We start from the raw sequence: 54,941 nt of genomic DNA on the forward strand, positions 1-54,941 counted from the left end.
GAGATACTCTCAGGGACTGTACTAGAAGTTCTAAAAGTCAAGTTTTCTGAGTTTTCCAGGTGACACCAATTTGACTTGGGAAGGCTGAAAGGTTTTGTTTAAAATAAGGTTTCCCCTTCTACCCAAGAAAGCCATTGCTGCTTGTCTGCCAACGCCCTGGTACGAGGCTGTGTCGCTGGAACAATGAGGTAGCACCAGAGTACTCAAATTTAGAAAAGGGAAATTAAAATGAATGACTTAAGTTTATGTAACTGCTTTACTTTTCACACCTGCCACAGAAGCCATTGGGGCCAACCTGTGCTTCAAAGCAATTACAGGTTGGGAGAGCTTCCCAGAAACCTCACTCTTTAAAATTTTAACAGCAGTTTAGCTACTGGGAGAGACGTGCTGGGTTAACAGCGCCCACCGGGGTGCTGTGCACTGCCAGGACACCCACTGCTTTTCCTTCTTTCCAAGCCTGTGCACCGTTTGCAGGGGTGGCAGGACATGGGCCCTGCCAACGGAGAAAGGGTGTGAGGCGCAACAGAACAAGCACCCACATGAGCACCCTAGAGGACCCTGCCATTGGCACTCTTGTGGTAGAGAGCAGCGCAGCCCACTGCTATACCACCGCTCAGCATCGCTTCACCATCCTCCTCCTCCTCCTCCTCCTCCTCCTCCCGGCTCGCCTCCCTTCAACGAGATGGCGGCCTTTCCATTCGCCTCCTTTACCAACATGGCGGGTCGAACCCCCATTGGCGCCCGCCCCCCGCCGCCGCCCCGCTATAGGCTGAGCCACCAGCTTTCTCCGCCCCCCTCACCTTACACGCCCCTCGCCCCCAGCTGCGAACTACACTACCCAGCACACTCAGCGCCCCATTCTTCCCTCGCGGGCGGTGAAGGACGGGGCGGGGTCTCGCGAGAGCTCGGGCGGGGCAGGGGCGGCGCGTGGGGCCGCCCTGCGCAGGAAACGAAACGGCCGGAGTGGCGCTGCCTGGCTGAGACCGTTGGCCTGTGCCCCATGGCGGCCGCGGAGGCGGCGGGCGCGCCCGGGGAGGCGGCGGCCCTGGATCCTAGCGGGCTCTCCCCGAAGGAAGAAGGGGAGCTGGAGGACGGCGAGATCAGCGACGATGACAACAACGGCTTTGGGCCCTATGGCGGTGGCGGCTGTAGCTCCGAGCCCGGCGGCGGCCTCGTCACCAGCAGGCCCTACTCGAGGCGCAGGCCGCCTCCTGGCCTCCGCGGAGACATCTCCCTCTCCTCCTCCGGCCGGCGCTTCCCCCGCTCGCGGCACCAGCCCCCGCCGGAGATGGGGCACCTGCACGGCCACGGCGGGTATCGGCCCAAGGACTCGTTCCGCTCCCATCCGCCACCCATGCCGGCGCCGCGGATGCCGTCGGGCTCGCACTCCGAGGGGGGCCCCCGGCTCTCCTTCTGGGAGCGCAGCCACAATGCACTGGACCGATTCCGTTTCCGAGGCCGGCCCTATAGGGGCGGAGGGCGCTGGGGTAGGAGCCGAGGCGGCGGCGAGCGAGGAGGCAACCCTCCGGGGAGGCCGCCCGGCGGGGGAGGCGGTGCCGGATTCAGTAGCAGCCAGGGCTGGAGGGAGCCCTCGCCTCGAAAATGTATCCTTGAGACGTGAGAGGGGGCGGAGGCGGGGAGGCCGTGCTGCCGGGGTGGGCCTGGGTATGTCAGCGCCGGGTTACGTGGCCGAAAGTCCCTGGGAAGGGACGCTTTTTCCTCCTACTCTGGCATTAGGACTCCCGTAGGGATAACGGAGAGGGAGGCTCCCCTTCCAGTCCTAGGGGTTGGCCATGATCTGGCGGGCCCTGCTGCTCAAGGAGAGGTTGCTGGGAAGCCGGATTACTGCCCTGACCTGGCTTGCAACCCGGCCGATCAGTCCTGTGTAAGGAAAAGAAAACGTAGCCTGAAACAAAGCTGTAGTCGATTGGATCCCAGGTCGCTGCTTTTCTAGCCCGAAGTGCAAGTATTGTGAAGCGGGGTCAGCCTTTGGTGCAGCAGCTTTAATGTATATAATTAAAGTGTCACAGTTGTAAAGCTAAAACCCTAAGCTTGTTAATTTCCCTTATTGGGCAATGAAGGATCCACTGTTTTCTCATTTTTGCTTCCAGCCCTTCAGAGACTGTTACACATAGCTAAAGCTAAAACTATGTTGAACCGGGACTGTATGCACAGAATGTGGTTTTTATGGGAGTTTGGGTAACATAGGAAACGTCTATTTCTCTATGAAACCATACCCAGCATCCCTTGTAGGATGTTCTCTTCTGATTGATTGTAGAATTGGTTAGCTGGCCTTTTTAATAGAGTTATAACGTTGCCTCCTTTTATGAGTAGGAACTGAAAGTGATGGACAAAGCTCCTTTCGTTTTCTGGGTTTGCTGTAGGGCGGGGGGGGGAACCAAACAAAAAGCCCCTGACGCTCATTTTAACTTAGGTGCAGCCTGGTACTGAAACTTGGTGTAACTGCATTGTTGCCTAACTGAAAATGTAGACAAATGTGAAAAAACACTGAGCAAGAGAACTAGTGCTTAAAACGTATTCTTCAGAATCTTACAGTGTCCTATTGTCCTCCGTACCAATAGTCAAAGGATGTGTGTTGTTTGCTTGACTGCTGGTTGATCCCAGGAACAGGAATTTTCCTACTTGTGCCAGGACTTAAGGCTTGGAAAGCTATTCATTGGATCCATGTTTTATTTTAGATACAAGATTATTTATCCATGTCATTTAATTTTTTTTTAAAATGTGGATGGAGTATATAAACTGGTGATAAAGAGATGTTTTTATTTAATCTCATCTGGTAAAGGTACAGCATTACTAAAGCCTTCATAAGAACTCTTCTTTCAAGGATCTTATCTTGAGATGCAGGGAGTGAAGATCTGATTTGCCTGAGGTCACACAGCAAGACAGTTCTAGTGCTGAAAATAAATTTTAACTCTTAATTTGCAGTGTTGCTCTGAGTACCAGAAAATGGATACTTTCTGTGTAATGAGTAACTTGCAGGGGAAGCCTGTTGATCATCCTAACCAGTCCTTGCAGTGCATGTTATTACTTATACAGAACCTCTTTCCCTCTTTAATTAAAGAGGTGTTCAGGAACTAATAATTCTGTTTTCAAACTGTGAGCTGACAGGCAGGATGCATGAACAACCACAAAACCACGTATGAAATACAAAGAGTACATTTATTTTTGCTAACCTTGCAACCTGGGGGATCTCTGAAGCAGCACCTGGGCAGAGGCACACAACCAGGAACACAAGCACCAAGGAGCTTGATCCTTGCTAGAGAATTTTTGAACCTGCTGGTCTTGTCTATATATTGGGGATTTGCTCAGGTGTAGGTTACCGCTGTGCTTTGATCTTTCCCACAGCAGGACAGGAATCTCAAGCATGTTTGATAGGGTGCCTCTGAGTCTATCACAGGTCTGTGTTATCTAAACACAGATATTCTACTTGTCAAGCACATGAGACTAAGCAATGATTAGTATTATATATGTGTTTTTCTACATCTCTGCTGCAGGTCACTTAAGTGTGTTTATAATATTCCTCACTGACCTTCCTTTATTTTCCCCGTAAAACCAAAAGCAGAAAATAAGGAAGTTGGGTTTCTGTGGTTTTTTGTGGGTTTTTTCCCCTGATACTTAAAATGCACTCTTCTTCTTAAACATGATAGAGAAGGTTCTAATACTATTGCTTTTTAATAAGTGACATCCAATTTTTTTATGGATCATGTCATTAAGGAAGGACCATGATTTTCTGTCAGTGTAAGCATTTTTCTGTATTTTCATATCCTTGCCACTTAAAGGAGTCTATATTACAGTATTCCTAAATATTAAGGTACCTCCATGTTGCTAACATTAATGGAGTAGGGACATAGTTCATGGGCATGTGACTTCAGAGGAGACCTTCACATCAACTGATACAAGGAGGCTTGTGGTCTGGAGTGGTATTTGGAATTTCCCCAGGAAATGAAATGTTTCAAGTGTCTTTGCACAATGCTTTGTAGAAGTATATGTATAAATGAAGTAAATTACATGGTGGAGCAACATAAGAATTCTTGTTATTTGGGTATTAGCCTTTAATAGGCTTTTCTCTTAATTCCAAGCAACTTTAACATGAAGCTGTTCAATAGTCATTCTGCAGAAATTCTTGCATAGAGAATTGTGGGACTTGGAGTCTGAAATATGGGACCAAAACGTGACATTGTGTTTCCATTGAATGCTGAACTCTTCACAGTGTACGCTTTTCTTTGCTTCTAACCCCCCAGTTTCTTTAGTTGGTCTCTGGGTTGTAGGTTGAAGTTTCTCTTGTTTTGATTGAAGAATAGCTGTTTTAATGTATATATGCCTGCCTGCCTTTCATAGCACACCATGTAGTCTTGCGTTCTGTTTGTAGAACCACATATAAAAAAAATTTCCTACATATGTGAAACACAGAATTTCTGATTAATACCATTGTGGGAGCTCTAGCAATTGAATTATCCTGAACACAAAAAGCATCTCATAGCTTTGGCTTGTTACCCAACTCTAGATGACTCCAGAAGCTATTGAAGTATTTCAATATCAAGTAATAGTTAGACTTATTTTTATAAGTGATGTTAAGTCACATAATTAGCTTCAGATGTTCCTGTGACTCACGAAATCACTAATGTAGTTGTCTCTTTCGAAGTAGAACTGTGTTGGAAGTGAATTTGGCAAATAAAATTACTAAATAATTTGGCTTTATACTGCACACAGCTCTTAATATTTTCAGCATATTTATAGTTTGTTTGCCTTCTGGATTTCAGGTAGTTTATCTTTACTAGTTTCTGCTTTTTGTGCTGAAGCTTAAGAAAGCATTGTATAGCAAAACGTTCCCTGATATTACAGAAGTTGTTTTCGTAGGATGCATACCAAGATTCTTCATACTTACGTTAGAAGTTAGCATAGAGAAACATCCAAATTGTTGATGCATGATGTGAGCAGAAGACAAAGACAAAGTTACCTTCCTCTGGATTCAGTGTGTCTGCATTCAGAGGGCATGTATTTTAACTTTTAGTTTTACTTAATTTATTGTTTTAAGATATGACGTTGATGAAAAAGCACTTCACATAACTGGGTGTGAGTCGGCTGTTACCACTGTGGGGTTGATACTGAAAGTCGAATGAGTCAAACCTGAATCGGTATCCTAAAAGTTTTACCCCCGAGCATGATTATTTTACAGGATAGTTTAGCTTTCTAAGTGTCAGGTTAAGGCAACAGAAGGTGAACCTCTACTAGGGAGAACTTTTATTCTGGATACAGTTGCCTAAGAATATTTCCGTTGCCTGTCTTGAACAACATGTTGTCAAGAAAATGTATTACTTGAGCATGCATAGACAATCTTTTCTGAGTAATTAGTAGTTCCCAATCATCTCAGCATTTTTTTTTAATATTTTGATGGCAAGTCTTTAGCTTTTTTTTCTTTCCCCCCCCTTCAGTTGTTGATTATTCAGTGCCTTACCTCATTTATTGAGCTATGGTTACTGCAGTGTGTAATTGTGCTGTGACTAGACGTAGCATTTTATGAAAGGATATAATAAGTGAGAATGAATTTAACCTGTCTTTTTCAGAATGTCAGATGGGGAGTCAATACTTGAGTTATGAACTGTGGAAGCCTGACTTACCCTTCGTGATAGGGAACCTTCTCAGCGTTACAGCTGTTATTTCTGGGAGGCAGGTGTAAGCAAGAGACAAGACTTCTTAGCAATTCATGAAATTCTTGTCCTAAGTAGGATATTTGAAATTGTTGGATTGAGAAAATGTTTATTTAAGCTGTCATTATGTAATAATGGACGCATCTTTTGCATGCTGCTCATATTTATAAGGGATATTTTTCAAGCTAGCCTTAAGGTAAAATTAAAATATATGAGAATGATCTTAAGTTCTGTTTGTCACAGTTTAGTCTTCAGTGATCATATTGCCACTGTTTTAAGGTTATACGTGTTCTTGTCTTAGTTTTCTTGACCAGTAATTCAGCCAAAACTTTTGGAAGGTCCCCATCTAGAAAGCAGAATTACTCTTCTAAAAATGAGAACTCTGTGGAAGAAAGTTTTGAGGATCTGCTCTTGAAGTATAAGCAGATACAATTAGAGCTTGAACACATTAATAAAGATGAAAGACTGGCTTTGAGCAACAGAGAAGAGAGTGAACAACAAGCTGATGATAAAACAGTGGACACTGAGGACCAAGTAACTGTAGAAAATGACAGTATTACAACAGATGCTATAAAAGAAGTATCTCCTGAGGAGAAAAATCCGGTTATAGCCTTTCAGGCATTTGAACTGAAACCTCTCAGACAAAAACTGCCTACTCCAGCTGAGAGGAGCAGATTAAAAAAAAGCAAAGAAGGAACGAAACAGTCATCACAAAAATCTGAAGTCACAGAATCTGGCCAAGGTAAATACTTATAAAGTTGTTTTAGCTTGTAAAGTTCTTTCTGCTTGCTATTATCTATCATATTTATTAGATGTTGGGGAAATTTTTACTTTAATTAAAATACTAATTTTAATTAAAATGTTAAACATTTTAAGTTATAGATTTAATGTACTTAATTCTTGTTTTATGTAATTCATCGAATTATATAAACATGCTCAGAAGCATTTTTTTGGTTTGCTTTTAACTAATGTGTTTTCTTAGTCTAAGTGTTAGTTTGGCAAAAAGCACATGAATAAGACTTGAAGGTTTTAATTGCAGTTTGCAGTAGAAGTCATTGGCTTTCACTTAGTTTTCCTTCTGATTTTCCCTTGGGGTTTTTTTTTTTTTTTTGCAGAAGCAAAATGTGATTTTTTTTTTTTTTTTTTTTTTTTTTTTAGCTGAAAAGATAACATTTGGAGACATCTTTTTCTGCATTTCAGTTTTGTTACATGTTTTCTTCAGTGTGACAAGCCTGTATGAGGTTTTTCACCAGAATTGTCTGGTCGTAATCGGTATTCATGAGTAGTGAAGATATCATGGGCCAGAAATAGAAAGGATTTGTAGAAAAAATGTAGCCAAAGGGTAGAGTAAGTGCCTTGCCCAGATAGTTCTGGACTGCTGGCCAACAAGGATAATTGCTCAGATGCATGAACCAGTTAGTGAGAAACAAGTTGTTGTGTCCAGCTGACCTGTGGTGAAAGTCCTTGAGCTTACTTTTAAGTCTGCAGCAAAACAAGGCAACGAGCTCAAACTTCCTATTCTGAGGCTTCATCTAGTTCTAATAAGTGTTTACTGTGGTTGAGGGTGTGCTTGTGGATATCACTCGTCATCTTATGTTAGCTAATTTGTCAGTGTATGTAAACTACCATTTTGAGTGGGAAGAGACTGAGTAGTAAATGGATGGATTAAGAACGCAGGTGAGTAATTAGTAGGAATACGAAGAAAGGTGGGATTAGAATGCTGAAAGTCAGAATGATTTATACATAACTTCAGAATGAGAATTTAGAAGACAAAGCTTATAAGAAATTGAAAGAGAAAAATGGTAACCACCTCATTCGAAGTATTTTTTTTGCCCCTTGTGTCTTTCCTGTTCACTTAAAAAAAAAAAAAAAAAAAAAAAAGGCTCTGGTATTCTTTGAGAGGTAGTGCATTTTTTTTAATGGGAGACATGAGGAAAGCCAACAGATCTTGACTATAGAAGAAAACCCAGTACCCTTCAGGAAGACAACATAGCAAGGCAGGACTAAAAGAACTATTTAAAAAGCAAAACAGTCTCAAAAAAAAAATCCAACTGCAAAACTGAGAAGCACTGAAGTTGAAAATACAGCTCGTATGATATATATGAAACTAGGTGCTATAGCATGGACATCAAGATCATCTTAATTTTTGCACACCACTCAATGTGCGACGTTAAAAACGATCTGAAAGCAGATACATTATGTATGAGAGTGACTGTTTGTGTCAATGTAATAGAGGGTTCCAAAGTAGTTATTGCAGATTCATGTGTATCAAGTGAAATGTATACTACTTGATTATGTGTATATTAGGAAATTAGCAAAATTTGGTTTTCCCATTACATTTATTTTAAATGGTGTACTGGATGTTCTCCAGACCTGTTCAAGGTGAAGAACTTGTCTTAAAACTCAGGGAAGTTTGTGTCTCCAGAATTAATTCTCTGTGGTTCAACTGCTCTGACAGAGGCTTTACAGTATTCCCTGCTTTCCTTCCCTTTTTGCCCATTACTCTGTTCTGCCTCTGTTGTCCACTTCTGGTTTGAAAGAGCGTTTTAGTTGTGTAGTGTGTCCTTGCATATGTCTGTCGGCATCACAGAAACCACTGTACCAGCTGTGTCTCCCTACTTCCATTCTGTCAACTGAATGGTTGGCATCTTTGCTTAGAGTAGTAACTCTTTTGACTTTTCTTTTATAGAATACACGTGGGTATTACATATTATTTTTCTTCCTCTTGTATGCGTGCTTTTAAAAAATGCTTGCATACGCAAGGAGGGAGACCTTCAACATTTGCTACATACCATTTTTCTTTAGGTATAAGGTCTTGGTATATTTTAAACAGTGCTTTCTTGAATGTGACGTTTTGTAAAAAACTAGGAAGAGTGCAAACTTATCTTCTGCCAATTTGAATTGTGGGAAGGAATCTCCCTTTGAAGAAAGGTGAATATAGGAGAAGATCTCCTATAGGAGATTTAGGCTTCTCTAGATGTTTATTTCCTTCCTCTGATGCATATAAACGTATATATATGTGTTTATATAAAAATTATATAATTGTATTTTTGCTGTCGATTATATTAGTAGCTATTAGCTATAATTGTTAAATTATACAATAGTATATAATATACAGCATCATGTATATTCTATATAAAGTATAATATGTTGATTTAAATATACCTTATGTAATAATCGGATGGATATATGGCTTTTGGGCAGTCTAACAAATAAATATGTCAACATCTTAATGTTTAGCAGGAAATCATTGTTATTGATTATTCATTTCCATAGAATAACTCCTTTTTTTCCTTTGGCATGAAATGGAGTAATTGTGTTGTTACAGCAGCTTTTGGGCTTTGTATTTAATGCTGCAAAAGACTGACCAGTTACTCAAAATAACTGCCAGTGGAATCTGAGATGCTTAGGACAGCAGCTGATATGAGATGGTAGCATAAAAAACAGATGGCAAAAAGTTGTCTTTTCCCCTTGTCTCCAAATGTGTTTTTTCTCTGCTTCTTGGAGAAGTGTATGCCAACCTTAAGACAGAATTATTAAAAAATGACAAATCTTGCCTTAAGCTTATGGCGTCATGATGTGGATTTACTCAGACATGCCAAGTTTGAAAGCATGTTAACCAACATTAATATATATATACAACTGCTATCTTGTTTTTCGCTGTATACCAATGATACTGATAAAATACGTTTGTATGGATTAAATGCTGCACATCATTTTAATGTAGCTCTGTCTCATGAGAAACAGCTCGCCCAAAAGTGATATTTTTCTTTTGGAAGGTGCAGAAGACAAGGAACAAACATCGGTGCGAAAGCTGAGCAGTTCAGATGGTACATCTGAAAAGGTAAGAAAGTATTTCTCCATAGATGAGGCACAATTGCATTATGATACTCTGATATCTTTTTCCAAATTGCAGTCCAGAAATGTTTCTGTATAAGAAACAGTTCATTCTTAAGGAATGACACTTACCAGCACAGTAGGATTATTAAGCTTTCTCCTGGTAAAAATTTTGGGACAGACTTCAAAGGACGTTTTCAAAAAAGCTTTAGTTCTGAAATGATTTTTCTTGACTTTTTGTCTTACCCTTTCTTCTCTTTTCAAGAAGCTGCTTGATGATGAGGAGGAGATGTCTGAATTGCAACTTAGGCTTCTTGCACTTCAGTCTGCTAGTAAAAAATGGCAGCAGAAAGAGCAACAGGTGATGAAGGAAAGCAAGGAAAAATTGACAAAAACGAAAAGTGTAACGCAGAAAGTCAAAGCCAGTACAAAAGCACACTCAACAAAAAAAACTAGTGCTACAGGTAATAAGTTTAATATTACTGAAATGGCTACCAATGGCATGACCTCTGAAATAAAAAAACGTAGTATGTTACGTGAAGTATTGGGCAATGAGCCTTTAATTCTTCTGAAATCCAGTACATCTACTCAAAGTTCTTGAAGAACTTAAGAATCAAGGGGGAATCATTTAGGTAAGGTGGAGTTAATCACATATTTTTTTATTTAAAGCCAAGCAAGCTTTGAGGAAACAGACAAAGACGTCAAAGAAGATGCAGCAGCAAAAGGAACAAGATAGGCGTCAGAAAGAGGAAGACCAGAGGAAACAAGAAGAGGAGGAGGAGAGAAGAAAGAGAGAAGAAGAAATCAGAAAAATTAGGGACCTCTCAAATCAAGAAGAGCAGTACAATCGATTTATGAAGCTAGTTGGAGGAAAGAGGAGATCAAGAAGCAGGGTAACAAATTTATTATATGTTGTTTAAGTTCATGAGTAATTTCTGTCTTCACGCCCCTCATGATTCTATCTATGTCCCTCCTAACCTGTTGTCCCCCCTGCCCCCCCTCTTTCAAAAAAGGAAAAGAAAAGCTCAAAATATTTCAGTGTTTATGGTGTTTTAATCCCGTGCTAAACAGACAATCACATTGGGTTTGGTGACATCAGTTTTGTATGAGTTGTACATTTGCAAGTCAGTGGTAAAGCATTTTTCTCCTAAAGATTCTGTAATCTAACACAAAACAGTCAACCAAACTTCCTTGACTTTCTTCTCTTAGATTGCAATTTTGTCTCCACATCTTCAGAGTTTTTGTAAAGTCTATACAACTTCAGTGGCCTGTCCTTTCAGAATGTTATCTGAGGTTTGGTTTCTTTGTAGTATATTTTTAATTTGTGAAGGTACAAAATAAGCCTAGACACAAAAGACAATTGCTTAAGCCTCATTACAGGATGACAGAATTGTGTCAAATTTATGAAGGAACAGAGTTACTGCAGTGGTCATCATGCTGTGCTTGTAGGCTGTTTTCAGTCTCTCATCTTAAGATTAGCAAAAGGCACTTGGATCATTAATGTTGTGTCTCTAAAACGTTGGTACCTTACAAAAAAAAATGCTGAGTGTTTCCTCAGCATTAATTCTTTCATCATGGAAGCATTGTGGAAGTACAGCTGCTGCAGCTGGGTGCTTCAAGTGCTTGGAGCTACTGATACTGTAATGAGAAATGAAACTGCAACTAAGGGAATTGGGACTTCCTATTTGAGGTCGTGTTATAGAAGAGTCACATTTATAATAATACGTGGAAAATTGAGGCTAAAAGTGTTTTAATTGTAAACAGTAGAAATTCTATAAGCTATTGAAACATCTGTGTGCCTCTGAAAGATACAAATTGAGGAGTCTAAGAAGTCATACTTACCTGTTCTGCGTATTTTCAGTGTCCACTGAATATTGATTGACATCCATACAGTGTTAGGTGTTCTTTGAACAATCTGATTTATTAGTTGACAGTCTCTGGACTTGTTTCACTGTGGTACGTGGCTCCTTCTGGAACATCAAAATGATTCTCCACCTGAGACATCAGTCTTAGAACAATCAGAACATGTTTTTGACTAAATACACAACCTTTGTCATAGTGAAGATGACCCTTGTGCAACTTTGTATTGTTTCTAATAAAGGTAGTTCAAGCCTTCTTTGTAACTGCCATGACAGATTAACAGAAATAATGAAGCATTTAATTATCTTTCAGTGTTTCTGAAATGTAACTGTGGCAATTTACCAGATACATAATGACCTAATAGGTATTTAACAATTGCTTCTATGTTATCATGACACCGCCCCCACCCCTCCCTCCCTGAAGAGTTGCAGTTTTAAAACTGTCTGTTAATTTGTCCTGTCACTACCTGCAATGGATTTGATTAAAAGCTAAACTTCAGTTTACTGGTTTTGTACAAGCTAAGTAAAATGTATTTATAAAGCAATTAAAGGCAGAATTCTAAGAGTTCGTTTCTAAAATTTAGTTTTAATTGGTTTGCTCTAAAAGAATAGCATAATACCAGCTAAATAAAATACACATTTTTGTATTTTTAGTCTTCAGATACAGACTTGAGGTGGTCTTTGGACAAGCCGTCTACAGATAGTGCAGGAGGCATATATCAGTATGATAATTATGATGAAGTTGCTATGGATACAGATAGTGAAACTAACTCTCCAGGTAAGCCTTATTTTTGGTTTTCTTATACGGTGAGTGGTAAAAATAGTTAAAAAGTAGGAAATGAGCTATCATTTTAGAGGGAAAGTCTTTCTTTTGAGATGTGGCAGTTACAGAAGTAACATTTTAAGGTGAGCTAATTCTGTCTTGTTTTAATGTCTTGTCTTCATCTCTGCTGTAATGGTATTTTGAGGGTCTTCAAGGTTGTGCGTTCTCACCGCAGTACTGTAGCGTTTATTCTTTCACATTCCAAAGCAGCTGAATACAAAGTAAGGGCCCCAGGGTATTGACTGGATAGACAGCAACTTTGCAAAAAAGGGCCTGGGGCTCCCAACGGACATTAAGTCAAATGTAAATCAGCACCATGACTTTCGATGATAAAAGGCAAACTGCAGCCTTTAAAGACAGTGATGTACTAGAAGGAGTCTACTGAAGGACCTTTCTAACTAAGGAAAACTGCTTCAGGCCTGTTTTTCATGAAGTTCAGTGAGGACTGGAGTACTTGATTTATGGAAAGAGACTAGGGGAGCTGAGTTTGTGTTGAGAAGAGAAGGCTAAGGAAGGCTTTTGCTGCTGTCTTCAACCACCTAGTGGGCAGTTATAGAGAAGACAGAGCCCAACTCTTTGGAGTGTGTAACAGAAGAACAAGGGGCAGCACTTAAATAAATAAGGATGTCAAAATGAGGTCCAAGTCATGTATAGAATCATTACCTTAGTAGTACTGTTTGGCTGTACTTGCATTTTGTGTGTAAAAGAAGGACAGTTAACTATTTATATACATATATGTAAAAAATAAATGCACTGTGCTGTGTCTGGTGTTACCTTTCAGATTGGCATGTAGTAAAAATATTTGTCTCCTCCTGCTGTGTTAAATCAGTTGAGGTATAAGCATTGAGTTGGTGTTCAGTAATTACCTGCCATATTTCTTATACTCGATAACTATTTTTTTTAACTACAGCTTCTTCTCCAGTGCAGCCTCCTTTCTTTGAGTGCCCAATAGGATATTATCCACCTCCAGTACCACCAATTTCCTTACCCCTGCCACCTCCAATTCCAGTAAGTAACCTTGGAAGGAATGTTCTTTTTCAAAATGTTGATTTCTTATTTCTGATGCTAAAGTTATGATTAAATTTAGATTCTGTTTTTGTTACAATTCTCTATTTGGCAGTTCCCTTGAACTATCTGGTAGACTTGTGTTTGCTTTTTAAAAAGCAAATTTCAGCTATTTTTTTGCTGATCCAAATCCTGTTTAATGGAAGGTCTCCCATTTCCTCTTTGTTGTTAGAGCTATGTTGTTTCATAGCAAAACAAATTGCCTGAAGCACATAAGAAAAAATAATGAATTGGAATTGTTAGTGCAAGGCAACTTTCCCCTCTTCTTTCTAGGCCGTGTATGTAGATATGCTTATCCACTGACTTGTTACCTCGGGGAGAAGGGGAACAGACAAAAATGTAGCTCATAAGTTCTTCTTTCGAACTTTGTGCATTTTGACTATATGCTGTCTGTCTGCTCTCCTAAGAGTCCACATGGAAATTGAATTAGTGCAGGTTTTTTTCCCCACCACTTTTCTTCACTGTATGATTCTTACCTTTCTTAGTAAAGCAATAGAAAGTTGCCATTCCCTGTCATGACAGCTTCTGAATTTTTGACTAAAGGAAATTGTAATTTTGTTAGTGAAGACAAATTCATAGAACTGTTTAAGGACTGTTTTTCAAGCAGTGCGAGCCTATCTGGTGAGCCATATTTCTGTGGCTAGACTATCCCCGGTTCCAAATTCTCGTTTATGTTTAGTTTGTATGTCTGCACTAACTTGACTATCCAAATATAACCTTGTTGTTTCCATCCATCATCATCTTTGAATAATTGCTCACTGTTCAGTAGCAGCCTTTGACAGTGGTCTAAATCCACTGTAGTTTGAATTAGTTTTAAACCATGAAATAATTTAGGACTCAACTTCTGCTAAATAATTATAAAGTAGTTGTAACTTTCAAGTTTCAAACCCTTGTTTTTCTTTTTCTCTCAGCCTGTACCATCTCTGAGCCAGCTTTACATAGAGGGTATTTCATGTGTTTCTCTTGAGCCGCCTCCACCTCTTCCTCCTCTTCCCCCTGAAGAGCCGGAACAGCCACCAAAACCTCCATTTGCAGATGAGGAAGAGGAAGAGGAGATGCTCTTAAGAGAAGAATTACTCAAGTCTCTAGCCAACAAACGAGCTTTCAGATCTGAGGTACTCTTTTGGTTTTTGAATGTAAACCTCTAGATGGCAATCTTGACCAAAACTTAAATATGACCTGCTAAGTGAGGATTACAGGCTTTTTTTTGTGCTACCTTTTTGATGACTTAAAAAAAAAAAAGTAATTATGTGACTTTCTCTCACCCTTTGCTCCCCCAAAAGAAACCAAAACAAAACCCACCCTGGAACACCCTTTGAATTATAAATTGCAGCTTGTCTTTTATTTCTGAAGGAATTATGAAACTAAAAATTGAGTATGTTCAGGGGAATGGGGATTTTATTTTCTGCAAAAAATGTTTGTTATTTATCAGCTGTTAGTTAGAAAACAAGGCACTTTGTTTCAATGTTCTAGCAAAAGGAGTCAGGAGAGGTTAACCGTTCTATTTTTTTGTTGTTTTGGGTTTTTTTTGGATTAAGAAGCAAAGTTTGTAATTTTGAAAACTTAGATTGTTTTTGACCTCATCAAAAAGTCACAGATATATTGCAGCTGACCTATGAATAACTGGCATATTCTTGTGTGCTTTTTTGATACTATTGCAGAATTGCAAGATTTTTCTGATAACGTTTGGATAGTCTGCCTCAGTCACAATTCCAAGTCGTGTATGAGAACCATCTCATTCATGCTTTTGTGTTTTAAAATAGTTGTTTATAGTATGTATTTTTATGACTGTATTTTTGTTTTATTTTCTTAGGAAACCTCAAGTAACAGTGGTCCGCCTTCCCCTCCTGTTCCAGATAACTTGCAGTGTGTGCCAAGAAGCAATCTGTCCGCTGTCAGTATTAATACTGTGTCACAGCCACGGGTACAAAATACAAAGTTTGTTAGAGTACCGAGGCCTCCACGAGCAGTGATCACAGTAAGGAAATATTGGTGCTTTCTATTAACAAGACTGTGTGTTGAAGTTGTCCTCAGTTCAAGTGAACAGTAAAAATACTTAAGGTCTTCTAGTGAGACAGCACAGAATGGTGGTTTCAGTTAAACATTTGAATTATTAGTAACTTTGAAAATCCATATGCTCCGCTAGAAAGAATTTGATACTGAAGTAAGAATTTACAGCTTAAGAGAGCATCAAAACATACCAGCTCTCATCTGAACTAAAAGACTGAAAACATAGTTCAATTAATTTCTTTTCCAGATTAGCATAGACTAAAGGGTGCTGTTCAATGGTAGCTGAGCCAATCTAATCACTGTTTGTTGCCAAAAAAGAGGTGGTCTTGCTCTTGGTCCTGCTCCTGGTGAAATGGTGTCTCCCTTCTTTTAAACTGGGGTTTGGAGCATCAGTCCTCTTGCTTAACTTAAATTTAACATGCTAAACTGGTGAGAAAACTAACCTTGGGGGCGAAAAGGTACTTTTCCTTCTAGGGGGAGTTGAATTTTTTCAGCGAACAGTGTGTGAGCATCAGAGCTAGCACAGAAGTGGTGGCAGATGGCATGTTTGTGAGTGAGGGTGGAAGACAGGAGAGGCTGTTCTCTTCAGGCGGCAGCAGCAGCAGCAGCATTCATTACACTAGCTCAAGCCATATTCTGTAACTTGACCTTCGTTTGGATGGTCATGGGAGGTATGTGCCGCTAGCATTTGATTTGTGATGTCTGCAGTCTCCTTGGATTGTTGGAAATGTGTTATAAAAACATATTTGCCTGTGTTTATGCCCACCGGAAGCCCGTGTAACCTACTGTTCTGTTTATGGCAGTGAACCCTACATAGTGGATAGTTTGGGATTATTTTAACCGTACATCTTACAAAGTTTGGTTTGTTGTAGCTCTTTTCCATGCAGATTTTCTAATGAATAGTATGATTGAGTCCATACCTTTGCCTTTCTGTCAGTGGATGTTGTCTCTAAAATAAATTTGGAGGAGTATATAGTATCTTTGAGGCCATTGTATCACTATCAAATCTAGCTCTAGCTGGCCAACAGCTTGCTTGCCCATAATTCCATAATGAAAAAAAAAAAAAGAGACCTGTATATTTCTTTTTTGGTCATTCTAAGGCCTGCTTTCCTTTCTTAGGAAAATGGTGCTCTTAAGCTTAAAGTGGATGTGGTTTTTTTTCTCTATACCCATCTTCATATCTGCTTTAAATTCTAAATATAACTAGAGTATTTGTTCAATATGGGCATGCTTATATCCCTTCTAAAATTGCTTCACGCTTACTTACGTTTTTCAGTGTTTCTATGTTTAAATACTAAACCTATTCTGAAAAAAACCTTAAATTACCACATATTCTGTTGTCCTGAGACTTCATTAACTGCTGTTGAATAAATGAGGGAGAACACATTACTGGGGAGCTGTTTGTTTGTTTTGGTAGCATGATAAGAGACATCAGCTGTACTGTTGAAGGTGTTATGTAAATGTTAAAAAAAAAACCAAAAGAAAAACCCCTGAAACTGAAATTTGGTGCCTGTTGCTAATGATGGTTATCTTAGTTAAGGCTGACAGATTAATTCCTTGTATTTGAATCAGCTGGCTTGGCTTTTTTACAAAAATGATTATAGAAACAAACAATTTTGCAGTTGTTAATAATTTTTTTAATAGCTTGGGATATAGAATATTTATATATAAAATAAATGTGTGTATGGCCAAATTATGCTTACAGGAGACTAGTCACAAGGTATTTCTGTCATCTGTGAAAACAATATTAATTATTCCTGTTAGTTTAAGCTTTTAGAAACAACTTGTATTGAATGCTTATGACTTTCTTAACTTTTGTAGTATTTGGTATTTCTTACTAGAGCATAAAAAAAATGAACTCATGAGCAATTAATTTTGAACAGAAAAACTGACAGTCTTTCTATGAGCATTTCTGGATATATCCAGAAATTTAAAAATCACAAAGGTATAGAAAATGCAAAATCTTCAAGTTTTTGAAATGTATTTTCATTGTTTTGAGGACTTGGTAGATTTTGAATGTTTGAGCATGCTGTACCATATTGCAGAAGAGGTTTTCTATTTACAAACCTTGGGATTTCTTCTGTGGAGTTGAGGACCTCTGCATAGTGAAATAGCCTACAGTTACTGGTTTTCAGTGGCATCTTGTAACCCTTTTTCAAAGTAGTCATGGACACTCAGGGATCTATTCACCACAGATTGAAAATAATGCCTTAGAACATCATGGATAGAGATCTGCTGCTACAGCTGAGGCTGTGGTTCCCCTGCAGTAGAAATTAATTTTACTGAAGGCAGTGTGATGGTAGTTGCCTGGTGTTACTGTACTGATAGCTAAACATTTTGCTGAACCACATGAAAAAAATAACACCTGGGAAAAAACACTTGGAGAAAAGCTGACTTTGACCCTCTCCACTATCAGCTTTTCTCCTAGAAGGAAAACGAGGAAGGCAGTTGGAGACAGTTTACCCTACATAGCTGTGCCAAAAGCAGCTTGGAAGTTTTGGTCTTTTAATACCAAGAGCCAGTGATGGGGAAGGGGTGTATCTGGCGTCTGAAGATGAGAAGGGTGGGTTGCCTTGCTTGATTAATTGAAGTTTCCATGGAGCTACAACCAGAGAATATTTGTGAGGAGAGGACCAGTGCCTTCCACCAATATAAACTGGAATTTCACCTACCTATGCTCTGGTGCTGCCAAAATGGTGTAGCTGTAGCACATGCAGGACTAGTAGATATGATCCTTATTCTAAGAACTGTCCAGAAAGAGAATTTAAAAAAGAAACAGTTGTGGAAATGGGGTATTTTTCCCTTTTAAAAGTAGGGGGTTTTGTGAGGTGTGTGCTTTAAAAGACACTTAGAGGTTTGAAGGTCCTGTCCTGAGATAAAGGTTAATTGTATAACTGTGATTGTCCAGACCTACACTGGGAGATGGGAAGAGCAGTCCTGTAAATGTGAACTAAGTTCCTTCTTTTCAAGCTGTAACTGCAGAGCATTTGAGGTTAATCTAAATTGTCTGCTTGTTTCTGCATCTTTCCTTGTGCTGGAACTGGCAGTCATCTGATCTTCAGTGGGCTGTTTCAGTTAGTGATGTTGACAAAAAGTGATTAATCTTTTTTCATATGTTCTTTATGTACTGTTGGTATTCTGCCAATTTAGCTGCCTGAGCAGCTCGCTGTAAGGTCAGCTAAGTATAACTGTGGGACAAGAGGCATCTCAACTGTGTGTCTGAAAGATGAGAGAATTCTGGTATGTCTGTCACCGCATTTCTAATGCAGACTTCATTGATTGTTACCTCTCAGTTACTTAAAAAAATTGCTTGCAAATGGCAGATCATAATTGTCATTACAATTGAAATAATCCATGAAGTTATAAGAGTCAAAGGTTTGAGATTTTTATGTTATGAACATGCAGACATAAATATGCTGCGGATACTCCAACATTTTCAATGTATTCCCAAGTACCTTTCATGTTATAGTACTAAGAATTGGTACAGTATCTCTGTCTTTTAGTGGAGATGCACAAACGCTTACTTATTTTCTTATAATGTAGAATTGGTGTGCTATGCTAATAAAAGGAGTTAACTTCCTTTTTCTCTTCTAGTAAATATGTGCTTAGTTGTATCTGCCTCTGACTTTTTCTTCTCGCTATAAAACTTCTTTAATTCTCCCCACAGCTTCCAAAACACAAGTCTGTTGTGGTTACATTAAATGATTCAGATGATAGTGAGTCTGATGGAGAGCCGTCTAACTCAACTAACAGTGTATTTGGAGGACTAGAATCTATGATAAAAGAAGCAAGGAGAAATGTTGAGGTAAACTTTATCAGCATTTAATAGGCTTATTTTGTAATGATTTTGCTTTGTATATGGGTTTTAAACTCTATAATTTGGTCAGGAAATACTGAATTACATCAGAAGTGGGCAAGAGTGAGTACATTACCCCTGTCTGGAACGTTACATTGTAATTTGGATTGCACAAGCTAATTAAAGTGAGTTTTTGGTTAAGATGGCATCCTGAGGGTAGAATTTGTAATATATTTTAGCTTCATTTTTTCAATTAAAATTCAGTGCATATTTAAGTACTAGCAAAAAAAGTATTGGCTTAAAAGGTCTGATTAGCTTTGAACAGCTTAAAGTTTGTGCTGAAATGCCTCTTAAAAATAGTAGTTAATAGCTGTATTTTAAATTAGCGTGACTAGTATTGACTTGAACCTCATTGTACAGGCCTCAAAAATCAAAGCTCCTCCAAAATCAGAAAAAGAAAATGATCCAATGAGAACTCCAGAGGCTCTACCAGAAGATAAGAAGATAGAATACAGACTCTTAAAAGAAGAGATTGCCAGGTACAACCAAGTTTAATTTTTAAAGTAAAATGTATATTATTTGTAGTCCTTTAGTAGCCTATTTTTGTAACTGGAAGGAAAATTCGAGTTTGAAAACCTTGCTGTTACCTTCAGGTTTTTTCCCACCACTCAATTTTTAGTAAGACAACATTGGAATCTAAAGAAAGTCCTTGGATTTGAACTGATTTACAGTAATTGACTGTAGTTGTGGAAAGTTCTTTTTCTTTTAACTTGAAATCTTGTCCTGCTACTTCTTTGAAGACTTTAAAACTATTGGGAGTACACAGTGAAATCAAAAGCAAAGATGTTCAGCAGCTTCAACATTAATATCTCTGTTTTAGTCGTGAGAAGCAGCGCTTAATTAAGTCTGATCCACTGAGAAACAGTTCATCCCCTGCAAATTCTGATGGTGAAGTTGATGGAATTGGGAGAATAGCAGTAGTGACAAAACAAGTTACAGAAGCAGAAGCAAAGCTTAAGAAAAACAGGTATGTGTTTCACTGTCATAAGTCATACCTTGTTTGCTTAGGATGAAAACTTATTTATAATCTTTTTGAATGTGTAGCATTCAAAGTAAAGCAAATGATTGGTTTTCTGTTGGCTTGAACTCTTTGGTCTTGAATTCTATTGCTACATGAAGGAATTGTGGCGTTTGGTAACTTTTAGTTTGGTTGTCAAGCTGTTTTCAGCTGTGTTTGTTTAGTGACTAGAATATCATCTGTGCCACCTAATATGTGTATATATATATATATGCAATATATAATATGAAAAAATGAGTGTGCTTTTCACTACTCAGTACACTTTGAGAGTAGCATGTTTCAATGGGATATGCCTGATAGGTACGAATAAATGAGTGTTCCTGCAGAATAGGTATGCTGTTTGAGGCTGTTCATATATGCCTTTTTTAGCACGCCTCTTCCACGTTTCTCACCCTTCTTCCAAGTTACTGTAGAAAATAAGTTCTTGGCATCCTTTTCCTCTGCTTCTGTTGCCATTGATTATTTTTCTGTGGTCTTGTGAACAAACTGGTTCCTGGTCAGACATAAATTGAATGACATTCTTCTGCCCTGCCTTTATTCACACCTATCTATCTAAGTCTTTGTCTTGCTTCCTTTAATGCATAACTTCTTATATTTAATTACTCTGTTGTGCCATAGTACTACAGCTTGTAATCTGCTAATGTGTGTATATGCCCTAAGGAAGAATTGGGCTGTTTCTTAACAGAAAGAAAGAACATGTGTGTTTGGGATCCCTTAATGTTAAAAACAGTATTAAAGATACACTGCTTGCTTACCTTTTCTTGTCCTCATAACTGCGATGTTTTCATAATGCCATATTGAAGTTGGGATACTGAAATCTGCTGTACATACTACCAATATTTTAGTGTCTCATGGATATTAAGAGTACCAGGAGAAACTTAGAATGTTGTTTGATAACTTAAAAAGAGCTGGGTTCTTAAATAAACTAGGGTTTCAGAGGAGCAGCGATAGGTCTGAGAAACTTCCCTTTGGAAAAAAATTTGTTACATGGCTTTTCTACTTTTAGACTTCTGTTGATGAAGGATGAATCTGTCTTGAAACACTTGCTGCAACAAGAGGCCAAGAAGAGAGAGAATGTTCGAATTGCTGAAAATAAGATTAACAAACTGGCTGAACAGCTCCAAGCAACAGAGAAGATCTTGAATGCTAATAAGATGTTTCTCAAGAAGCTTCAGGAACAAGTAACTTTAATTTTTAAATGTTTCTGTTTCCTAGAGCTGGAAATCTTGAAATGCGAGGCCTGCTTTTTGGAGGCAGTAGGCGTTCTTTGAATTAATCATTAATTAATTCCTGTGTCTTTTCTGATTACATTTTATTATGTGGTCATACCTGAAAATTTGCATCCTACTGTAGTATTTCTTTTCTTCTTTTTTTCAGATTCATAAAGTTCAACAACGAGTTACAGTAAAAAAAGCTCTGGCATTAAAATATGGGGAAGAACTTGCTCGAGCAAAAGCAGTAGCAAGTAAGGAAATTGGGAAACGAAAACTGGAGCAAGATCATCTTGCAGTAAGTCTGTTGCGTGCCTTTAAACCATGCTGTACGTGAAAAGCAGTAGCAATTTTGATTAGGAAACATAGTTCAAATGGGATTTCAGGAAAACATTTCAAAAGCACTGTAGGAAACTTCTTGTTGGTTTCCTATATTTTTTGAGAATTCCACAGAAAAACCATTAAGCATTTAAAAAAGAAAGCTATTCAAAGCCTGCGTTTCTGTGCTAGGGATATATTTCTGTGCCAGTAGATAAATAATAGGAGCCTGGGAAGGAAATATTTTACTGTCCGTAGATATCAGTGATCTTGTTAAAATTATCTAGCAAGGATGCTGAAGTGATGATCTGATCTTTCTGTTTTGAAAAAAAAAATTATAGAAAAACAGGGCTAAAATATTTCTGTAAATTTTTCTTTGTGTTCCCCCTCATTCCCTCAACACCACTGTGTATACTTGTTTTATATCTCACATTTTAAATGCAGCCAGAACTCCTGTTGCAGCCCCATACATGTTGTAGGGTAATTTTTATTTAGAAACGTGCAAACATGGTAGTTGAGTTGTGGCAAACTCTTCTGTAGTTTTCCTGCTGTTTCTTGAAATTTTCTGGCAAGCATTTAAAATATATTTTTATAAACTCTGAATTAAATGTCTTGTCTGTGTTTCATTTACCTCCTGTCACTAGATAAGTAACTGTGAAAATAAAGAGAATTTTTTTTCTTTTCAGCCAAGCAAAATGTTGAAATTGGAGAACTCCCCTGCATCAAGTCCAAAAAAGCATTCAGCAGAATTGATTGCACTAGAGAAAAAACGACTACAGCAACTAGAGTATGAATATGCTCTGAAGATTCAGAAATTGAAAGAAGCCCGTGCGCTTCAAACCAAGGAACAATCGAATATTGCACCTCAGGCAGAAGAGGAGTCTGAATTCGCATTACCTCAGCCATCACTTCATGATCTTACACAGGATAAATTGTCTTTGGACAGTGAAGAAAACTACTTTGATGACGAAGTTCTGTCTAATTCAAACAGAGAACGAAGGAGGTCTTTCAGAGAATCTAATTCTTTCACTAAACCAAATCTTAAACACATGGACACTCCAAAACAAGAAACTAAAAACAAACTTTCTAAGAAGGCATCAGAGGAGCCTGAGCTGTTCCTTGGGTTGAATGTTGATGAACTGAAAAAGCTTTATGCTAAAGCTGACAGCTTGAAAGAGCTCCTAATGAAAAGTACTTCCTTTATAGTACCTAAGGAAGATCTGTTGTGTGGTCAGGTAAAATGCCTTAAGAAAACCTGCATATTTAGTTTTTATTAGGTGGTATTGCAATTGCTGTGTATCTGTTTATCTGTTTCCTAGGAAATTTCAGTGGACATGGATTTTGTTACATCGCAAAACAAACAAACAGAAGTGAAACCGTTTCCATTTGGACCGTACCATAGTCCTCTTCTAGTATTTAAATCCTACAGGTAGGAAGACTGTAGCAGCTGTTTGACTTCGATGTGTATGTGTTCTTGTTCACGTATTCTTCACTGCTCTTCCCTGGTACCCAGGCATGTACGGAAAGATAAGTTGCAGTGAGATACTTGGCTGTCTTGAAACAATTTTGCCTAGTTTAGGGAACATGATGTTTTTAGTTACTTTTTATGTTATGGAGGAGTCCCTTGCTTTTGTGCAGTAAGCTGCTTTTATATTGTATTACATACTGCTCCCTGCAACTGAATTGTTGTTTGGTATAACTAAATTAAAAGATAATAGTTAAGCATTTGAAAATAGGATTTTTGTATCCAATATGAAGCAATCTGAAATCCAGGAAAAAAAAATCAGTAGGAATGTATTTCACTTACACAGTCTTTAAACTTGGCTAGAATTTACATTGCGAGAGTCAAGGTTGAGCCAGTCACCTGTTCTTGGATTCCTGCTCAGTGGAAAGAAGCATGACCACAGTGATTCATCTTGACTTAAAATAAACACTTGCAAGTTCAATCAATTTGACACATCCATCTTTTGACAAAAGAGAGCTTTGTTGATACGCATTAACTTCTAGAAAACAAAAGTCTGGAATTCAGACTGGAGCAGTTGAATCCTACCATGTGCTTCAGGTTTTTTATTTCTATATTCTTAAGTAGCAAAAGATGGAGGATGCATCATAAAGTATTGATTTTTAACTTCTTGTAGGTTATAGCTTCAACTCCTTAAGGAGCTAGAAATGCCAAAATTGACATACTCAAACTTTAGCTAAAGATTTAAAACAAGCATTAGTCTGTTCAGCTCAGACTGGGTTTTGTTTGTTTACATGTTTTAAAATCTGATGTGGATTTTTCATTGTTTTTTCAAGGTTAATATCTAATGGTTCTCTTTACACTTCCATTTGACGTTGATCTTATGCTCACCAGAGTATGAGTGCAGTTTTTCCAGAACTAAACTAAAATTCGATTTCAGTAGTTTGCTTTCCCTGGTGGATGATTACTATGCTTCCTGTTTTCATGTGTATGAAGTTCTGCACCTAAGGGAGAAGAGAGCAGAATCTGTTTATATTGAAAAGTACTGTTTTCTTCCCTTCCTCTCCCACTGCTTTCACCTTTCTCTTAACTGACAGGTCAGCAATGTGTTTGGTTAGTATTAGGGATTTGGAAATAATGAGACTGAATACAGAAAAAGTAATTCTTTTTTTTTTCAAAATGTTTTGGTTAGTAAAACTGATGTCTTACCTTGGAAGCTTTGTTACAAGAATTCACTGTTTCGTTTTAGGTTTAGTCCGTATTTTCGGACAAAGGAAAAACTGTACCTCAGTTCAGTAACGTATAGCAATATGATTGAGCCAAAACAGTGTTTCTGCCGTTTTGATTTAACGGGCACGTGTAACGATGATGACTGTCAGTGGTGAGTTTTTTTAATTTTATTTGTTTGAACTAATCCTCTCTTCTAGATGTCTGACTCAAAGACCAAAATAGGCATGTTTTTCATTTCTTTAAGAGGTCTAGACTTAGGATCTTGTGCACAAGTTCTAGAAAATAAAGTTAGTTTTAATACCCTATTGCACTTACTTGATTGGCAGGAAAAAAAGCTTTCACTGAAGCCATGAAGAAAAGAGGCTCTTTAGATGTAAATTCAGAAAAGCAGTAATGCACTGTTAGAGAATATTTCACCCTTTGGTTGCCTTGTAATTCAGATGGGATTCCTCTTGCTTTATAGCTTCACCATAACTTCTGACTGTCATGGAACCTTAGGCGGTGGTTGATACTGTTAAGCACACTACAGGTGTAGCATGCTGCTAACTGAAATAAAGCATACGCCCAATATTATGTGATTATGTTAAAAAAACAAAAACAAAAAAACCAAAAACAAACAAACAAAAAACAAACCACAAAACCCGAACAACTATTATAATAGTGGAATTCTAGTTTTCTGGGAAAATGCTGGCTAGGTTTGTTTGTTTGAAGCTGGTGTTAAGTTATATTAAAAAATATTTTGTTAAACAATGTTGCACAGTATATTTAAAAAGTTGGTACAAGAACAAATGGGTATGAATTGGTCAGGAATAAACCCAATTTGGAAACTTTGAACTACTGGAAAATATAATAGAAGTGGAATTTAGCTCTTTTTTCCCATTTCTGGTGGCAGGCAGCTTTTTGGATCAGCTCTTAACTGCTACCATCAAACCATAGTTTGAATCTTTTAAATACAAAGTGATATCTAATTCTTATAACTACCTTGTTTGAACTAGAAAGTTCTACATACAACGTTTTTTTTGTTAGTGTGAAGCAAGTGTGTAGAGGTATATTTTAAAGGCCAATGCTATAGTGAAATAGCGAAGGCTATGATTAAGTTACTGATGCAGGCTTAAGTTTAGAGAAGACCCGGGCATATTTAACAGAAACTTCAAAGCAGGCTATAGTGGTTTTCGTGGGTGTCATTTTCTTTATGCTTCACCCTAACGTGTATTAAAACCAACTTTCTAGTTACAAGCCTTATCAAATTGTTGCTGTGATAAGTATATTAATTGCTTATTTATTTGTTTTAGGCAGCACATGAAAGATTGCACTCTTAACCGTAAGCAGCTGTTTCAGGATATTCTGTCTTACAATTTAGAACTGATTGGCTGTTCAGAAAAAAGCACTGACGAGGAGATCAGCACTGCCACAGGTTTTTAAGAGTCTTTTGTTCACTTTTTTACATAAAGATTCACTTCTGAAGGGAATTGCTTTCATTGAAAGCTCTGGGTGCAAGGACTTTGATGTAAAGCGAGTATTAGATACAGCTATATAGGAAAAAAAATTAGTTTCTGCAATTGTCCAATTTTGTCTTTTGTAGTGGGTAGTTACCATGGTGTCTTTAAAGGAAGAAAAAAAAAAATCATTGATCTGTGCAATATTCCAGTCAAAAAAAAAAAATAAAAAAGGATTGCTAGGATTCAGGGGGTTGGGGAGCAATGGACATAGTCTTTCCCTCCCCCCTTCTCACTTCTTTTCCTCACTTCTTTTTTTAACTACTGAACTGGTCTGTTTCAGCAGAACTGGAATTCAATAACAACTCTGTTGCCATACAGGCAAGTTGCCCAACAGAACTTTTTCAATATTTCATTTCTTTGTTCTAGTATGTTAAATTACTATACCTCTTGAAGCAGTCATATTTCATGAATTCAGCATAAGTTGTGCTAAATTGCTGTTACCTATCCATTTTCATTTATTTGCGTACTTAAGACAGAAATGTTCTTGTTTCAGAAAAATATGTTGAAAAACTTTTTGGTATAAACAGAGACCGTATGTCGGTGGATCAGATGGCTGTTCTTCTGGCCAGCAACGTCAATGAGAGTAAAAGTCACAGTAAGTAACTTGGTAGATTAGATACAATAAAAAATTTTAAAATTATATAAATACCTTGATGATTTTTGTAAACCAAGACATTTTTGTTTTGTTTTTTAGGTTTTTTTTATCAGTATTATAAATTTTGCTACATTACAGGCAGTACATTAAAGGCAGCAGAGTTTGTTTTAAGGCAATAATACAGTGGTTTTGGAGTCCAACTTGGAAAAGTGACTCACATACTTGAGCACAATTGATTTTAAATAAGTAGTGTTGAAACTTATGCACTTATTACATTCATAGAATGTTTTTATCTAAAATCTTTATTAGCAAAGATGATTTAATCTTGAATACAGAAAAGTAAAAGAATTTCTACTGCTTTGCTTGTTTACAGCACCTCCGTTTACAACATGGAAAGATAAAAGGAAATGGAAACCAAAGTACTGGAGAAAACCCCTGTTAGATAGTAGCAGCAGTGAAGAGGAACAGTTTGTTGGACCTATTAAATATGGTAAGCTGGATTGTGGCATATATTAAAAAAAAAGAGTATTGGGGGAAAATACCTACCAGCCTCTTCCCAACACCTAAATTTTAAAGTGGTTCTTAAGAAAACTTTTAAACTTAAGAGGGCTTTTAATAGCTCTCTTAATGTTGTATTTCCTGCATGCAAACTTTATTTTTCATACGTTTTTGGGTAAAGTTTGACCTGAAGTTGTTGTATTTAAGGAAAAAAAAAAAATAATCTAGTGTAATGTGTGACTGGAAGTTGAAGTGGAATTTATACTTACCTGTTCTTAAAAGGAACATAAGGAACTATTTCGCTAGACTGTTTCAACTTTGCCCTTAGACGATGAGGATTTTTAAAAATTTATGATTTTTCCCTCCCAGAACTATAAGTAGTAAAACTTCACGTGTTTGGTTATTTTAAATTTGTACAGAGTTAGTATTTGGTGGTGAGGTCAGGAGTTAAAAAAAGCTGCATTTAAACGGCATTTGAGAAGCTTGCTAGGGTGTCAGTGACCCAACAGTGTTTCACATGTGACTCATGCAAGTGGGAGCTTTAGGATTTGTTAACAAATCCTGTAAAAAGAATTTTTTAGATACTCTGAATTGAGATGATTTTTTTTGGTCAGATGTTTGTTTCCTAATGCCACCTAGTAAACTGCCTTAGTTGGTGTCTGTTGATAAAAGCAGCCTTTTACTGCTATTTATTTCTTGCCTTCACATTTGAAATATAACCAGTTTCCTACAGACTACACAGTTCTAAGTTTTAGAGGATCTTGAAATAACTGTATTTTGCTCTGGTCAATGCCAATATTTGAAATATATAAATGCCTCCCCTTTGCGTGAATTCTAATCTTATGGGTCACTTCTGTTTTGAAAAGAAGTATGTTTCTTCTTATTTTATTTTTATTTGCAGCCCATCCCACAGAACATAAAAAAAGAGTTCCAGCTCTTGATGCCGTGGTGACTCCAGATGATGTCCGATATTTTACAAGTGAGACTGATGACATTTCCAACTTGGAGGCAAGTGTCCAAGAAAACCCCTGTGATGTACAGCTTTGGATTAAACTTGCATACAAATACTTGAATCAAAATGAAGGGTAAGTCTGCTACATTTTAGACTTGCTTTTGTGCTTTACCCATGCTACTATGATCAAGTTTTCTTTCTGATCTTAAAGAACTTTCATCAAGAATGCCATAAATAATTTATTACTTAAAAGCAGGTTAAAAAAATAGATTTGATTTCCTATTGTATGCAGTATAGTATGTGAGTAATAAATTACACTAATGGCTTATCTTTAGGTAGGTTCTGATTCAAAATGGAAGTTGATGGAAAGTAGTATGGGAGAAAGAATTGTGTTTGAAAAATGCACAACCTAGTGTATTCCAAAGATTGCAGTGGAATGTTGTACTTCCAGTGATAAAGTAGTGGACCAATGAACTCAAATCAGTTTCTCCTCTGCAGACTGAATGGTTGGAATAATGTTTGAAAGTACTTTCATCAGAAAGCTTCATTATAAGAACAGTTCTGCTGTGCGGTTTTATCCCTGTATAAATTGTCCAGTTGAGCACTTAGTTTCTTCTTTTGTAATTTTTTAACTTTTGGATTTCTAAGTTTATCTAGTTTGTGTTCCTTTAAATTGTTCTGCAAGGCACCACATTTTTATTGGCAATTATAATTGCCAATAATTTCAGTAGGAATTCTGTTATGATGGATTCATTCTAGAGATTTAGTTTGATTTTAATAGTGAGGTGCTGGCTTAAGCAGCTGCAGCAGGGAGGAGAATGTAGCAAAGGATCAGTTTAGCTGTATCAATGGCTGCCTGAACACTAGAAGGGATAGAATTGAAAAGGCCAGTACTCAAAGAAAATGCTACCAGCAAGTGGCAGGGTGAAAGGAGCGTGCTTTCTAAATATAAGCGTGAAACCTTATATTTAGAAAATATAATGGAAAACCTAATGGAAGACAATGCATCCTTTTCTTAAAACAGCCACCTGCCCTAGTCCCCCTCTCCTTCCCCCACCTCAGTATTCTGAAGAAACTGTGGTTTAGTAGGGGTGGTGGTGACAGAAGGGGTTGGGAAGGGTTCAGACCTATACATGGTTAACTGTGTTAATTTTATTTTGAGACATGTTTTTCCTCTCATAAATGTCTATGCAAAGTAATTTCTAAAGATGTTTTCAGAACAAATGTGACCTCAGAAGCTTTCTGTGGTTTTATGGAAGTTCGTTTATGAATTAAAGCTCAACTCTGTGGTTTGAAATATAGTCAGTTATTTGAGCTAATCTTGTATTACTTTGCTGGTATTGTCTCATGATAGTTATCTCAAAAAGTAATATACTCTTTTAATGGTTTAGAGGCAGAGAAAACCTGCATGACATGCATAGAAACCTGAAATAAAGGCTTGTATTTGAAGACTGTAGAAAGTAAATATGTAACAAAAATATTCTACCTTACTTTAGTAAGCCTTTGAAATTTCTACATAAGTTTTTTAGTCTGTATTATGTAAATGCCTTTGTATGATTGCAGCTTGAGACTTCTGCTTACAGATGAATCTTACCCATTTTCAATTAAATCGGACTCCTATTTGAATTGGCACTCTTCCCAGAAAAATCATTTTTCCATGCACAGTGGTAATTGCACCTAATAATAACCTTTGAAGGGTGAAAACGTACTGAAACTTTGAAACTTTCACGGTAAAGGACAGCACAAAACAAAACCTGACCATGTTACTTCCATTCTGAGCATCTGTTTTTGTATTTGATATTGTGTAAATCATAATACTAACACAATTGATTTGAATGCCTTTTTAATTTTTTCATTTTTACAGCTCATCATCTGAGTGTTTAGATTCTACTTTAAATGTTCTGGCTCGAGCCCTTGAGAACAACAAAGAAAATTCTGAAATTTGGTGTCATTACCTCAAACTCTTCTCAAAAAGAGGAACCAAGGAGGAGATACAGGAAATGTGTGAAACAGCAGTGGAATACGCTCCCTCTTATCAAATCTGGTGGACAGTAAGTTAAAAATAAAGTGTATGTGAAATGTTCATGTAAGTGTGCTTTTCTACTGTAGAAAACCAGTATGTATGACAGGGAAAGTGTGAAACAAAAAACACTATAGCTTTCTGAAAACTCAAGTTCCTCAGAAAATGAAGCCATTCAAAGTTCTGTTTGCAGGATATTTGTAGAAATCATCACTTTTCCTCTGGTCATAAAAGGTATTTAAAATAAAGATAGAACCATAGTATGGTTAGATTTGGAAGGGACCTTAAAGATCATCTAGTTCCAAGCCCCCTGCCATGGGCAGGGACACCTCCCACTAGACGAGGTTGCTCAAAGCCCCATTCAACCTGATTGTTACCTTTCTTAATTTTTTTTACTTAAGCTTGCAAATTTTACCTTTGACGATTTGATCTTCAGTATTTAAACAGTATTTCTGAGGTTTAATGTGAACATTTAGTGTGAGGGAGGGAAATGCAGTTCATGAGGCGATGAAAGACACTATGCAAAGCTTGTGATTCATGTAACTTTAACTTAGAAACTTTACTAATATTCTGATGATTATTATTAATACAAATTATTTCTCTCTAGTTCTTGAATTTGGAGAACTCCTTTGATGGAAAAGACTATGTATGTGGGAGGATGCTCCAGTTCCTAATGGAAGTGACGGAAGAAAATCCAAATCTTGTGTCCTTTCAGCTGCTGGAGACTCTCCTGTACAGAGTTCACTTAAGCCTTTTTACAGGAAGACATCAGAATGCTCTTGTTCTGCTGCAGGTAACTTCCATGTTACCATCCCAGGAATTGTCTTCACCTTTATATTGTCTGTGATTCTTGATAGTGTCAACTTGAGAGGAACTGTTCCTTCCTTTATTTGCTGAAGGAATTCTCCTAGAGAATTCTGTTTTGAGATATGATGCCATTGTAAAATTTGGATATACTTTCGGGGTTTTTGTTACCTGTTTTGCTTTGCTTGTGTAGCTAATAGCCTGGACCACTACATCTTAAGCAATTCCCTAGTATTTTTTTTTTACTTCTTGATTTCCAGTAAGTTGTAGAACACTTTTCTGCAGTGAACGGCCTGTGAGTAATGTATTGCCTCAGGTTCCCAAATGTTTATTGTTACAGAAATTTTCCAACTAGTAGTTCTTGGGGAGAACATAGTATGATGTTACCTAACGGTATTGCCCTGCACCAAAATTTGGAGACTGTTAAATCGGATTTTATTCATCCTATGAACTCCAAAGTCATGGAGTTATCTCAGACTTTTATTGTGACTGTAGAAAGAATTTAAGTTGCTGTTCCTGTCAATAGAAGTGGTGGATGAAGGTGAGAAATTGAGAGCTGACATCAGCCCCTACTAAAAGTTGGAGTTGCTATAGTTTCAGTTGCCAGTTTTTTCATTCCTACCAGCAGGTGGCACCTGTTGCTCACTACACCCTAAAACATTTTTCTCAGATGTGTGGTTTAAGGCTGTAATGATTTTTTTTTTTTTCTAGTTCCAGTTTAAATAGAAAAGTGTAATGCTCTGTTGACTCTATCCAAAAGCTATTCTAAATACAGCAGTACTGATAAATGTAACTCTGAATGTTTGAGTGAACAAAAAGAACAGAGCGATAAAGAACTGTGTGGAATTGACATGGAAATCCGGTGTATATGAGGAAATAGCATGTTGGTTTCCTTTACCTTTCCCATCATCACAAAACCAAACTTTTTTGGGTTTTTTTTTTTCATATTCACTTGAAATGTGTAGTTGAATGTCTTGAGGAGAGATTATTTAACCATATTTAAGAGAAGATAATTTCTAAATAAATGCTATTTCAGAGTAAGTAGCAGTGTATCTCTTTGAATACTTTGAAGGGTGAATAAGTTAAATGTTTTTGAAACTTCCAAGTTTTTGCCTTTTACAGGACAAGTGTCCTGCTGAATTTTGCCTAAATTTGCAAGTACTTTCATTCCCTTGAAAGTGCTTTCTTTGATTGTACTGCCTTTTATCCAGAAAAATGTTGGCACATTTTAGGAGCCTGTTCTATTTTAGGAGCAATTGTGTTTAGATTTTGTGTAATTGCATGCTCTAATGATTTTATTTGGGATCTGCCAGTTAAACTGGGCTATTCTAGTTTTGCATATGACTGGTAGAAAAATATGAGGCAGTATCCTTGTTCTGTTATGTTTCCAACACATTTTTTTTAAACAATGTGCCTAGAAGATTATGGTACTCTCAGTAGACTTGGATAGCTGTAACTTAGTAGCTGTACAACTAGAAGTTAACTAAAAAAACCCCAAACCTTAAGCCCACAAAACCCAGTAGGATGTAACAGGCTGAATCCAACTTGTAGATGAGTTGTCTCTAGAGCTAATGTATTGTTTCTATGCAACTGGAAGTAATTGTCCAAGAATTAAGCAGAAGAATAGAACATAATGTTGGTAGTTGCATGTTTTCAAAGTCTTATCTCTGCTTACTTTTCAAAATAACAATCTTCTACAGTTTTTCTGAACCTGTTATTAGAAATTATGCATATGATTTGTATACAGCCACATATTCACATAAGCCAAATATAGTCATGATTGGCGTCAAGAATTAGTTCCTGTCTTTTCTATGGAAAAGGTTTGAAAATGTTAGAACTTATTCTTCTTCTTTCCTTGTCTCATTCTTACATCCTAAAGATTTTATGGTTGAAATACATTGTATTTCTTTTAACTTTTACAGAATGCTTTAAAATCAGCAAATGAAAAGATAATATCAGAACGTCTTACTGTAAGTGACCGTTGCTTGGCTTGGCTGGCTTACATACATTTAACTGAATTCGGCATTCTCCCAGTCAAGTTCTATGATCCAGCTAACGTCAATCCTTCAAGGATCATGAGCAAAGAGCCATTTTTAATACCATGGCAAACGGTTCAAGATGTGAAGACCGATCCTGATACACTGCTAGCTATGTTTGAAGGTAAGACTGAAGAGTTAAACTGCTTAATACATTGCTCACTTCTTGTAAATCAAGAAATATTTTCCAACTTCTGGAATTTCGAGGCAGTGCAATACTGCTGATGACTACGTTAAGCCATTGGGATTAATCTGGAGAGTATTTCATCTTGATTTGAACAGAGCAGTGAGGAAAGTCCATGTTCTCGGGTACTTAACATACACGCTGAGTTTTTCATCTGTGCCTCAAAGGCATAGCTTTTTCTCTCAACTGTGACATTCTATCAAAATAAAGACCAGTGGCTTGTGACAGTATGACATTGCTAGTTTTCTTGGGCTTGTGCAAGCATAAAGCAAAACTTCTGTCGTTGTTCTCTTACCCTGCCTCCCCTCAATGGGATGTGTACATTGGAAAGTTACTTTCCAATATAGTGTAGTAAGGGAAGTGTGTTTCCTTAAAGGCAGAGAAATGCATGTGTTTGTCTTCATTCAAAGTTTAAGTAAATGGAATAATTTCTTTAAAGATGTAAAATTAAGATAGTAGAAGAAATAGAATTCTTGACTTGTGGTGCTGCCAGAAGTAGACTTTATAATAGCATCATATAAATGTCAGTAGTCAGCAGTAACACTGAATTGCCACTGAGAATATATCTGTGCTGCAGATGGTAATGCAGTGTGGAAATGATCAAGGATAGATTGAATAGCCCAACTGTGGGAGGGAAGGCAGTCTAGCCATGATAACAGGGTGTTCATTATTGAGCTTTATGCTGAGAAGAAAAATAATATCCTATGTTAGCTTTTGTTTCAATAGCTTTCAGCAGCTATGCTGGAAATCCTGGAGTGTAGTTTTAAATACAGTGGTACACTACTACCTGTAAAGTGACTCTAATACTTCACTGGTAGGGTATTTCGTATTTTTTAAATGAGCAAGGGATGAAAGTTGTGAAAGACTCTTGTCTTTGTGCTGTGGCGATAAGTGTTAAGAAACTTTTCAAAAGATGACCATCTTCCTTTTCTTAGTAATTTGCAAAAGCAGCGCTCTCAGAAATATCTTTCCACACTTTTTTCATTTTCCATGTTTTTTCATTATGTTAAATAAGACTTTTTATTATGGTGAGGCTTCAAATAACTTCGACATTGCTTGAGGTCTAAAGACTTGATTTTATGCTTTTGTTTTGAAGATGCTGTCAAAACATGTACTGATGAAAGCCTTGAGGCTGACAAAAGAATAGCTATCTGCTTTCCTCTCTACAGAAACATGATAAGTTTGCTGAAACTTCTTGAAAGGTAAGTTGTTTCAAGACACTTTTAATTGGAGTACTTAACTCTGCTTTTTTGAAAACTTACCTTTCCTTTTCTTTAAGGTGGGAGTCTGCTACAGAACTCTGTAGATCTTTATTGGAGCTCTGCCCTAACAACTGTCAGCTCTTGGAGAGTTTGGCCACCTTGTATTTGCAGATGGAGCAGAGTGACAATGCCTACCAAGTGTGGATTGGAGCATTTGAGAAGAATCCTCAGAATGCAGAGATTTTTTATCAGTTGTGTAAATTCCTTGTTTCACAGGTAATACTCCAAAACTCATTTTGTTGGTCTACTGGCTTTATGAAGTTTGGGTTTTGTGTGTTGCTTCAAACACTTCCAGTTGATTAATTTTCATGATATTTTTGTAATGTCTAGTTCCCCTTTATATCAAGGGGAAAAATAGAATTGACAAGATTAGTGACACGATTAAAGATAATCAAAGGAATTACATAAAATCATGAATTTATAGTTTGGTTTGCTCTAATCCAGTGTTAATATGCTTATGCGGTAATAGACGTTAACAGTAAACCCTGTAATATGCTTTCAGCTTTTCCCTGCTGACTGACCCAGTTAGATTTCATTCTTGGGAGAATGATGACAATGGACCATTGCAGAGATAGACACACCACTTGTTTATTTATTGTGCTCAAATTGTTCTTGTCATTTTCAGATTGATGTCTGATTTTAATTTTTTTTTTTTGTTTAAAAACTACCCGCCCCACACCCAACAGGAAAGGTCAAGCAGCATTCTTCCACTGTTGCAAGATTTTGTGGCAGCTTTCTTTGAGAATACATGTCAACAGCACAGTCCCATGGATCTTTTAAGGTATAATTAGAATATTTTTTTTGTACCTAAATTTCTGTAATTTTGGTATTTTCGTGAAAAATAAGACAATCTAGACCTTTTAAACTCCTCTGTTTTTAGCTTGGCATGTTTTGCTAAAACTTCAGTGAATGATGATTTGGTAGTTCATAAGGTTTATACTTGTTGTTTGTGCATATACACTAAATTTTAAATTCAGAAGCAGTTAAAGATGAAGCAGCCAGCAAGTTTAGTGTCTGGATTTGGGGGATGGAAATCAGTCATATGTATGCCATAATTGATTGTGTGTAATTTTGGGGGTTTTTTGGGGTTTGTTTTGGTTTTTTTGTTTGTTCCTAAAACACTTGCAGAAGACCTCAATCCAGAGGTCCAGCATGCTGTTAACCAGCAGGCTACTATTGCTGAAGAGGCACAGGTTTGTATTAAGCCTGCAGATTTTCCACTCGAATTTTAGCACCTAATTGAGAGACTATCAAAGTTTTGAAATACGCAAGTTTCCTATAATCAAAGTTGGTGCCTCTGAAGGTCTTCAAAGGAAGACCTTCTGTGCTAAAGCTTATGCGCATGAGGCTTTGAAATGTGTTGTGTTTTTTTTTTTGTCTCAAAGTTCGGTGTTGTATTTTATTCATGCTTACATCTGTTTACATTACTTTTTACAGTAATGCAATGCTGCTTATCTGACTGTTAGTAGATGATTCTACCTTGATGCATATTTGGGAGGGCAGGAGTTTGATATATAAAGGAGCATTTAACTTAGTACATAATGAGGGAGTAAATGCTTTCTGTATAAACCACTTCTGTGTAATGCTTTCTGTATAATAGTATCTGGAGTTAAAATAATATCTAAGAAAAGTGCATCTTTTTTTAATATGTCTCATGAAGTGGATTTCAAAACTGTTACTTCCACATAGGTCTCTTACATGTAGAGGGATATTCTCATTTACTACTACTTTTTTCTCTTCTAGATATCTCTTGAATTTTCCAATGCCAATTGAATTTACATCACCTCTCTATAAAGAACATCTTACAGATGATGTTGTAAACCAACAAATCCCCTATCTCTGGCAGATATACTGGTGAGACTATCTAAAGTATTTCTGAGAAACAGCTATTGGGTCTGTGTAAATTGCATTTTCAAAAGCAGAACGTTCGTTATTTGCCTGAGGGTGTATCACTTTGGGTTCTTTCAATAAATGACCTGCCAGGCCTTAGAGAACCTGCCTGCCTGCTGCACAACAGAGACAATTTTATGGAACTGTGAATTGCACATCAGCTTAAATTCACCGCTTGAGAAATCTTTCAGAAATTCTGCCCTATGGGAACGGTAACAGGTGTGTTCATCTCAAAAAATGATTTTTTTTGTTTTGTTTTACTTTTGGTTTAGGTTGCTACTGCTAGTAGTGTTCTCCTTTCTTCTGGATTTCCGTTGTCTCCCTTTTATTTTACAATCGTTCCCCCACTCTGTTGAACTTTGTTTAGCCCTGGTTTCCCCACCTTTCTTGGCTCACTGTTTCAGCTATTTATGGAGCTACTATCAGCAGGCTGTAACAGTTAGAACTGGCCACAGATGTCCCTCTGTAGCTAAGTAATACAGCAAAGTGACCTTTTCCTCTGCAAGAGACTGCAAAGATGACAGATCTTTGTCATGTATACACCATCTTTTTTTAGTTTCTTCCACTATTCCCTTTGATAACCCGCAGTATCCAGGATTGGCAAGCACTAAAGTACTAGCCATCTCAAACTTACACTAGTATAACTGTGGTTACTGAGATGCTGACTTAAGCTGTTTAGGAAGTTTACTACCTCATGATCTGGGTCTGTCAATCTTCAAGTAGCTATTTGGCTTTTCAGATAAGTAAAGGGGTAAAGATGATAATGCTTCATATATTGAGTGAGGACTCCTCAGAACTACAGCACTGTTGCTTATAGGTTTTAATTGGTGAACAACTTACAGGTGAAACATGATTTTTCAAGAAAATCTGTATATAAGGTTTAGATTAAGGTATCTTAACATTTTCTTTTGATATTGTCCATTAATAACAATTTAAATAAATTATTTTTTAGAAAATATCTCTTTACAAGTTCAACTTTAGTACTTGCACAGCAGAAACACAGTTAGACACTTGAGGTCACTGTTTAGTCATTAGGGACCTTAACTTAAGCTCAGATGCTCTTGTATTTTACCACCTGCTTCTAAAAGAAAAACTAGTCTTCTTGAAATAAGCGCCTAAATTTCTTTCAGAGCTAGTATTTGAGTGATTTTGTGGTTGAGTTTTGCTACAACAGGTGCCTAAGTATTTGAGCCTATGTATCTGTCTTTCCCTTTTTTGGGTACAGAGAACAGAAGACATAGAAGGTCACTTGTTACCAAGTGAAAACAGTCAGATTGAAATCAGCAAAGCCTCAAAGCTCAAGGAACAATGTTTTACTTGGAAGGATCATTGTGTGTGTATGTGTATGTGTGTGCGTAGACATACATGCATTTTAGGAAGAGTAGCAAATTGGTGATTCGGTTTATAGTTCTTGGGGAAAGCAGGAGTAGAATCAGGCACTCGGATTATGTGACCCTCGTCAGGAGGATTCTGTAGTAAGGTAGCAACATTAGCTCTAGCTTATTTTGTGTTTCTGTACTCTTCCGCTTCATGAGGTTGTTGGTTTTTTCCTCTTACAACTTACTGAAAGTCTTACCTCTTTTTCACTGCTACTTTACACTTCGAAATAAGGATTGTTCACTGACTCTTGGTCAAAAAATGTATCTACTTCTGTCTTTCATGAGGTCCTGTATGTTGGTCTGACCGTGTGTTTGTTTGAGGGGCTGTGGAACAAAATTAAGGGAGTTTTTTTACTATTCTTGTCAGTTGTTTTTTTTTTTCCCTGACATGATCAGTATATTTCTACCCCAGGTCCCCAGTTATATTTGTTTCAGAACACTGATTTTGTTGCCACAGTCTGATAACCATTTCTCAAGTGGTTTTAATCTGACTTTGAAGTTTATTTGGAGCTTTCCAAACTGAAGTTCAAGACTTGTCTCCCTTCTGTAGCAGTCAGAGCATCTCTATTATAAGGATTAGTAAAAGGATACTTTTTACAAGAGTAGAATGCAGTTCATAATATTTCATTTTTATTTAAAAGTTGCATTTTAAACTGCATAGTTTCTGTATTATTCCTTATTATTGGCAGCTGAGACTTACCCATTTCAGTAAGTTGACTGATTAGTCCATAATGTTGTTAAACTGAAAACACTTTTTTTTTCCCCTTGCATCTCAGAATGGGAAGGTCTTCATTGTTTCGTACTCTTAGTATGTAAGAACATGCATTGTTTATGACATACAACATTTTTTTAACTTTTAATATATACAGTTTGTGCCAGTCCCTTCACGCAAGTGTTGGTGAAGCATTGGATGCTTATGAAGCAGCTCTGGGGGCAGTGATGCAGCAGGAAATGGTCCAGAACATCTGGCTGGAGTAAGTTCTTAAGGAAGGATAGTAAATTAATCTCAAAACTATTAAGTGAAGGCTACCAGAACCATCTATCTTTCTTTTTTTTTTTTTTTTCTTCCAGTTACCTTGTTTTTATCAATAGCAAAGTTGTTGGATCCAACAACAAAGTTCAAGAATTCAAGCTTTTTACTGACCTAGTGAACAGATGTCTGGTTACAGTCCCCACACGATACCCAATTCCTTTTAGTACTGCTGATTATTGGACCAATTATGAGTTTCATAATAAGGTAAAAATGTGTCTGTGGACAGTTTTAATTAAAGAGGCTGATGACCTTTTAGCAGGTACCTGTGATTTACTTGTTCAAATACAGCACCAATAGTACGTGAACACTGAGAGTTAGGAATTAGTAGACAAAGACACAAGTATCAGAGGAGGGTACTGTTCTGAGCAGAAGACTATCTAGCAGTGACCTTTTGAATAAAGGGTGCATAAGGCAAAGAGAAACTTTATTATGGCGTCTTTTAATACTGTGGATGCAGCTGTTAATGGCAGACTCTTCTTTCCTAGAGAAAACATGTAAGGGAGGGAAGAGATGGTTGAACAAAAGGGGTCTGCAGAGCTGTAACACTGGCAGATGGAAATAGTATTTAAGCTGTCAGTTTTGATCATAGAAATTACAGTGGTTGAGAAACAGAAGTAGTAAGGTAGAAGTAGGAGTAAAAACAAGTTGAGCATTTAAACAGAATAAAGCTTATAGAAATCCTGGGTCCCATTTTGCTAACATCCAGTGCATTTCTCTTTACTCACTAAGTGCAGGCTGGAAGGACTCAAATATTTGATGTTAGCAACTTTACACTAACTTTTTATTACACAAATTGATTTCTGTACCCTTGAGGGATAAGGTTTGTAGGCGGTAACTCACTTTAGTCATGTTCATAGTTTGTCATTCCATTATTCTTAGCAAAATTAGACAGCTATAAAGTAGATTAATGTTTATAATTCAAATTCTACAGGTAATTCTTTTTTATTTGAGCTGCATTCCAAAATCTCAACATTCCAAAACCTTGGAACGGTTTTGTTCTACCATGCCTGCTAATCCTGGACTTGCACTGAGGTATGTAAAAATCCTTGTGATCAAGACAAACAGCTAGTTAACATAACTACTGGCTTTTGGGCAGGACATGCATGATTTGCTTTTTACTATGCTTACTCCATTATTGCATGTTGCTTGAGGCATATTGTGCCTTCTGACATCATCTCAATATTTTTCTTTTATTTGACAGGGTTCTGTTCTATCTACAGAAAGGTTATAATTATACAGGAATTAACTTTGCGTTGTACATGATGAGTACAAATGATCAAAATTTGAAGTGTGTGGAGAAATGTCAGATATCTATTAAAATCTTGTTGCTGCCTAATGATCTATTAAATGTATGGTTCCAGCATAGAACAAACAAAAATGGATGTAACAGTGTATAACAGTGCTACAACTTGATGTTTATTAGGAAAGATAAGCCATTCTTAATTTAAAAAAAAAAAATCTTACAGGGCAACAAATAGTTAATGTAAGCATCACACCGATTCTTACTTGAGCAGTATTTTAAACTGTACTCTCCCAGGATTAGAAAGTCCATGTTTTGCCGTGCTCAGCTGCAGTGAACTCATGAACATTTGATTGATTTTGGAAAGTCCCCAAACACTTATTGTTCGTCATCAACAGTGACCCCAAAGAATTCAAAGCAAGACTTGAAATAAGTGTGTGTGGTTGGGGGCGTGGGGAGAGTATGACACACCTGCCTTTGGCACACAAAGTTGAACGGCTGCATTGTAAACCAAGTTGCAATTCTATCTAGATGGAACTTGCAGCTTCCCTAGACACTGTTGGTACTACGTGAAATCGGTGAGCAGAACTGACAGAACAGTATCTCCTGGCTACAGTATCTCCACACACAGGACTGTAAAACTAATTAGCTTCCCTTCAAATAGACAGTTACCTTGTGTATGCTAAAAAGGGATCTTGTCGAGTGCCCAGGTTGTATTTTCTCTGATTTCACACGTTTTATTCTCTGGAAGTATATCTTAACTTTTTTGTTTTGTCCTGGAGCATGTTCAGTCAATATCGTAGATGGTGGCTTGGGGTTTTTTCCTCCTTGCAACTCTTGGTATAATATATTTTGTGTAATGTGTTTGTATCTTCTGATTGCTTTTTTGTTCCCAGTGATAAGAGCAGTGTTCCTTTCTCATGAATGCCTTTTACAGACTGCTGCTGCGATACTGGGAGGAGAGCAATGTTCAAATTATGAAACTGCAAGCCAAGATGTTTACATATAATATCCCAACATGCCTGGCCATCTGGAAAATGTAATGCAACAGTCATACATCTGTTTTCATAGATATTGCTTTTGTTTATAAGGTTTACATCACAAAGGTAAATCTGAAACGTCCTTGCAATTGGGCTTATACTGGAAGTCTCTCTTTCATTACTTTAAACAGTAACTGTTCGTTACAACAGACAGAGGTACTGTCACTTCTTTAAAATGAGAAATGAAGTTTCCCTCTTGGGGAAACTTATGTGAATGGATGTTATGCAGATAAATATGAATGATGTATTTACAAGTTGCCTTTTTAATTCAACTATTGACTTATGTCTCCCCCTCTCTACCCTCCCCTTTATATATCACAATAGCAGTAATCTTCATTATCCAGTGATGCTGAACTGATCTTTTTCTTCAGTGTTTGTTCATAATGGGGAACCACTGAAATGTCTTGCTCATGTAAGGTTGTTTTTAAAAAATGGCTATTTTTATCTTTTCACTGTAGATTAACATCATTGGAAGTTAGTCAGTTTCTTCTCAAGGAGTTTGTAATTCCATTCCACAGTCAGTGTTCTGCCATCAATGGCATTTAAAATCATTCAAGAATAAATATTTTTTTATATATTTCTTTTCCTCAGAGCCATTGCTGCCGAGTGCTTTCTAATGGGACAAAGAGAAGTAAGTCAACACAGCTTACTGAAATGAGTAATTAAAAACCACTGTATGAATTTTCATACTATGGCTTTATCCAAAGCAATAGTCATCTCTTGAACCCAAGATTTCTAGATAATTGAAATACTCTATAAACACCGAAGCATTTGCCTCAAGTGCGAGACATGTCTTTGACAATCAAGGCAGAATGGATTATATCATGAGTACTTGTGCATACTGTTTGTGTATATTTTTCCCTTACAGGGGATAAAGGGGCTGTATTCTCCCACTTTTTTTTTTTTTTAACCTGGAGGAAATTGGTAGCACTTAAAGACAGTAGAGGGAAGTAAGGATTGTTGTGCTGGAAAATGCTAACGAGTATCTTTACAAGTAGTTGGAAGGATGGGTCTGCCAAGCCAATGTATGTGGAGAGTTTGAGTTCCTGACCCCACCAAAGACATCGGTTCTTTTTCTTCAAAAATAACAAGTTCACTCACTGGTACTTTGGGGAGGGAAATATTTTTATCATTCTATATACAAATACAAGAGGGTTTTGGGTCAGCAACTAAGTCACTTTTCAGTTCAAACAGAATGGATCTTCTTGGTATTGTTGCTGTCACCTTCAACGTAGTCTTCTGCCAGCAGAAAGATGCTGTGTGTTGGGGGGATGATGGGGCCCTGGGTCTGTGACGCCACTTGCTTGTGGTGTTTCTGAGCTACTTCTCTGCTGTATCTTGGTTTGTGTCATTCTTATAGTGGCTGATTCTCAGTGTCCTTCTTTTCTGTTAGTCTTTCTTTGAAACAGTATTAAAGCTTTAACTGATTCATAACGGCTAGCATGGCTATTGTTAGGCTCACATATGAAATCTTTGCTTTCCTTTTTTACTGTCTCCTAGAATGTTTTAAAAGAACACCCCCCAAGTAGACAGTTATTTGGTTTGTAAGATCAAATAGTTCAAAGTCAGGAGATATCAAAGGCACGGTTGCCTATTCAACCTTAATTCTGTCTCCGTATTGATGGTTTGGTGTAATCTGTAATTAGTCACAGATCCCTGCTTCAGTCATTGTATGAGATGGACTACATTTTAAGGCACTGCCTATAGTGAGGCTGGTGACTTAAAAGATCCCTGCTTTATTTGGTTAGCAAAATATATTTCAAATGAATCAAAAAGAGGGTCCTTAAAGAAAATGAACCAATTAGAATGAAGGCATATATAAAACATTGTAGCTGGATTACACCCAGAAGAAATCCTGTGGTTTTCTTCTGCAACCACCTGACTAACTGTACAGTGTGGAGTAAAATCTCTTAAGTAGGCAGTTGGGGTTTTGGGTTTTTTTTTTGGGAGGGCTTAATTTGGGATCTAGTGAGCACTTACAACTTTTTACGCAAATGAGGGGCCATTCTAGATAACTGGATTTTCTAGTAAACAAGTAGGATATTGTTTTTAAATTGAATTGTGATTCAGATTCTGGATTTCCTGTTCCTGGAGAACCTGACATTTATTCCCTTCAGAGGTCATGTAAAGGTTTGCTAAAAAAAAATGTAAAAAAAGGTTACGAGTATTTAAAATGTCAACAAATACCTCCCCTAATGACTCTCTGATAAAAGTTGATACTTTAGATACCAGTAGTTGAAGGAGACTTGAGTAAATACTGGCATTAAATGTTTTGCTCCTCTGTTTCCAACCATAAAATGGTAAACCCATTTTTTTTTTTTCTTTTTAGACAGTTGCAAAGACACGTATGATTGTTAAAGCACAGATAGATGCTGAAGGAAAAAAGCCTATGAACCAGTTATTTTCATTGCAGGGTTGGGATGGTATGCAATAAGCAAGACCTTGAGACTACATATTGAGTGGTGAAAGAGAAATATTCAGTAAGCTGCTTCATTCCCTGAGTGTGTTCCATCCTGTGCAATGAATGAGGCAAGAATCTTGTGAAGAAAAATAGAATGTCCTCATGTAATTAATCATGTGCATACGAGGGTCAGAATTAAGGTCAGACATAAACTTGCCTTTGCTTCTAGTAACAATTTAATGCTTGACTTCGAAACTTTTTTAAAAAAACATATTTTAAAAATTATCACAAGAGATTTTTGTGCTTCATATCACTCATTTTGAGTGCACGAAGTTGTGCTGGCTTTTAATACTTGTTTTTGTTTTGCAGGTCCATCATTTATATCAGAGAGCCCTTCAGAAGTTACCTCTATGTGCAACACTGTGGAAAGATGTAATGTTTTCTCCTTATGATTCAGTTTGAGGTTTCATTTAAATTTTCTGCATATCCCATATCCATAGATGTGGTGATGCTCAAGCTCTGGCTAAATCTTATATCTGCTTCCCCATCTCTTACAGCAACTCTTGTTTGAAGCATCAGGAGGAGGTAAAACTGATAACCTGAGAAAACTAGTTTCCAAGTGCCAAGAGGTTGGAGTGAGCCTAGATGAGCTTTTAAATTTAAACACTTACAGAACAGAAAGCAAGAATCACTGAACGCTGGGTACGGTCAGCCATAAATCCTATTAAATGCCAAAATCAGTTGAATGATTCTTCAGGCTGATCCATGCCTAGGATCTGTGTAAGGCAGATGAGTATTGCTGAGCATATCAAGTCTCCAATCTGCTTTCCTTCAACCTGGAAACAATTAACATGACCCTCTTCTGGAAAAATGAACTCCCTGTCTGGCCTTGCTTCTGGGCCCTGCCAGATTCTCATAACGTCATGTACGTAAGTATAGTTAATCAAAATGACAGACATTATTTTTTTATGTTTTCTTTTTATTTTCTGTTTTCTTTGTTTTGCTGTTCCTGATTCACTTGACACTCTCGCTGATGCCTGAGAGATCTGTGTTTGGGATTAATTTACTGGGCTGTGTTTACAGTAAAAAAGCAAGTAGTCCATTTTGGGGTTTTCCTTTTTTAAACCTTTTTTGAGACTTTTTCATTACAGGATTTAAAACAAAAGCAGCCGCTCTTAAGGAAAGTGTAACTGCCGTGGCCACAAGTATGCTTCTTGCACTTGAAGGCTCTAAGAGGGTTGCTTACTGCCCTTTTCTGCATTGGACTCACGGCAGAGACTATTAAACTTGAAGATTAAAGAAACTATTGCAAATGCCAGTGCATCAGAAAATAAGAGTGGTCAATTATGTGCAATTTTTTGTAAAGAAATTTTAATTTATAATAAAGTTTAACAGTTTAAAGAAAGTTAATATTGATCTGTTTTGTATTGGTACTACCTTGTAGTATTACAGGTGTTTTTACAGAGATATTTTCAATACAAGCTGACCTTTTTAAAAAAAATAAATCTGTTGTCTTTGGTTATTTTGATCAAAAGGCATAGGCAAATATGGTTGAGCCACCTGTTGTGGGTGTAGAATAACTACATCACAGTGGGGTTTTTTTCTTCCTCTTGCCTCACATACACAGATGTTTGTCCCATAACAGCTATTTCTGTCAATGATACCACTTCATATTTTGGTCCTTTTCACCTTTGATGAAATGATGTCCCCTTTCCAAAGCCACTACATGTATGGTGCAGAGAGATGCTGTCAGCCCATGGAACTGGTGATGGGGCTGTTCACATCAGGTTGGCTTTCCACCTGCTTTTCCATCTGTGCCAAAATCACATCAACAGCTGGCTGTAGTACCTTTTGCATAGGTGACTTATGAAGGTGTCACGAAGACAGTGAATGAGTCGCCTTCATGTTTGAGAATGAGGCAAAGTGGTTTGTGGCATATAACTTCCAGTAACTTTCAAAACCCTTACTTTATCTGGAGTTATGCATGAAACAGCTCTCTTAAAGGAGGGAAAAGTGGGAAATACTGCTTTTCATCTAGGGGAATGGAGGGTGATTCTGCACCTTAAGTCAACTTGTATTGAAGCATGAATTATGAAGTAAGTAAAACTACAAATACTCCAAAAGCTGACTCAAACCCATTCTTCATGGCAGTAGAGTGGTATCCTGATTTCTTCAAACTTAGGTGGCACAGCTCAGAATGAAAATGGTGTAGACTGTGAAAGTGCAGTATTTAATTCTTTTAATAAAACACTTCAAGTATGGTAAATGCTGGCTTACACATGCTGCTCAAATACTCTTTCAAAAATTGTCTTTAAAACTGTTGATAAACAGTTCATAATTTCCTGTAACAACACCTAAACACCTGCAGTATTTATTCTAGCATGGTAGCATTTCACCTATTCTGCTGTTAAAAATAGAGATTAACACGGTCAGGGGTTAACAGCACTTTCAGTGGCGTATTACGCATTCTCCGGCTTATGCTTGTCTTATACTTAGGACTGTTACTTTCTCATCTCTCTTGCCTTGCTGCACAGTAACCTTAAAACAAAAGGTCTAGTGTCTCTTTCTAAAGAGCCCTTAAGCTTTAAATTTTCATCAAGTATTAATCGTAGGTACTCTGCCTTAATGGACATAAGGGAGCAGGGAACCAAAACCCCATAATGTTATCTCTTCCATTGGCCTTGATCCATTTTGTTTTAATTAAAATACTCCTACTTTATGTGTGGCCTCTTGACCCAATTTTGCTTGGCTTGATGCTATGTGAAAGTAGCTAATCATAATGGGAATTGTCCGTTTAGGAGCTGGAATGAAGAAGTATGAGGAAGCTGTGTGTTCTTTAGAGCAGCGCAGGCACTTTTGTTCACCAAGCAAGGAACAAAATGCATTGCCGGGGAATGCAGAGCTGCCAGGAAGGATTTAGAGCTTCCACCGGCCTGCGGTTGGCATTGAATCCTCTCCGTGCCCTGGTATGCTGGTGGTAACAAGGCATTCCCATTAAGAAACAAACAAGGTAGGGTTTTTGTCGTCTGCAAAACTTCATTAATTCATCACCAGGAAAAATGAAATTCAACCAAGGGTATTAAATTAATCTATGTATCAGTCTTTCAAATGGGTGATCTTTTCTTGAGGACTCTTTCTTTAGGAAATACTTTTCAGATTATGGGCAATAACGGTGAATAACTGGGAAGAAAAGATCATTCCAGTCAATCAGGCAAAATACGAGCTGATTAAGAGGAAAAATGAAGTTAGCAGGAAAGCACAGTGACTGCAAAGACACAACAATACGAACAAAATATTCAGCTGCATTTATTAGGAAGAAAAATAAATGGAAGTTATTGTTATTTTTGTTTAGTACATTCAGTGAAGACCTCCATTAAGATCATCTCAGTATTATTCACTTATTGTTTATCAAGACAATGATCAATTTATGGGATGGCACACTGTTTACTTTTCACAAAAGTTCAATTTTAACCCAGCCTTGTTAGAGATATGCTCTCCACAGCTACAAGGTAAAGGCCTGTCGGACAGTAGGCGCAGAAGGAAGCAATAAGGGGAGGCAAGCTGATAGGTTTTAAAGAATTGTTCAGGTAAAAAGTTTAGATAGAAAAGCTTAAGGTGGTCTTAACCTTTCCGAGATAACCGAGACTTGTCTTTTCCTATAATTTTTTTTCAAGTTTTGGGATACAAAGTAGTATTTTTTCTGCAAGACGCATCCTCTTTTCACTGGGTTTGAGGATGAACCTATTCATTCTTCTAGGCCTGTTGGTAAATTGCATTTTATATAGCAATAGTTATTGGGAATTGGCAGCTTTTAAAAGGATGTGGATTCCCTTTCACATTCTACAGGCCCTGTTTCAGGTGAAAGATTGGAAAGCTTGAATTGCGTGTTTTGTGTTTATATACAAAACTCCAAAAACATCCAGGAATTTTCAGTGTCACAGGAACGTTTCCTAGAATGAATGAGATCTCCGTGGCAGCAGTGGGGTGACCTTGTAGGGGAGGTCCGAAGAGATTGGCAAACTCAAGGGATGCAGTGCAGGTATATGGGAAGCTGAGGAGACCGAGGCACAAAATGGGAAAGACTGTTTCAATTAGATGAGAAGTGGGTGAATTTGAACTGTACTGTGAGAACAGCATGCAATCAGTGTGCTATGGACATCAGCTGGGCACCTCTTGGTCTGCTGCTCAGCAGGAAGCTGTTTAGAAGAACGCTGTAGTCTTCCAAGAAGCTTGGTGGACTGTCCAGCTTGCTGTTAGCTTCAGCTGTGGACAGGTGCCCTGCTCCCTCCGGTAAGTCTTGGTGCTCTCCCGAACAGGATGGACAGCTGGTGCTTGTGCCTTCTTACAATTAGAGGTCACTACCTTGGGGCCCTACTTGACCACCTGTAAATGAGACAAAACAGAGTTCTGGCACTGTGACTTACAAACTGTTCTGTCCTAGAAATAATTTGATTTTTATCAAATTATATTAATTTTACTTTCATTGTGCTTCTTGTTTTTGGGGGTCCTTGTGCCTCCTGTTACCCAAAGTGTAAAAATGAGAAAAACCTCAAACTGTTCTTACTGCCTGGGACTGTGGAGCAGAACGCTGCCATGTCCCTTTCCCTTTATTTACGTGGTCCTCCAATTCATCTGCAAGTTTCTTAAACGTTGGCAAGTAAGTAAAATGAAAAACCAGGAAAAAAGATCCCACTAGGAGTTACCTGCTTGTAAAGAATATAGAGAGCATCTACTCCTTAATTTCAGGCATCGTTCACGACACCTATTTTTTTATACAGTGCACATTCTAAGGTTCCTTAGAGCTTCAGTTCCACTCTTCAGTTTTTCTTAGAGCAAAGCTGTGTCAGATGTTGAGTTATCCACCTCTTCTCTGTTTCATTATTTTGAGGTACCAGTGAACCTGGAACCTTTGCTCTGAGCTTGAGGCTGCTTGTGAACCCTTACTTCTCTCTGGGATTCACAAAAGAAGGTATTTTTCCTCCAAGTTCTCAACTGATCGGTGTCTCAAAACTAAGCTGCCTTCTGCTGTGAAAGCAGACCCACCAACAAACAAGATTTCCACCACTAACATTGATGCAATTAGTGCTGTTCTGAAACACTGGGCTAGTACTGGGAGATGCAGAGATGGCTACACTGGTGTTGAATACAGTTGTTCTGCATAACTGTGCTGTGGGTTTATCGGCTGTGAACATTTGGAATTGGTGTCTGCGGGTGCAGGAAGGGGATGGCTCTGGCCTGATGCAAATCCCCAGTTAGCTGAGTAGACTGATGTCCCTGTGAGCGGGGACATCTTTCACTAGACCAGGTTGTTCAAAGCCTCATCCAACCTGGCCTTGAATGCTCCCAGGGACAGGGCATCTACAGCTTCTCTGGGCAACCTGTTCCAGTGCCTCACCACCCTCACAGTAAAGAATTTGTTCCGTATGTCCAGTCTAAACCGACCCTCTTTCAGTTTAAAACTGTTGCCCCTTCTCCTGTCACTACAGGCCTGCATAAAAAGTCTCTGTCTCTCTTAGAAGCTCTAGTTCTTAAGCCCAGTAAGATGCTTTAAGGCTGTTGGCCTCCACATCTACCAAGTTGTTTTGCAGCAGCAGCCAGGCTTCTGAATTACAGTCATTGGTCGTATGATTGTACCCAGTTGGTTTTTATTTCTGCTCGTAGAGTTGAGTTAATGCTATTCCCACACGAATTGCATTCTGTGCTTTGATGGCAGATCCCTGAGCTGCTTTATCTTACCCTTTTCATGCTTCTAGGACATACTGTGAAGACAGGGACAAGCTTTTTTATCTTTTCTATCCAGATTACAAGCCTTGAACAAGGAGTGGAGGGAGGGAAAGCAAAGCCTTGGCTTAACTCATTAATTTATTGATAGTTTTTCCTGGTTGGGTTATATAAAACTACAAAGATACCAAAGATGCGATCACATTAAAAATAGGGCTTTTTACCCAATTAAAAATGCTTTTTCCTGTTCATCCATGCTGACAATTAATAGCCTGCTACCTTTATTTTTTGGAGTACTGATTTATATTGAGACTACAAGAAGTGTTAGAGCTGTGCATCAGAACCCCACCAGTACTTACAAACATGATGTGGATGCTGTAGTATTTGATACTAAAGACTTCAAAACCAATTTGTCTCGTATCTGACAACCTACTTAACAGCTGCTGTGATGATGTCAATCTCACACCAAGTTGGTTTCTGTCTTTTCTTGTTTGTTTGGTTTTGTCCTGATAGCCATGAACTTCCTGAACTGTTGTGGAACAAACGGAACTTCATCCTCTTGGTTTGAAGGACACCGTTTGTGTATCCGCAGAAAATCACAGGCTGTTTCACTGACACTGATTTTGGCCAGACAGGGAGACTGCATGGTATTTACATCATTTTAGGACTACAGAATTTTTAACAAACTGCATGTAAGCAACACCATTTGTGTTTATGGATTTTCCTTTTCAGTTGTTTCTTAAAACCTAGCTTACCTTTCAGCACCTGGCTAGTAAAGTAATTTATTTCCTTGGTGCTGGGAATATCAAAAGGAAATAATTTGAATAATTTTGCTAGATGCAATGTCACGTCTTTGCATCTGATAAGTTTGAAAGATAGGCTCTTAGTGAGTTGAATGTAAGTATCTATGTTTTGGTGGAATTTGGTTACAAGATAATGAATTTGTGGGTTATGTATCTAATGCAAACGCTGTTAGTTGAATACCTCTACCTACTTCATCTAACATATAAGATATGCAAGTTATATTTCTGTTCTGTGGTGACAGTGTAATTGTAGATGTGGCAATGCTCCTAATTAGCTTGGATGGAGTACAAAGATGTAGCCCCACTGACTTCAAAATTTTTCAGCGTCTTTCAAATCCCATGGAAATTCCAGGTAGTTTACCAAGGTAGTTACAGTGCATAGAAAGAGATGGAACCGTGTCTGACCCGAGGAATCTACACTAAAACCTGCAGATGTCCTTACATCTCCTGCCATTTCACCTGGGACTGGGGGTCATCCTACCACTGGTTTTAGGGAGCGGTCAGGAGCGAGATGAGAGCAGAAACGGGCTGTTTTCTGGAGTCGGTCGGTATTTCATGCCAGGGGATATATCTGTTGCTCTGAAGAACAGAGCAGGGGTGTTATCTTATCTGTAAGGTGACTTAATGTTTGCAAGGAACCCAAGATCAAAATTTGGATATAGTCGTTAACTGCTACTTTTCTTTTTTATTGCATACTACTATTTGTTGTTGTCCTGCCTGAGTAGCAGATAACACAGCGGAGTATGGCTTGTAACTGAAACTTAACCTTGTAAAATCTACGTGTATGTTTGCTCTCTGTTAATGGGAGCATAAAACCCAATCATAAAGTTTGTGGTGCTGCACCTGGGGAACTGGCAGAAGTGACCGTATCGCAGCTCAGTAAAATGCTGATAAAGAGTAAATGGGAGGAAGCCTCTCGGTGCAGAGAGCAGGGCCTGATCCAGAAGAAAATAGCATAGAAAATACAGTGATGCTGTTGTGTAAGTAAATTAGTTACTTCAAAGAGTCTGAGCTGGGGAAACCTCTCTATATTCGAAAAAGGGAGTGATTTTGAATTAATTTCTCATTGCTACCCCAGCACATTATGGCCATAAGCGATCTGTGAGGAACATTTGCTCTTTGAGATGATAATCTTCACTGATTTCTATATCTGCTTTTTATTTTCATAACAACTGTCAATCTGGCTCTCATTTGTGACCCTTGTAGTTAGGTCAGTCCCTTTTCTGGTCAGTTTGAGAAAACTCTGTGGCTGAGGAAAGGTGGTTGGGAACTTCTAAGAATGGGTCTTGAGAGCGATGGTGTTTTCTCTTGTATTGATACAGCACGAATAGGAAGGCAGAAGAACTGCCCTCACAACCCTGCATTAGGAAGTTTTGGTTATGATGATGTGATGCAGGAACAGCCCATATCTTTCAGCCCCTGCTCCCTGTAACCACATCTACCTTTCCCATCAGCTTTCACTTTTCCCTCCTGAGGCTTCTTTCTCCCTCTGAAGTCTTCTGTGAACTTTCTCTTCTAGAAGAGATGTTAATATACCTTTTTCTGCCAGAAGTAGTTAGGTAGACTTTTGTAGCAAGGTCACCACCAAGGCTTGCACTGTTCAGATCTCTGCACAGTCAGGAAAAGCCAAATTTTGTCTAATCTCTTGTCGGGACAGCAGGAAAGAGTGGTGGTACATTCGTTACTTGGCCCTGTATAGACCAACAAGACTGAAGCACACTTTCAAAAGGGCAGTGGCTCTAAACTGTGTGATTAGAGGTATGATACCATCATTCTTGTAAAATGGAGGGTCAACTTAAAAATCTGCCTACACAGAGGACAAACTCAGTGGTTTAAAAAAACTATATTCACAAAAGTTGTGTTGGGATAGCTGAGGCTATGCCTGAAGACAGAGGGTATGCTGAAGGTTTGATGATGGATGGAGGAGACAGTGTATAGCAAGACCAGATCCTGTGTCAGATGCATGCTTCGGTACCATGTGGGCAGCATGGACACCTCCAAAGCTCAATTTTCCTGTAGAAGGTAATGGGCAGAGGATTCTGATGTACCTGGGTACTCTGAGGCGCTCATTAAAGAGTTGGAGTCAGGCTTCCTGCTAGAATGAGTCTCTTAGAGGAGCCTATGTCTCTTTATGTTACTACAGAAGGAGCTTAGAGAGGTCAGCATCCATGCCCCCAACCAGCCCTTGGCGCTAGCAGTCGGCAGGACAGTCTGTGCTGTCTTTGGGAGGAGAACCCAGTATGGACTCAGAAAGCTGTGATAAACTCTGGAGTATGTTGGCAAGGGCTTTGAGATACATGTGCTACAGTACAGAACAGTCAGTCACAACAGCATTTAGCATTCCCTGCCCACCAACTTAGCCTAATTTGAGAAGAAAATGTGCTTTTATTATAAGGAGGATTTTGTTGGTCTTTGTGGTGCGTTCGTTCCCTGCTGATCCGAAACTGAAGGTTTTCATGGTGTGTTGCTGTACTCCCTACAGCACAAATATATGATAAAATCATTGTTGACTAGACAAGGCACTAATTGGAAGAATATTTTCCCTTTCTTTTTCCCCTCCTCCTTGGATACAAAAAAAAGAGGCAGGACTCTCTTGCCCTTAAACATTTTTCAGCCAGCAACCCATGGCATATTTTCTGCTAAATTGTCAGAAGTCAGATGTGGGAGACTTGGATAAATAAAGCCAAAGACTGAATTATGGCCAACAACCTCCTTTAGACTGCACAGAACTTCTGCTCCTTGTTTTTATAGTGGGTCTGTTTGCTCCAGCGGAGCAATGTCCAGGGGGACTTGCATGTGGCACTTGTGCACCAACTCCGAGTGGAGCAGTTTTGACTCGGTAAGTAGGAATTCCTACTTTGACATGTTTTCTGGTTGTAAAGCCCCAGTGTAATCTGATGGGTTGTCTGGAGAATGGTGTGGAGAGAGACAGATGATATTGCACCATACATAATGTAAGTGGACTTATAATTGCATGATGGGAGATAGGAAGATGACCAGTGGAATTCATCTGTGAGGCAAAAAGTCAATGTTTTTGTCTGACATCAGCACGTGAATGAGTCAGTGTCTGTAAAGTGCCAATGAACGTAAAGCCTGTGCTTTTATCACTTGTTCAGCATAATCCTTCCAGAGTGCTATGTTGAGTTGTTTTTGAAGGCCCTGTGCCAGGGCTTTATCAGATCAACCTAGATCAAAGGTTAGGCTTGATTATTATGTTTGTATATCCTTCTGCCTTTTTTTTCTCTATCCAATTCTACTAAGCAGTCCACAGGCTTTAAGTTATGAAAAGCGTTTGTTGAAATGGAGCAATGAAAACTGTTTCAGCCTGGCCTTCTCTCACCTAACATGTAGCTGGGTGGAGAACATGGAGGCACAGCGCTGGGACCTGAGCTCACTCCCTCTGTTGTACACACTCTGCTTTCTGATGTCGTGCAAGTCTTAAATCATAACGGGGACAAATGGCTGCATAGAGAATCGTCCATAAGAACTTGGAGTCAAGAAGCCTTGAGCCAGTCACAAAGCACCCGCTGATGGGCTACTGGGCCTTATCCAAAATTGTTTTTTGCATTTGGTAGATCACAGGTAATTGGACAATGGAGTGGGATGGAAAGTCTCTAAGCAAAGTCAGAAATCCACGCGGTTGCCTGGGATTTAGTGCTTCCAGATCTGCTGGGCACATCGATCAGGTGCTAAACCTAGACCCTGAACCTTATCCCCCTGAACCACCTGATTTGTTCCAGAAACTCCAGAAACATTCGTTGTATTAGTGTGATTGGGCAAAATACGGACTCCAGCACAGGCTGACAATTCAACATGCGGGCATGGCTTTGGCCCATGCAGCATCTGTCACAGATATTGTTTGGTGAATTAATGTGGGCCAGACACTGTTCCCAACAGTTTTTATGGACAAGATCACTCTATTTTGAGGAGAAGAGGGACTGGAGGGAGTATAAGTGCGTAGATCTGGATTGTATCTGAGGGCAGAGAATATCCCTGGATCATCTAATTCACGGTACAGACATAGCCACTGCAACTAGAGGCTGTCTGGTTGTGTGCTGGTACCCTAGAGCCAGCGGAGCTCATAGAGCCAAGCTCACTGACTGGAGCCTGCTGCTTTTTTCTGGGTGGAGCTGGGATCCTGGAAGTCCTGAGTGCCCAAACTGCTGAAGATGGGATCCTGATGCCTGTTCCTAGAGGCAGCAAGAGATAGCAGCTGGGCCACTGGCATTGCTCTTCCAACTGAAGCCCTCCAGAGGAGCTCACATCTCTTTTCTTTCAGGTCCCCTGAGCCATCATGAAATGTCAACCTTCTCAGAACTGTAGTGATCAAACAAGTGTGTAAACAGTCACACGGGGTGAAAGAGGGGATCCTTTCCTAATAAAGTGATTATTTTTCCACATGGCTTATAGAAACTGTGGTGGTGATGGCAGTGAAGACCCCTGTCTGAGCAGTGAAGCATGTGGAGACTGTGGTATGTTCTAGGATGTTTTTGCTTCTGAGGCATGCAAGTCTCTTGTCACACATCCCCACCGTAATTTGTCCACCTGCACACTTGCTGGGCTGCAGTATTTAGGTTGCACACGTGGGCTGGGAGACTGCTGTCAAAGTGAGCTGCAGCATTGACCATTTTATTGGCTTCTCCAGCACACTTTCTAATGTCCCACCTGCCTTTAGATTTTGGAATTGGGAACTGTAACACTTCAACAGGTTCAGGACATCCCTGTCCTATCTCCTGCCTTCCAAATACTTTGGGTTTAAAGCTTACCTTTTAAATAGCTGAAGCAAACAGGAACGTGTGCTTTTTGTAGAGTAATAAATGCATAGATAAGAACAAAAGTAAGTCCCAGTGCACTAAGTTGCCTTGATTTCCTGACCACTCTTCTGTATGGACATGAGAGTCCTCTGTGCGTGATTTTCCCCTTTTTCCCAGATCTGCTTAGTTTGGGTCTGTTTTCTATGCCTTTGGCTTTCCTGCTGTCATTTTCCTCAGTGTGACTGATAAGATAATTTTCTCTTATAATGCTGAAGCCCTTTGATCAGTTTTATCAGTCGATAAAACTGATACTCCACTCTGCTCTCATGAGATTCCACCAGGGTGGTCCAGCTCTGGGGCACCTAACATAAGGACATGGACCTGTTGGAGCGAGTCCAGCAGGGGGCCACGAAGATGATCAGAGGGCTGGAGCGCCTCTCCTATGAGGACAGGCTGAGGGATTTGGGGTTGT

The 54,941-nt window shown here is 38.3% G+C and overlaps 1 protein-coding gene across 1 annotated transcript; it reads left to right on the plus strand.

Annotated features, from left to right (window-relative positions):
• Window positions 1-917: 917 nt before the first annotated feature.
• Window positions 918-44,684, plus strand: ZFC3H1 (zinc finger C3H1-type containing). The gene is made up of 35 exons (XM_074165669.1): window positions 918-1,604; window positions 5,992-6,411; window positions 9,449-9,513; window positions 9,772-9,970; window positions 10,176-10,399; window positions 12,020-12,143; window positions 13,099-13,196; window positions 14,165-14,368; window positions 15,067-15,231; window positions 18,931-19,068; window positions 19,480-19,598; window positions 19,940-20,086; window positions 21,144-21,318; window positions 21,515-21,646; window positions 22,353-22,901; window positions 22,986-23,095; window positions 24,378-24,509; window positions 25,651-25,772; window positions 26,351-26,452; window positions 26,826-26,942; window positions 27,852-28,035; window positions 29,767-29,953; window positions 30,530-30,715; window positions 32,649-32,886; window positions 34,043-34,148; window positions 34,226-34,424; window positions 34,895-34,989; window positions 35,952-36,062; window positions 38,347-38,451; window positions 38,549-38,714; window positions 39,442-39,542; window positions 40,688-40,789; window positions 41,382-41,421; window positions 43,561-43,623; window positions 43,749-44,684. The coding sequence occupies exons 1-35, from the start codon at window positions 1,001-1,003 to the stop codon at window positions 43,884-43,886; spliced, it is 5,967 nt and encodes a 1,988-aa protein (XP_074021770.1). The 5' UTR covers window positions 918-1,000; the 3' UTR covers window positions 43,887-44,684.
• The last annotated feature ends 10,257 nt before the right edge of the window (window positions 44,685-54,941 follow it).

Source organism: Numenius arquata, chromosome 2 (assembly GCF_964106895.1).
Source record: "Numenius arquata chromosome 2, bNumArq3.hap1.1, whole genome shotgun sequence".
Lineage (NCBI taxonomy): Eukaryota > Metazoa > Chordata > Aves > Charadriiformes > Scolopacidae > Numenius > Numenius arquata.

Bases quoted from the DNA above. Each gene is read 5' to 3' on its own strand.
- ZFC3H1 (XM_074165669.1), top strand. From the start codon at position 1,001: ATGGCGGCCGCGGAGGCGGCGGGCGCGCCCGGGGAGGCGGCGGCCCTG. The intron at 24,510-25,650 runs GTGAGTTTTTTT...TATTTGTTTTAG, and splicing joins AACGATGATGACTGTCAGTG to GCAGCACATGAAAGATTGCA. The intron at 28,036-29,766 runs GTAAGTCTGCTA...TCATTTTTACAG, and splicing joins TACTTGAATCAAAATGAAGG to CTCATCATCTGAGTGTTTAG.